This window comes from Cheilinus undulatus, linkage group 2 (genome assembly GCF_018320785.1).
Source record: "Cheilinus undulatus linkage group 2, ASM1832078v1, whole genome shotgun sequence".
Lineage (NCBI taxonomy): Eukaryota > Metazoa > Chordata > Actinopteri > Labriformes > Labridae > Cheilinus > Cheilinus undulatus.
Window position 1 is genome coordinate 49,243,511 of NC_054866.1, and position 72,089 is coordinate 49,315,599.

The 72,089-nt window shown below is 39.4% G+C and overlaps 1 protein-coding gene across 3 annotated transcripts; it reads right to left on the minus strand.

The window, feature by feature from the left end:
• Positions 1-6,029: 6,029 nt before the first annotated feature.
• On the minus strand, positions 6,030-54,123 carry ccdc9 (coiled-coil domain containing 9). Of its 3 annotated transcripts, none has more exons than XM_041808810.1 (16): positions 54,017-54,123; positions 51,321-51,373; positions 51,121-51,225; positions 50,032-50,181; positions 47,130-47,501; positions 46,736-46,819; positions 45,658-45,822; positions 45,397-45,578; positions 42,086-42,147; positions 37,763-37,807; positions 23,483-23,603; positions 22,743-22,875; positions 21,327-21,831; positions 19,052-19,171; positions 18,565-18,717; positions 6,030-7,338 (listed from the first exon to the last, which is right to left on the minus strand). In XM_041808810.1, exons 2-16 carry the CDS (start codon positions 51,321-51,323, stop codon positions 7,334-7,336), a joined length of 2,205 nt encoding a protein of 734 aa, XP_041664744.1. In that variant the 5' UTR covers positions 51,324-51,373; positions 54,017-54,123; the 3' UTR covers positions 6,030-7,333. The 3 variants fall into 3 exon arrangements, with proteins under 3 accessions (XP_041664744.1, XP_041664751.1, XP_041664759.1); XM_041808817.1 differs by having other exon boundaries at positions 19,052-19,168; positions 54,017-54,106; XM_041808825.1 differs by lacking the exon at positions 37,763-37,807 and having other exon boundaries at positions 54,017-54,106.
• Between the last annotated feature and the right edge of the window lie 17,966 nt (positions 54,124-72,089).

The window sequence follows — 72,089 nt, forward strand, 5'->3', positions numbered from 1 at the left end:
CAAGTGTCAGGAACTGGAGAGAGAAACCAAAAACTACCAGGGTCAAAATGATTAGCCCCCTGATGCTAACAGTCAATAGTGTTTCCTTGTTGCTAGATAACAGCCTGCAGTGGTTTGTTGTAGTTTTCAACTGAGATTTGATGGTCTTCTTGCATGGACCTGAGTCTTCAGTTCACCCCACAGACTTTGACTGGGATTTAAGTCAGGGCTTTGGTCAGGCCAGTTAGTAACGCTCACTTTGGGTCTTGGGTTCATTGTGTTGGAAGACAAAGCAACGACCCAGACTCAGTTTTTCTGCTGACAGCTCAAAGTTTTCTTTCAAAGTCTTTACACATCCTTCTTTCTTCAATATTCCTTCCACCTTCACCAGATTCCCAGTTCCAGACCCACTGAAGCATTCCCACAGCGTAATACTCCCACCAACATGGTTTACTAAGGGGGCGATGTTCTTTGGGTGATACACCTCTCCATTCTTTCTCCAAACATCACCAACGTCTCTACAGCCAAAGAGCTCTAGTTTAGTTTCATCTGACCAAAGGACGCACCTCCAGTATCAGAATCTTTCTCCAGGTTGTCTTTAGCCAACTTCAGTCTGGCTTAAAGGTGTCTCTTCTGCAGAAGTGGACCTTTTCTTGGTCTGCAAACTTGCAGTTCATTCCTGTTCAGGTCTCTGATGATGGTCTTCTTCGAGACTACAATTCCTGACTTGGATAAGGGTCAGTTCCGTTTCTACCCCTTAGCCCTTATCTTAGCCCTTCCCCTTGGTTTTGCACGTTCAAGTTAGGTGAAGGGGTGTCCCAGTTCTTTTTGAATCAAGGGGTAGGGCTAAGGGCTACATGGGCCTTGAGATGAAGATTTTTCAGGACCACACTTGAAACCAAGGGGTATGATTTGTTTCCCATCATGCACTGCATTCACTTGTGAAATGGCACAACGGACAATGCAGGAGGCCTGTAAATGTAAATATTTTCAGCATTTATAAATGATTATCAAAAAAACAGTAGAGGTTTTCTCATATCTTCAATCTTTCACTACTACGGATGGGAGTTTATGGTACTTTCGATATGTACACATGTAAGCGAGGGCTATTAACTGTACAAATAAATGGAGAAGATCACGCAGATCCACAGTATGAACAAGATGGTCCAAGCTTTACTGTCACCTCTGATGATGCACTGTTTATCGGCAATGTGTGATGATGAACAGCAGTCAAGTGGCACCTCATTTCTCAAGGGAAGGTTTTCACCCATACTCCTTACCACTCTGTTTTTAGGGACCAGGGGAAGGGGCAGACAGAGGACAGGGTAAGGGGTACAAATGGGATTGGTCCTAAGTCATTCACTAGTGTCTTGGCAGTTGTTCTGGGCTCTTTAGATGCATCTCTCACTAGTTTTCTTTTCAGAGTCTGAAATCTTTCTCTTTCTACCTCTGCCAGCTTCCTCTCTGTACTTTGACTGTCTTGATGATCCTTCTCATTCCAGTTCTAGACACTTGGAAACGCTGTGATAACTTTGTAACTCGTCTGCTTTGTAAGCATTAACAATTCTCAAGTCTAAACTAATTTCTGGTGGTGTTTTCTCCTGTGACAGCTCAAACCCTTACTGATGTTTTTATACTGTGTGTAAATATCAAGGTAACCCTCAGTTTTAACCTGATTATACAGGCCTTGAGCATTACAAAGTTAAAGCACATCACTGAATAACACTGGTTTGTGCTATGGCTCAACAAAAAGGTCAGCTCTAAAGGGGGGCTTATAATTTTGACCCTGGTAGTTTTAAGTTTTTGTGTGCAAAGTAAAATAATGTAAGAATACAAAATAAAAAAGGTGTGTTAAAAATTTCTTGCTCTGTTTAACAGCATTTTGGAAATGCTTTGAAAACTGACATTTTCATGGGAGGGCTAATAATTTTGTCCTCATGTATAGGTAAGATAACGATATCTCAGTGTTGGCATGCTGGGTTTTGAGTGCTAGCATGGAGGGGGGTTGGGGGACGCTGGAGATCACTGTTGGGTCCTCTGGAGGTGTCCTGGGACTAAACAAAACACCGGTGAAGGAGGGTTCCCACTTGATAACGCTGGCTAAGTGCTGGCTTTTAGCGACCATCTGCACAGTTGGCTTGTGGAGGGAAATGGTACTGGGTTAGTGATTTCTTTACTATGCACTAGTTCTGCAGGGAACAGATATCTTCTGTGAAATGAGTTTGGAAATGCCAAACTATCAGCCATCTGACATTGTACATCCCTAGAAAAAACGAACAGACGTGACTTCAGACATCAGAAAAAAACATTTATTGTCTAAATGAGAGAAACAAAATCGTCTGTGTGCTTACAATTCATGAGTGTACACATTTTGGAAAGCTGTCCAAACATGAGGGCTGCGTCTCTCTGATGACGTGCGAGATGACGGGGACATTTAGTTCATCGATGGCTTTGATAACATTAAAGAGCTACAGTTTCTGATTCATGCTTGTCCTGATTATTTCGCTGCCAACCTCTTCTAGTCCTCAGAGAGTTCATGTATTAAACAGGAAGACGCTTCAGAAACAGGTGGACACTGAATATCTACTGTTTTAAATACAATCAAAGCCCAGAAAACACATTCATATGCAAAAATAAAAGGAAATGTAAAAACAAAGTCTTTAAAAGCTCGCAGGCTACTTTTTTTTTTTTTTACAAACACCCATCTATGGAATGTTTATTTGCATTTAAAAACTGTACATATTGCATTCCTTTTCATTCAAATGCATCATTTTCATCCCTCTGATTACACACAACACAAAAACATTAAAGCATCCTGTGTCCTCAAACGCCACATGAAAGCTGCTTCAGCAAACAGAGAGCACAAACTCAACACAAATCGAACTGAAGCTGCTGCTCTGCTGAGGTACGAGTGAACGTCTTACTCTGAAATTCAATTTTAACACCAATTCATGTCAGAGCATTCAGTACAAGTCTACAAGGAACAATAAGATCCCCAAACATGGCTTAAAAATACAGAACAATAAAAAAAGTCATCTTTTAAATGATCTTCCATTGATCCATTTTTTATGAGACCCTCACATTTAAAAAAAACCTCACCATTAAAGAGGCAGTGCATCATCTAAAGAACAGGATCAGTAATCAGAAGGGAAATGATTCAAAGCCCATCAGACTAAAATCTCAGCTGTTTCCTGATTGTGCTGTAGAATCATTAAAACAGCTCAGAGGACACGATTTGTGTTTGATGAGGAGATGTGACGCGTCTCCATCAAAGTGCCCCAAAGTTAAACACCTGATCTGAGAACAGAATCCAGGTCAGAGCATCAGCAGAACGGCTGAAAGTGTGTCGACGAATTCACGTAACAGCCAGTCGCTCACTCTGGTTCACAGCTGACCCACATGATCGTTCAGTGTCTCTGCGTCTCACACAGCAGGCCTGCAGCGCCGTCTCCGATGGAAACATGAAAGAAATAACGTTCATGATCGACCTTCACAAAGGCTCCTGGGAACAGTCTGGGTATAAAAAAAAAACACCCTTAGTGTGTCAGCTTATTTGTCTACTCTGTGGGCATAAAACAGACTAACAGGAGAAGGATTTAAAGAAAGTAGCAAACAAAGTCATTAAAAGCCACAAAATAAAACCAAAGAGCAGACAGGATGAAGGATGGAGTCCCATATCTACATTACGAGGACAAATGGAACCTAGATTATTGTCAGACTGTCACAAGAAGGCCACCACATATCCTCAAAAGATTTTCAAAATCAAAAATACATTAACAGGGTTAGATCTGACATCATGATACTGATTGGTTAGTTGCAGATGAGACACTTCCTATTTGAGATGTCCTGCCTTTTTAAACAAACTTTTCCTGATAAAGGTCTTGCACTTGCAAATACATGATTCTGTTGCAAGTTATATGGTGTGCAGGAATTTTCTTGGACTTTATTTAAATTACACACATTGCACTCCCATGTGCCTGTCTCTAGAAATGGACGTGCAAAGCATATTTCCATAATGAATCAAACTAAAAGTAACGAGGACTACAGCTGTGATGGGTCTGGTTTAGACTAAAAAGGGGAAACATGCAGTCATATCAGGTTTTGTCAGTGAATTGAGAATGGTTCTACTAGGAAAAAAAAAATGTAATTATGTTGGTTTGCTGTCTAGGAGCAAGAAGGTTCCCGGTTTGAATCCAAGCCACATGTTCACGTCTCCCTGTGCATTTGTTTGTTCTCTCCAGGTACTCCAGCTTTTAACCACAGACCATAAAAACGTGCTCGTTAGGTTAATTGGTGACTTTAAATTGGCTGTAGGTGTAAGTGAGAGAGTGTCTGGTTATTGTTGTCTATTTAAGCCCTGTAATTGACAAGCAGCTAGTCCAGGGTGTAGCCTGCCTCTCGTCCAATGACAGCTGGAATAGGCTCCAGCCCACTGCCATACTGAATTGGATAAGCGTTGTAGAAAATGGATGAATGGATGTTGGTTTATCATCAAATTCAGCTCAGACTGACTGATTCACTCTAATACTAGACTTCTGCTACTAGACTTCTGAAACAAACAAACCTGCAGATTTCAGCTCTTTTCACATCAATTGTTATGGCTGGTCAGACATGACGTGATCCCTACCACTGTTCACAGGAGCAATACTTGAGTACCATTTGTGAGGGGCCACCACAGCTCAAAATGAATTTCAGTCTATGACAGAGGGAAGTCTATCCATGATTGAAATAATCGTAAGGACGATAAAATGTGTATCGATTGGCAAGATGGTTCTTCTGTCACAAACATCACACCAGTAAGGACTGCTTCACATATCCTTGCATGGCAAATATCTAGGCAACATCCCATAGTTTGTTAACCTGACACAGCAGATGGATTTGTTTCACACACCCATCTGGGAAACCTCTCATACACAGTGTTTAGGAAAGGGCAGAGGCATTGAAAAAAAACTTGGAGTGTGATGGATGAACGTTCTGTCTGTCACATCCTTATGGGCCAATAACAGCAACAAAACACATGATGTAGCCGCTACCGAGGCTCACCACTACGGAGGAAGTTTCTCTCCATAGAGAGCTGCATAACGCTAACCATGGCAACTGTAAATATGTCAGTACACAACTTATGTCGTTTTTGAAAAGAAAACAACTCACTGCTGTTCTTTGTTCTTCTTTCAGCAAAGAAATGAAGCTGGTCGAGAAAAAAGCACAAACATCTTTTCCACCAAGAGGTGCTTTCAGCGTGGTTCTTTGCTCTTCTTTTAATAAAGAAATTGGATCCAGTTCTGATAAATTTTCCACCATAGCTGCCATTGTTTACAGCAGGGGTGTCAAACTCAAGGCCCCGGGTCCAAATCCGGCCCGTGGAACAGTTAACTCCGGCTTGCAAGATCATAATATTTCTGTTATAACTGGCCCATCAGTATGAGGTCTGCAGATTTCATCAAGTATAAAAATATAAACTTATCCTGGATAATTTAAGAAATCCTTGTTAAGTGATAAAATCTGAAAAAGTCAGGAGTAAAAATAGTTAGATAAAAATTCAGGAAAGTGGGAAAATAAATTGATTTGTGTTTTAATTTCATATGTTTAAATTATGCACCTCACAATTAGAACTAAAACTGTGGATTCTGACTTTTTAATGTCATACTTTTAGCATTTTACTTCATAATTTTTACTTCTTATAAAATATATTGAGCTTTTAGATTGAAAAGTTAAAACTTTAAGTTATGTTTTGACCTTTTTAAATAATTATTTTGCATTTTATCTCATATTTTCAACTCCTTACTTTGTCTTCATAATCCCATAGTTTGACCTTTTAGACTCACAATTTGAAAATTTTTAATCATATTTTGACTTTTAATTTCATGATGAATTTCATTCAATATTCTGACCCTTTAAACTCATGATTTTGACTTTTTTCTAATAAATTGCCTTTAAAAAAACATGATTTTTCCATTTCAATTTCATGTTTGGACCTTTTGAACTAATAAATTTACTTTTCTCAGATTATGAGCCTTTAAACATATCTTTTTTACTTTTTTAACCTCAAAATCATTTATCATCTTTGCTTAGTTTTTTTTTCATATTCTATTACTGGTAAAATAGGGTTGACAGTTTATGGTTGAAAAGATGACCCTATTAGGCCCTCAGGTTAGACCTGAATCCAGAATCAGGTGAATCAGGCCCTGGCTGTGATAGAGTTTGATACCCATGGTTTACAGGCTTCAAGTTGTTTCAGTTTAGCCACACTCAAAGCTACCGCCTCATTCTATTCAAATGTCACTGATTGGTCTGGTCATTCTCTAACAGAGGACAAATGTTTCAGCTTGAACTTTGAAAGATGATGGTAGGCATGAAATCTGGCCAATCCATTGGCTTTCCCAGGTCATTGGGTGGATGATCCTGAACACTTCTGGGTCAAAGACCAACATTGGTACAGGCAAGGTATAAGAGAGATATGAACACAAGCACGCCTGAGAACTGGGTACATGTCAGTGAATGGAGCTGTAAAGGCAATGCTGAATGCCCCCAGGCTCCTCAAAAACCATCAAATCTGTGCAGCATAGACGCATTTCATCCTCTGAGCTGCATGGTAGATATAGAAATATGAAGAGGGTCATTGTTAATGTCTTAAAATACTAAAACATTCTTTGTTGCTTGGTTGGACTTTTGTATTTCTTCTTGGTAGATTTGCAAACCAACTTCGCACACACCACCACCTTAGGCGTTGGCTAGATTTGGTCATCTGTGGGGAAAGGGCTTTTAAGGAGACAGGATTCAGCGCTGAGTGCAGGCTGCTGTTATCATCTATAATACAAGCTTATTTCATCTGTGAGACCCCAAGAGGTCAGTTCATAAACTTAAAATTTTCACTTAAAACTAAAATCCGGAGGTTGTTGCCGACTTTATTGAGGCTCTGAGGGTGTAAAAGTGATTTTTCTCATGCGTAAAGTCTAAAATTATCTTCTGTAGTTGCCGGCATGTGTTGTTTTGTTCCAGATAAATCTGATGGGTTAAAAACTGGAAACCTCCACTGAGAACAAACATGTTGAAATGTTTCCATACTGAAAACCAGTAACACACAGTTACCCTTCACATCTGGAAACTCTACAAAGTGAGACAAAAAGGGTGAAATATCCAGATGCCCTGATCCACCAGAGTTAAAACAGCTCATAGACAAAGAGCGGTCCACAGTCTGTGATGGCTTTGCTGTCTCTCCTCTTCCTCCTCCTCGTGTCTGCCGTTTCTTTCTGTCTGTTTTGATGTGTGATGGTTGCTGTAGGGGTGAGTGGTGTCTCTTTGTACGTCTCCTCTCTCTGTTGTCCTCAGAAGAGTCTTTTGTTTCCCAGCAGCTTCAGCCTGTTGATACAAACACAGAGGATGTGGTGGTGCCTGTGTTTGTGTGTCTTTGTGTTTAATGCTTTTATCCAAAGCACTTCACGGTAGCCTAAGTGTGCACATTTCTTTGGCGAGCAGCCCCGGGGGAAACACTCTGTGTGGCTGTAGCGGCTTTAACGCTCTGCACATTCGGCTCCTCGGCTGCTCAGAGCAATCACATGTAGATATGAGTGACTCAAAATCAATATTCGATCATACAGCAGCAAAAAGACTTCATCTAAACCAGCTACACAAACAGTTTCATGATCTTTACGTCACAACAAACCTCATCTCAGTGTCCTCTTTTTCACTTTTTTTAAAACTCACTTTCAGCAGCTGTTGGCTTTATTGTGCTTTCTATTGTTTTTAGTCTCGTAGTCTTTATTCGGACAGGAAAGCGGGCAGAGGGGGGGGGCCGACATCTGAGAAAGGAGCTGCAGGTTGCAGGACTGCAGCCCCGGTTCATGGACCATTACCGAACGGATGTCATTTTAACCATTTAGTATGCATCACAGGTTTTAGGGGAAGAAGAGGTTTGTAACCCATGAATATGCATTTAAATATATTATCTCTTTCAGTTTTGCAATACCAGGATATAAAGCTGTTATCGCAAAGGGCAAAAAATACTGTGATATGATATTTTGGCCATATTTCCCAAGCCTATTTTGTAGCAAACTTTTATTCAATGAGCATCACTGGAGATAATTGCCTCCTTTAGCTTGGATGCATTTTTTTTTTTTTTTTTTGCTTCTGTGCAATCACATGTTGCAACATAGCCTGAAAATCTTAAAGGGGACATATTATACCCTTTTAAGACAAGTTTATATTGTTCTCAGAGGTCTCAGAGAAGTTTGTTGCTGAAAAAACACTCTAGTATAGCATTTTTGCATGTCTAAAACGCCCTCTGTTTCAGCCGTTCTCAGAATGAACTTTTTCTGTGTCTATGGCTTTAAATCTTACTGATCTGCCTGACTCTGCCCCTGACCACATCCCTCTCAGGAAATGGACATGGCACTCCTGATGTAACAATGTTACCAATGCTTTTATACAAAGCAAAGGACCTGACTGGGGGGAACCATCAATCTCCCAGACCAAAGTCTGCAGGGTAACCCACTGAACTGTCCAGCATCTCAGCTGGCAGCTGAGAGGAAGATCAGGAGATGAGGGCGGAACTTTCTTCCAAGAGGGGAGGGCCAACCGAACCTGGGGGCGGCGCTAACTCCCCACATGAGGTCATGAGGGGAAAATCTGAGAACGGCTTGTTTCAGCACACGTTTCCTGAAAGGTGGAGAAAGAGAGGGAGGGAGGGAATGGATTTTTCTGGTACTTGAGGTGATTGTGGACGGGCCAGGGCTACATATTTTTATTACAAAATCCTGAAAAAAATAAATTTCAGGTTCTCCAACCTTGAAAAGTTTTAGTGTTGTCACTCTAAATAAAATATTTAAGATTTCATGGTATTAAAAGCAAGAAGTATCAAACATTTTGACATCCTTATTTGGTGTTTTTTTGAGATTTACTTTTGGACTTCTAACCATTGTTGGGGTTAGGGCAGGACAGTGGATAGAGCAGGGAATCAGGAGCGAGAGTGTGAAATGACTGATGGTAAAGGAGTGGCTGAAGACTACAAGCATCAGTAAATGGAGTGCAATCTAACTAGTAAGTAATTACGCCCTAACTTACGGAGACAAAGCGCTGGAGAGTTCTGAAGTGGCCAGCAATGAGTCTGGATCTAAATCCCATTGAACACCTATGGAGAGATCTCAAAATTGCTAGTGCAAGAAGGCATCCTTCAAATCTGAGAGATTTGGAGCAGTTTGCAAAAGGAGAGTGGTCCAAAATCCCAGTGGAGAGGTGTAAGAAGCTTGTTGATGGTTATAGGAAGCCATTGTTTTCAGTTATTTTTTTCCCCAAGGGTGTGCAGCCAAAGAGGCTGCCAACAATTTTGTCCAGCCCATTTTTTGAGTTTTGTGTAAAATTATGACAATTTTGGCTTTTTTCTTCTGCTTTTGTGTGTTGTTCCAATGCACATAAATGAAATAAACGTGTATCCACCTTATTCCTAGCCCCCATAATTCTTTGTGTGAATTATGGTTGAACTTCCAGTCCTTCTATCTAAATGGGACTTTGCATAGAAACGAGATGTGAAACATGATTATTTGAGCAATTTGGACATTAAAATATATAACACTCGTCTGCTTCACCTCAAATGGGATAGGAATATTATTTCTCTGCCCTCTACTAAAGAGTACAAAGTGACGACATTACTTCGCATATTCAATAAACTTTATTAGCTTCATATCAGTATAGTAATAGACAATCACGTTTTGTTATATGATTTTGGGCACCCCCTCAGATTTCTAGTTTGTGGGGTTCCTGAAATTGTTATTCCACCAACTAATCCCTCTTAAAATGTGGGAATTATATTGATAAAACCATCCATGACTCAAGTTATATTCTCTTCATTTTGGTAAGTGTCAAGTTTAGAATTAATAATAAATTCATACTGACAGAATTACATCCCAAATGCACTTAAACAGTGAACAGCATGTTTAAAACACTGTTGTTAAAGACATACATTTAACTTTGTCACGTAATTAGTACTATGAACTAAGCAACAGGTAACGAGCATTACAGTAAAATATAATTCAAATCTTTCAGCTCATGTAACTTTACTGATTTAACAAAAATTAAGCAGTTATTATTTCAGCAACTTTTTATTTCAGAACAACTACCGCTGAATCTAAATTACTTTGGTAAGCCCTTGGAAGAATCGTGTTTTGCTATTATTGTTACAGTACGGGATGTTCCACCCACATTCATAGCTACAGTAGACCCCCCCAGGAATAATGTGGTATCCACCTTATTTACACCTTACAATACAAACAATGTGAACATGTGATTACAAAAATATGTAAACATTTACAAACTTGAGGTAAATTCCTATCAAAATAGCTGTCATTCGTAGTTAGCATCTATCAGCTGCTGTATTAAAATACACGTATTTAATGTACTTTCGCTTAAGCACCAGAAGTTTCACCCATATTCAGATTTACAGTAGTGGCCCCAGGAATAAGGTGGATACCAAAAACATTTTTAATTGCAACAATTTCTGGAAGAATTCCAGGGGTGCCAGTACTTTTGTCCATGACTGTGCTTGATTTTTAAAATTTTGAAATTTCCCATAATAATCAGAGGTGAAATTGATGCCTTCTTCCTCAGCGAATAAAATAACATTAACATAAAGACTGGAAAATGCTTATTTCAGTGAGACATGAGAAGAGCACAGCACCACATGAGCAGAGTTTTTTCACTTGAAGCTTTTTGTAAGGACTATAAGAATGGTTTTCATGTGTTTTTTTATTTTTAAATGTGGGTGTTTCTTTATACTTGACTGATTTGTGTCATCCATCTCCTCACAGTCAGATAATTCTCTGCAGAGTCTCAGAAACATCTCCAGATTTAATTTAATCAAACTACAAACGCTCTCTCTCTCTCTCTCTCTGTCAGCTGTATCATCTGTCCATCCGGCTGCGCCTCATTTCCTCTGAAAAACCTTTTAAAAACTTAATTGTGTCTCTGATTTCCCTGGCTTGCTGGTCTCCACCCTGACACCAACACACATCAACAACACACAGAAAGCCCACATGATCTCATCTGACTTCTGCTCTTCATCGCATGTGATTTATCTGCTGTAAATATTATCCAAGGGGATTTTACACCAGAGAAAACCAACAATAATCTTCTTTACATTTACACTCCTGAACTCCAGAAAGAAGAAAATGTAGAATAAATTTACTGCCTATCAAGTTAAAGTCTAGAGCTAAGTTTGTTTCTACAGCAAACCAAGGAGCCTGATGGTTTGAAATGTTTTTCAGAGCTAAACTTCTCCATCAGCTGCAGCGATAACAGCGCAGCCACAGACTGAGTGCTCATATGAGGAGAAGACCCTCATCACGTCTGTGGTCAGTACACTCAGCTCACTTTAAAACCGCAGTCTGCTCAAATTAAACATGGATCATGTTGTTGCAGCTCAATGAAGAGACCAAAACACAGCTTCTGACCGCTGTTAGTGGTTCTTTCCCCCTCAGCTGGCTCCCATGGCGATGTGCACACTAATGATTCACGGTACAACGAGGTGCTTTGGATCAAAATGTTCACAGAGTGATCATATTACATGGTTTCATTGGCAGGAAATGCTCTTTTCGACTGAACAACATCAAAACAAACAACTTCACATCCATTAGAAGAATCATCAGGGAGATGAAAAGCAGCCAAACTCAAACAGGTACAAAGCAAAGATTAAAAAAAAATACTCAATTAAAAAAGATCCAGAAATACATCCATAAAATCTCCAACATCTGAGAATTTATGGACAAAATGAAATAAAAAGTTCAAATACACATCTTTAGTATCTTTGGGGGAAATTTGTGAGTTCCAATGAGTTAGTTAAATGTCTATAGCAGTGTTACTCAACCCTGCTCGACCAAAGAGCCAAATTACTGAAAAATACCTTTGCAAGAGCCACAATCCAAGTGGTGAAAAGTGGCAAATACAGCTTGAAGTAACAATAAAAGTTAGTTAAAGATGGCAAAAATGGTCAAAAAGCAGCAAAATGGGGAGAAAGTCAGAAAGTAGCAAAAATTGGTGAGAAGTTACTAAAAAATGAGCTACAGGTGGCAACAAATGGTCCAAAAGTGGCATAAACAAGGCAAAAAAAAGAGTCAAAAGTGACTAAAATGAGCAAAAAGCAGTTAAGAGTGGCAAATATGGGCAAAAAATAGGAAACAAGTGGTATTTAATGGAAAAGGGATGCATAAATGGGAAAAGGGTGAAATGGGATAAAAGTGGCTAAAAGAAGTGGCAAAAATAGGCAAAAAAAAATAGGAAACTAGTGGTATTTAATGGCAAAAGGGCTCTTATAGGGGCGAAAAATGGCAAAAAAAAATTGTGAAAAAAGGAAAAAATGGGATAACAGTGGCAAAAAGAGGAGACAAAAATGGGCAAAAAGTAGGAAAAAAGTGGTATTTAATGACAAAAGGTAGCTTAAATGGGCGAAAAGTGGCCAAAAAATGGTGAAAAAGGGCAAAAAATGTTCCTTTTTTTCAAGGATTTCTGGGGAATATTTAAAATTAAGACAATCAAGAGCCACATGTGGCTCCAGAGCCACACATTGAGTATCACTGGTCTATAAACTACATCTGGTGAGTGTTTCATGGCTGGTTTTCACTCCTTTGTGATGTATTCAAAAGTGTTTACATCTCTTGTTGCAGCAATTAAGACTCCTCATTCAAACACAGAAAAAATAAAACACAAACACGATAAAAGTCAGCAGCAGGAAGCAGATTGAAGGTTTCATTCATGGCAAACAGAAACAGGAAACTCTCTGCGCTGCTGATGTGACGCAGCACACAGCCACATTTCATGAGGGGGCAGCTACCTCTGCTGGCTCTGAGGGAGCCATGACAAACCAGAAGACATTTCATGGCTTTATATCAAAGCTGATCTTTATCTGTCAACATTTAAAGAAGATTTTTTTTAAATTGCAGGTCAGAAATAAACAGGTCTTAACAGGTGATAAAAATATCTTACCAAGTCTCTAAACCACACTGTGTGTAGGACAAATAAAGAAGGTTTACACAAAGTTATAAGGGACACTCAATAGGGCTGGGAAATTAATGGAAAATTAGATGAAACCGCAATATAGCCTGCTGCAATTTTCAAATCGCAGAAGGTGCAATATTTCTTTAACCTTAAGTTTGTGGCAAAATACCAGTTTAAACTTTTACTGCAGCAGAGATTCTACACTAGAATAGGCTAGAAAAAGCCTACTTTTTTCATTATTGTGTTTTTCTTATTAAATGTAACATAAAAATCATCACTCTTCAACGCAACTATTCATACTGAATTTGCAATACGAGTCAAAATAATTAACATTAGAATTTTTTTCAAAATTGTTCAGCCTTACTTGAATCTTGTGTTGGATATAATACAGAATGATTAATTGCTTGTGTGTTTGATGGAAAATACATTAGCAGAAGAACTTAAGACATGCAAATAAATTATTTTGCCAGTCGTTCAGCCCTAATAGTCAGAGGAGGGAAGGCCTCTGAATGTCTGTTGTTAGGGATAGGGATTGCTGATTTTTCATTGCTATTTTTGATATCCTTCTTGATACTCCTTTTTTGATCCAAGTGCTCATCAATATTAGTATCAATCTTTTCTGTTGTCTAAAAGACAAAACTCCTATACAGGTTAGCAGAAGCTGAGTCGAGCTTGAGTTTGAAAGTCATGATTCAATCTGTTCAGTTCACTTTAGAATTCTGAAATAAAACCCTCCTCATCTTCACAGTTGTATTTATTCAAGCTGTGTATCAAAAACAGATTTTTTTGTCGCATTTGAACACATCATGACATTTTACTGACATTTTTCTAATAGTAATTTACTGAGTTGACCTCAAACACATCACAATATAACATCTGTCGGCTAATTAAAGCCACTACAGAACTTCTGGGGAAAAATACTGATATTAAGTAAAAATGACTACTCCTATGTTTTATATTTTTAGTTAAGGTCTTACATAATCTCAAATATTTCCAAAACTTTTTAGAGCAAGAAAATAAATTCTTAACGACTATTAGGGCTGGGCAATTAATCACAAATTAGATTAAATTGCAATATTGCCTGCTGCAATTTTCAAATCGCAGAAGGCGCAACATTTCTTTAACCTGAAATTTGTGTCAAAATACCAGTTTAATACTTTTGTTGCAGCAGAGATGTTATGCATTACATATCATGCAATCATTCTATTGCCGTATTTTTAGAATAGTGTACAAAAAAACCCAAATTTTCTTAAATTTTGTACGTTTTTCTTATTAAGTATGAGAATTATATACAGAATTTCATTCCCTTTGATAAAACAGTTCATATCCAATTTGCAAAATGAGTAAAAAATCACCACAATTAGATTTTTTTTAATTGTTTGGCCCTAGTTTTATCTAATATTGTGTTGGTTATAGTATAGACTGAATTATTGCTTGTTTTTTATTATAATATGCATGAGATGAGGAACTAAAGAAATAATCACATATTAAACTGCAATCGCAATTTTGGGCAAAAAAAAAAAAAAATCGCAATCCAATTATTTTCCCAAGTTGTTCAGCCTTAATTATTATAACTGCAATGAGGCTAATCTGTTATTGTGGATGCCATTGCTCAAAAGTTCAATCACCCAAACTCACCACCCTAATGCATAAGCATGCTACCCACAATGCCTTCTGGGATCACCATGACTATGAACACAGATGAGAGTTTGTCCAACAGGTTACTTCTTTTTCCTGATGAAACAGTAAAAGTAGGGATACATTACAGTGGATTTCTGCCTTATCCGATATGCTGATATTTACAGATTAATTTTAGCTGATACTGATATCAATATCCATATTTAAGTGTAGTTCAGACCAAACACTTCAGTCTAAGAAACTAAAAGTTTGAGAGTGAAAAATAAACAAATTTATGTCCTTAAAACAGATTTTAAAGTGTAAGGACTGGTGATAAAGGCAAAGACTTTGGCTGACGTAGGTCTGTCGGTCCAGCCTTTACCTCCACTAACTGATATGTTCATACGGGCGATATACACAGCTGACATAGAAGATTTTTGAAACCAAAATAAATGCTGTAAATATTGGAAGAAAATTGCTAACAGAATAATCACTCATTGTTGTTTAGGTCTTTAAAACAACCTTTAGTAAAATTATTTGAACCTGAAGCTTCTGCACAGCCTGTTTCCATGACTGCACCTCTGACACTTTGTCTCTATTACTATTTTACCTTTCATCCAAAGAGTCTTGTATGAGGCTTGTTGTCACCATTTTTACCCTGAACAGCTCTCCTCTTAAAAATAATATGTGTGACAGGACATATGCAGAAGGTTAGGAGTCTTCCTGGAGTCTGGAGTTAAAAAGATGCTAAAAAAATTTGACTGCCGATCTTTTAACTGGGACCAAACATGCGTCACTCTTTGGCCTGATTTCCCCCTCTGAGACACTCGATAACCACGGGTCCTGATTTGTTAATAGATCTTAAAGTCCCCGCTGGCTCGGCTCAGAAACGTGTCATCTTTTGTGTTGGCGGAGGCATTGCCCTCTCAATCTGTGCACCATCTTCAGTCCAGATTCAGGACATCCGAAAGGTGATTGTTGCCAGTGAACACATATTAGCAGCTATCTCTTTTGAGTCCTAAACATAACAGGTTTATCTCCTGGGATGAATGCCAGAGACCCAGATACAGTCGTATCTTATGGAGCTCCAAGTGATGACATTAAAACAGAATGTGAGGTAGGGCTGGGCATTATATCGAGTTTAAGACATATCGTATTTTCAAACAAGATATAGTGTTAGACAATGTTGTTTACATCGATATATAGTTCAGATGAGGGACAGGATTTTACAGTAATTTCAGTACTTGAGTACACACTAATTTTATGAAAGACAAATGCATCGCACACAGATCTGCTGTGGTGTGCTGCTCATCAGATATGTACAGCAGATAAAATTGGTAGTAAATATCAGCAGACATTTTTTTTATACAGACATCATGCCGAAAATATCAGCATCAGTAATGAAGATCTACTAACAAAGGCCTGTTCAATTAGTGGCCCGGGGTCCACATGCAGCCCAGACCCAACCCCCAAAAGGTCCAGCCTGTGGTCATGCCAGAGATGCAGAGGGCAACCTGTTTCACAAGTTTTCATGAATTCCTACAGTATATCAGACCGTGAATGTAACACTCCATGTAGCCTAGCAACAGTCTACCTACAATGCACAGTGCCGTTTTGAAGCGTGGCTAGCGATGCTGACAGAAGTAGCCCCAAAATAAAGAGTATAAAACATTTCCTTTTCAACTGTAGCTACAACTGTGCAAATTTAGTTTTTAATGCACTGTAAGATGTGACCAAAATTATTTCCAGAATTTCATTTTATTTTTCATTGTATTTATTTTATTTTTATTCAAATGAAAGAAACATTTCTACTACCTCAGGTTATGTTCAAATACAGCGCTGTTGTTGTGTTTTCATGCACTTTTTTCATGTGCTTTTGTCATGTTGCAAAATTTAAAAAGGAGACTATGAATAAAAAGTACATATTTTTCATCAAATTGATCTGTATTGCTTTGAAATTTGATATTACCAGCCTCTTACAGGGCGCCAAACATGTCTGGCCCAGAAACATTTCTTGATTCTAAAATTTAGCGTGGTTGAATTTGAAATTGAATAGCCCTGCACTTACATGCTTATTGATGACCAGCTATTATTTTATCATTTAATTGACTGTATTTATGAAGCATTTCATTTTTAATAGCAACAGAATAAGATATATGTATACAACAACAAAAACAGGTCCTAGACACACAATATTGAAAAATGTATTGTTATTTTTATGATCAAAAAATTGCACAAAAACCACTGCATAATGTATGCTTTTCCCTCACCACTTCAACCCTCTTATTATTTAGACAGTGCTCGCTGTTCTGGGTTTAAAACACGGCTGAAGATCTTCACCTTTCAGTACTTTTGATATCACTGATCATTTAAATAATGGAGATTTCATCATTGAAACACATAGTGTTAAAAACATTTTGATAACATCAATATATTGAGGAATTGTCCAATATTGACTGTGTAGGACTTTGAATTTTGTTGCCATGGTATCAAATAGTTTTAATTTGATTTGTTTTTCTTTTTTCTTTTTTTTTTTTTTTTTTTTTACTGGAGTCAAAATTTATAATTCTGGTATTGTGAAAAGTATTTGTCAATAGGGATGTGCAATTTCATCGGTACGATATAAGTATTGGAAGATTAGCTTCAAAAGTCACTGGAATCAGCAGATGTGAAAAATTCTGCTGACCTTGCCAACTGATATATCAGCTGTTGGTGTCCTTCACATGTATCGATACGTTTGTTTAGCTTTAGCCAGGACCAACTGAGTTGGCGCTGTTGCCTCACAGCAAGAAGGATCCTCGTTCACTTGCTGGTCAGGGCCTTTCTGTGTGGAGTTTGCATATTGTCAGGTACTCCAGTTTCCTCCCACCACCAAAAACATGCTCATTAGGTTAAGCGGTGACTCTAAATTGGCCGTAGGTGTGAATGTGAGTGTGCCTAGTTGTCTGTCTCTATATGTCAGCCCTGTGATTGACTGGCGACCAGTCCAGGGTGTGCCCCGCCTCTCGCCCTATGACAGCTGGGATAGACTAAAAAGTGTGATTTAAGCACTGAAGTTTAACATCTGAGTTACTTTTATACATCTTAATCAATGGTAGTCTCAACTCAAATTAATTTGTAAAAACTGGCATATTGGGAAAATCCGGTACTATACATCCCTACTACAATATATCAGGATATATCAGATACATGTTATGCATCATCATTGAGCTTAATATATCAAGATATGATTATTGGTCCACATTGCCCAGCCATAAAGTAGGTTATTTTGGTTGTTTGGTCTGGTTTGGCTTTGGTAAATATTTCGGTTTCTAGGATGCCATGAATGAATACAGAAACATGCAGCACATTACAGAGACTCTCTTTCTCTCTCTTGATCAGTAATCGGTTTATCATTTGTTTAAGAAACGTGAGGCGACACCAGGAGAATTAAAGGAGTGCGAAAGAGAGACTTTACACCCATGTTTGAGAATGTGGGTAGCGTGCCGTGCAGAGCTGTAAAACTTTCATCACAGCCACGAGAAGATGAAAACAAACAAAAAGGGAATAATCATGTAAACAGCAGGAAGGACAGGGGCAGTTTATACCACGCAGGGAGCAAAAACAACACAGATCATCACAGGAGGTGAGAGTTAGTATTTCAGTCCATCACAGGAAGAGCAGGGAGACAGCCAGGAGGAGTTTCAAAGAGAAAGAGGAGTCCTGATTGGTTGGAGGAGGAACAGACACTGTGGTAGGCTTGTGTTAGATCCAGAAGCAAGGCAAAATGCTGAGCTTGTGTGTGAATTTAGCTTTTGGATCTGCCATGCCAACAAACAGCTCCCACTAACATTAATTCACACATAAAAAGAAATAAACAAAAGAAAAGGATAAAAAAAACTGGGACAACCACCAAAATAAAAGACTGCAGTGAGAGAGGATGTTAACAGTGCACAGACAACTTCCTGCTGTAAGTCACTGTCTCAAAGTCACTGATATGGACCGCACCTGATGACGCCGTCTCTGAGGACTCCACCTCTCCTGATGACGGAGCATCGTTGGTCTCAGTGGGTGCTGGGTCGTCGTCTTTCTGAGCAGCTGGTTCAGACGAGCTCTGGTCGGCATTGAGGACGGCTGCAGCGGGAGGGGTGGCTGGTTTGTCTGCAGTCCAAGAGGAAATAAAGAAAAGTTTCTGCATTACCTCTATTGAAGTATTCTATCAACCTATTACACATCTTTCATTTGTGCAGCACCATTTCATAAATGTGTGTGTAATATTTGATAATTAATACGCTTTGTAGGTGATTTCATACTGAGGCTGTCAGAATTTTGATCATTTCTAACATTATTACAAATATTTATCACAGTAGCATTAACATCAGAACAAGCAAACTGATGCTGACTGGTCTGAAGTACAGCTTCACAGAGTCACTAACATGGCTGCAGACCCTTGTAATCCAGGTGTTGTTTGTGCATGATTTTGAGGTTTAATCACCTTGTGATTGAGCAGCAGGTGTGTCCACAGCAGATTCAGTGACCTCAGAGGGGGCCGGGTCAGATGGCGGTGCAGCCGAGGAGTCTGCAGGGACGGACTCTGGTTCTGTCTTTTGAGCTTCTGAGGGAAAGGGAACATGGGTGGAATATGGGTGGAAAAAAAGAGGACAATAAAGGAAGTTGAGAGGAGGCAGGAATGGAGGGAAGAGGAGGAAAAAAACAAAGTAAAAACAAAGATAAAACACCAGTCAAGTTGAGCAGAGAACTCGAGACAAAACACAAAATCAAAGAGAAGAGGAAAGCTATGTTTCAAACAGCATTTCCTGTCTGTGACAAACTTTGTAACCTGACAGTGACACAAATCCAGGAGACATCAGAGAATGAACGGCGAGAGCGTAGCAATGGTGGGAGACAAACAGCGAGTACACAGAGCAGTGTGGAAGCTAAACACACTGAAACACAGTGCAGTTCTCACTGGAGTTAGATGTTATAACGCATATGACTCCAATTTATAACTGGAAGGGATGCTAATAAGAGAACAGACTGTTTCAGTTTCTTTAAGAATGCGCTAACCTGCTCTGCGATGCAGCAAACAGAACATGCATGCTAACGTATTGCCTGGCTCTATTTTTTAAAGGTTCCTGCAAGAAATTTAGCAGGTTTCCTGTATCATTCTGGTCCACGTATCCTGCATCCTATAGTGTAGTGTTACTCAACCCTGCTCGATCAAGGAGCCAAATTGTTAAAAAAGAAAATATATCTTTGCAAGAGCTGCAATCTAAGTGGTGAAAAGTGGCGATAAAGGATTAAAGTGGCAATTAAAATAAGTTAGAGGTGGCAAAAATGGTCAAAAGGGGCCAAGAAGTGGTAAAAATGGGCAAAAAGGGGAAAATAGGCATAAAATGACAAAAAATGGGCAAAAACGTGAGCAAAGTGGCAAAAATGCGTAAAAAGTGACAAAAACATTAGTTACAGGTAGCAAATTGTCAAAAAGTGACAAATATGTAGCAAGAAAATGAATGAAAAGTGACCAAAATGGGCAAAATGCAGCAAAAAGGTGGCAAAAATGGGCAAAAGGCATTTATAGGGGCAAAAACTGGCAAAAAAGGGGCAAAAAGAATTGCAAACCACAAAAGGCAGTGTATGCCTGGCAAAACTGGGAAAAAGGTAACAAAAAGTAGTTGCAATATGGTCAAAAAGTGGCAAGTATATGGCCAAAAATGAGTGAATAGTGACTAAAATGGGCAAAAAGAAGCAAAGAGGTGGCAAAAATGGGCAAAGGCATTTAAATGGGTGAAAAATTGGCAAAAAAGAAGGGGGAAAAATTGCATATAGCAAAAAGCAGGATACACAGTACTGTGCAGAAGTTTTAGGCATGTAGAGCGCTAACAGTTCTTTACAGGTCCTTATGTTCCACAACCCCAGGCTGAAGAGAGGAGGGAGGGCGGCCAGAGTCAGTGTCGACACATTTGACAAGTACATGTGTTGCTCAGCAGCAAAGTTCGAGTTTAACAGCATTTTTTTTGTCCTGACATTTGCACCCCTGGTAATATGCCCAGCAACCACCAACAGTTTTCAGGTGCTTAGAACATACACGACAACCAGGGGGGTGTGGCAACCCTCCTACCCGCCCCAACAGTACCCTAGGCTATTTTTAAGTGCCACATCTATCCATAACTTTGCCCTAAAGTTGTGGTTTTTGTTTTGTTTCCATCAGATTATTTTCCCATGCCCTTGGTAATGTACAAAGACATCCAGAGCATGACCTGGGTTGTGTCAATCCTCCCTCCCGCCTGATGGGGCCCTCAGGTGAGCTTACTCGCCATTACACACCTTACTTCAGCCTCAAATTTCGGCCCAAACATGCCTAAAACTCCTGAAGAGTACTGTACATGGCAGAAATAGGAAAAAAAACATAGCAACAAGTAGCGGCAAAATGGGCTAAAAGCAGCAAAAACTGATTTAAAGTGGCAAAAAAATAAAAAAAAGGGGAAAAACGCAAATAAGGGCAATGGAAATATACAGCCAAAGAATAAAATTAAAGCCTTCTGTGTACGTGTGGGAAACAAACCTGTTTAATGTGACTTGCAATGGATTATTTCTGAGGTCAAAGTTTCCCTTTTTAAGGTTTTCTGTGGGATTAATATTTCAAATTAAGATATAAAAGAGCCACAAATCATCACAAAAGAGCCACATGTGGCTCTAGAGCCACGTGTTGAGTAACACTGCAATAGTGTTATCCTTCAATTCCCACTCCTACCAGTAAAACATCCTACCTGCACCCTCTTCCTGTGGCTCAGCCGGTATATGGGTCTCTTCCTCCTGGTCTTTCTTCTGGGGTGGGCTGGACTCCAAGCTTGGGGGTTTTAGTGGGCTCTCACCTCCCATGCTGCTCCGGGGCGACAGCATCTCCATCTCCTCCCCCCAGTCCGACACGGGCTGGTGGCTATCGAGTGGCGAAAAGGGGGAGAGGGATTTTCCTCCCTCTGGTGACTCTTGCACTACTGAGGGAGGGGGGATGTGGACCTTTGGCCGGGGGGTCCGCTGCTCTTTGGGACTTTCTGAGGATGACTGTCTGGATCGATGTGCGGGAGATGTGGGGTTGCTATCTTTGCTCCTGGCTGGTTTCTCTTTTCCTTTGTCTTTCTTCTCGTCTCCTCTGGAGTCCTGCTCAGAGTCGCTCTCGTCCTCCATCTCTGCGTCATCGATTTCTCCGTCACTGGCATCCTCCCATTCTTCTTCGTCATCATCATCCTCTCCATCTTCAATCTTCTTCTCCACCTGAGAAAAGATTAAAAGAGGATTGTTAAGAACAAAAGAGAAAGGATTTTGTGACCAAACTCCTGTAAGAACTGATTTTTCCTGCACTTGAAGGGACAAAGGTAAGGTGAGGACCTGTGACTTTACTGGAGCAAAATAAGATGTTTATTCTGATTAAAATGTTCTACTTTTAAGGTTCTATCTTCTCCCTCAAAGATCTGGGAATATCTGGCTCTGTGGTGACAGTGCTGACTTTGTTAACCACCAGTACTCGACTTGTCTGCTGTTAGTCGCTGGGAAGGTAGAGGCGTTGATTTTTAGGAAAACTTCAATGAATAACAGCATTGCTTTAAAACTGCAATGAAAAAGTAAAGTGCAACAGAATACCAGGACAGTAAGATTTAAAACACAGTAGGCACACTCACGCTAGGTGACCGGTACTGTGCCTTTGCATGTTTGCTGCCCAAAATTCAGTTTGTTTGATGTGTATGAGAGCTCCATGCAAAACTCAAGCACAGTACATTCACCTGAGCCTGGCCTGATTGGAAGAGGTGAGCTCTGGCATATTGCAGTTGTTTATGGGTTTGCACCACCATGGCTTAACAAAGTGGACATGACGTATAATCAATGGAGATCAATAAACTGCTTGCATAAAAGAGAAATCCAGCAGTGACTCAAAAATAAGCCAAGAAATGGGTGAAGATGCAGTCATATCCTCCACTGTGTTGTCTCTGAGACTGAGCTCTGCCTCTGAGTCTTTAGTTGGAGCAAAAAAGCTGTGTACCTGGATCCCAGTGCGGGCGGAGAATGTGGAAATTGGAGGTTAGGCTCCTGCTGCCCCTTCTAAACTCTACATAACTGGTGAGGAATGCATCTCCATTCGTCTGTTAGTAGTAAATAAGTTATACTAGCAGTAAAGATGGTTCCTCTACCTTCTCTGTTGGGGGAGATTTTGATTTTTCCTCCTCTTTCTCCTTCTTTTTGGCCGTCTCCTCTTTCTTGGGCTTGTCCTCCTTTCCCTTGTCTTCCTCTTCTTTCTCTGCCTCCCAGCGGTTATCATGCATGCTGTAAAAAAAACATATCAGAAGTTTAACTCAAGCTAATGCTTGCACATTGGATAATGTTTCTGTTGAACAAAAGTCTTTCCATGCCCATAAATGGCTGCATTTTGCAGATAAAAGTAATACATATAGATATGAAGCAACAGCATGTCTCTAAAACAAAGTAACACTGAAGTGATAGCAGTCAGAATAAAATTTGCCCTGACAGAACAGTTTGATCCAACATACAAGATTTACAAACAGGAATGTACCTGAAGAATCACATCAATAAATCCATCTTAATAATAAAGATTAGTATAATTAACATCAATATTAATGTGTGAACTAGACAGATGCAGCTGTTTATTAGTGATTAGCTAAGCTTAGCAAAATTAGCTAAATAAAATAAGTAAACAAAACTTCTACATCCTCTAAGTTTTACAGCTGAGATGTTAACCATGGAGCTAAATCCCTGCTTCAGTATCTTTATTTTTTATTTTTTTATATGAAGTGATACAAGACAGAACATGACAAGTGAAGGACAACATACAAGCATTACATACAGATGGTGGACACAAGACAAGACATGCTGCTTCAGTATCTTTAAATAATCAATATAAATTCAGATTTACCTGTAGCTCTGTTTCTGTCCTCGGCCCCTCCCTCTGCCTCGATCACCTCGGGGCCCCTGAGTCCTGCCCTGGGAGAGGAAGTCTCCAAACGTTGGGGCTTTGGGAGGTCGCTTGCTGTCCTCTGATGGAGAAAAAAGATGGTGAAAGTGAGACAAGTTTCCCTGTAACGCCTGAACTAAAGGTAGACTGAAACAGATCGTAGAGGATAAGACGAATGATAAATATGGTGATCGATGGGGTTTTAGGGTCAACGCTGCCTCTCACTTCATACAGCTTCTTTGTCCTGCAATAACTGATGCTAATTAGTGACTTTCAATCAATACAATTAATTTATAAAAAATTAAGTTTGCCACTTTTTAGGTGAAAGTTAAGTTTCTTTTAAATCTGGATTCTTATATTCTTAAATGTTTTTTTTTTTTACATCTTTATGTGCTATTATAATTTTCCACTGAGCAGTCATAGAGGTCGCTGTGGTTTCTCCTTCCTGCAAAAGTTGCCACATCAGAAGCACAGGGCTCCTCCCTGTTCGCAGGCGATGTGCAAGCATAGACAAGCTATGAGTGACAAGACACTTTAAACCTTGAGTTCTGGACTTCTCTTGAATACCTGTGGAGATTCGTGCATCGAAACCAGGCGCCCTGTTTTGGCTGTCACGAGTGCATCAGTGTAGAGACCTCTGTGGGGAAACTGATGTAAACTCTTCTCTTTGAGCAAACAGTCACGAGCAGAAGCTACTCTTACTGGAATAGAAAGCCGCTGGTTTACAACGTTTGAATGGAGGTTAACACTAGCTGCCAAAACTAAAAAGTTTTGGATGAAGAGATCGAGAAATGTACATGGTTCTAGCTAATAATTTGTTCACTGAAAGCAGCATCGGCAGCTTATATGCTCCTTTTTTACTCCTGCATTTTTATTGATTTTTGTGAACTTTTTTATGGTATTTTAACATAAACAGAGATCTTAGAACTATTCAAAGGCCTCTGGTTGGAGTCAGTCAAAGTAGTAAAAAAGCATGTGCTCTCAGTTTTCAACACACTGTTCTTCTTTTCTCTTTGGGAAATAATCGTTTTTTAATCACTTCCTTTGGATCTCTGGGTGACCCTGGGGTAAGCATCAGTGCAGCTCACACTGCACACAATGCAGCTCACACTGCACACAACTGATTCTTTAACATTAGACACACACAGGCTATGGTAAAGAGAGCTATCTGTGTGGCTTCTGTAGACTTCTGCAGCAGCGAAAGGAAATCAAGACTTTACACCAGGGGTCATCAAGTACATTTGCATAAGGGCCAGATTTAGTCTCGACAGAAACTCTGGGGGCCAGACTTTCAAATACACAAAAATTAAATAAATATTTTGGTCTTATTGAAATATTATTGCAGTAGTATTTGTATATTCTTTCAAAACACAGGACATTTTTAGTCATTACCGGTGAGATCTATCCCTATTATCCCTAGGCCTTATAACAAAACTGGCTGGCCCCTGAAAATCCCAGAGAGTGGGCCTTCCACAATTGTCATTTAGCACCTATATTAACCCATTTTTACACTTTTAACCCCTTTTTGATACTTTTTTCCCCTTTTTGCCTCTTTAACCAAGATTTGCAAGATTTTAACCACTTTTTAACCACACCCTATCCGCTTTGTGCCACTCTTTAATCCATTTTTGCCACTCTTTAGTCCCTTGTCATTATATTTTTCAACAATTTTTGCCACCTTCAACCCATTTTTGATATTTTTTGCCTCTTTAACCCAATTTTTGCCATTCTTTAACCCATTTAAACCACTTTCCTGCATGTTTTATCCCCTTTGTGGCACTCTTTTATCCATGTTTGCCACTTGTCTTCTATTTTTGCCACTTTTTAACCCCTTTTTCATTACTTTTTGCACTATTTTTTGTCATTTGTAACCAATCGTTGATATCTTTTGCCCCTTTTTTCTCTTTTACCATTTTTTTTCCCAAACATAACCTCTTTTCACAACTTTTTCTGCCAATATTCGTCCCTTTGTGCCACTCCACAACCCATTTTGCCATTATCACACATTTTTGCTACTCTCTAAGCCATTTTCACCCCCTTATCTGGTCAGTTTTGCAACACTTCTGCCAACCTTAACCCTATTTTTAAATATCTAATAATTATGACGGTAAATTTCTGTAATACAGATCAAATGTTATGTCATTCTCAAACTATTTCAATATTATTTGTTTGTGGGACGGATTTAACAGCTGCAGACATTTAAAGCCTAAGGATGCTCTTAAAACCACAACATCTTCTTTTCCTCCTTTTCTGAATTTAATGATCTTTTGGGTGCCAGACAGAAAGCTTTGGGGGACCGGATATGGCCCCTGGGCTGCCAGTTGATGATCAGTCCTTTACACACACCAAGCAGCTCAGGAGGGAGCCGTAGATCGAGGGCAGGCAGAATTACAGAAATAAGCAGAGCTGGAAACTGGAATTTCTGAGGCATGCTTCAATGGACTTAGAAAAAGCAGTCATGAGCAAAAACCCACCTTTAAACAGCCATTAAGCTGTTATTATAAGAATGCTGCAGCACTGGGCTAAAAACAAATCAAGCTGATCCAGTCAAGCATGCAGCATACAGTGGATATAAAAAGTCTACACACCCCTGTTCAAATGCCAGGTTTTCGTGATGTAAAAAAATGACAGCAAGACAAATAATTTCACAACTTTTTCCACCTTTAATGTGACCTATAACCTGTACAATGCAATTGAAAAACAAACTGAAACCTTTAAAGGGGAAAAATATAAAATAAAAAAAACTTTAAATAACCTGGTTGCATAAATATGCACACCCTTCAGATCACCCCACAGATGTTTGATGGGATTCAGGTCTAGACTCTGGCTGGGCCATTCCAAAGCCTCAATCTTATTCCGGTGAAGCCATTCTTTTGTTGATTTAGATGTGTGCTTTGGGTCATTGTCGTGCTGAAAGATGAAGTTCCTCTTCATCTTCAGCTTTCTAACAGAAGGCCGAAGGTTTTGTGCCAACACTGACTGGTTTTTGGAACTGTTCATAATTCCCTCCACCCTGACTAAGGTCCCAGTTCCAGCTGAAGAAAAACAGCCCCAAAGCATGATGCTGCCACCACCATGCTTCATTGTAGGTATGGTGTTCTTTTGGTGATGAGCAGTGTTGTTTTTGCGCCAAATATACCTTTTGGAATTATGTCCAAAAACTTCAACCTTGGTTTCGTCAGACCATAACACATTTTCCCACATGCGTTTGGGAGATTTCAGATGTCTTTTTGCAAAATTAAGCCGGACGTGGATGTTTTTCTTTGTAAGATAAGGCTTCCGTCTTGCCACCCTACCCCATAGCCCAGACATATGAAGAAGACGGGAGATTGTTGTCACATGTACTACACAGCCAGCACTTGCCAGAAATTCCTGCAGCTCCTTCAGTGTTGCTGTGGGCCTCTTGGCAGCCTCCCTGACTAGTTTTCTTCTCGTCTTATCATCAATTTTGGACGGACGTCCTGTTCTTGGTAATGTCACTGTTGTGCCATATTTTCTCCACTTGATGATGACGGTCTTCACTGTGTTCCATGGTATATTTAATTCCTTGGAAATTCTTTTGTAGCCTTCACCTGACTGATATCTTTGAATAATGAGATCCCTCTGATGCTTTGGAAGCTCTCTGCGGACCATGGCTTGTGCTGGAAGATGTAGCTACAAAAATGTCAGGAAAAGCCTACTAGAACAGCTGAACTTTATTTGGGGTTGATCAGAGGCACTTTAATTGGTGACAGGTGTGTGCTGACTCCAGTTTAACATGAGTTTAAATGTAAATGGTTAAATCTGAACACAGCCACATCCCCGGTTATAAAAGGGTGTGCACACCTATGCAACCACATTATCTCAGTTGTTTATCTTTACTTCACCTCCCTGAAAGATTTCTGTTTGTTTTTCAATTGCGTTGTACAGGTTATAGGTCACATTAAAGGTGGAAAGAGTTGTGAAATTATTTATCTTGATGTAATTTTTTTACATGACAAAAACCTGGCATTTAAACAGGGGTGTGTAGACTTTTATATCCACTGTATATCAAAGCTCAGGTCAGGCCGATAAAGACGCTTTCGAAGTAGGCACACTCGCTGTATGTTGCTGTTATTACCACCATCAAACTTGGGAAAGAACACACGTTTTGCCTATTTACTGTGCTGTACATTGTTTACAACAGCATGAGTGGGTGACGTTTGGGTGGCTGCTCACAGAGCAAAACATGCTACTGTCTGAACTCAGACCTAGCTGTTGTTCAACAGATATCACTCTGCTACGCTATCAGTTATGCCTCTACAACAAAAGACATGCTTTTAAACCAGTGATGCCAGTGTTGCAAAAATTCATTTTGTGGGAGAAACCAGTGATGGTACTGGTACCACAACTAATGAACCATGAGGAAATGCAGGCAAACTGTCTGAATTGTACAAATATGTTGGAAATGTTTTGGTACTGAAAAACTTCTTTAAGCTCTGGAGCTTTTTGGTAAGTGTAAAAGTATACTTATTCTATAATCAGTGGAGGAATGGAGTGTGCAAGTAACCATGACTACAGCAAATCCGACAAGCAAGATGGACTGCTTCACATCCATTGCATGGCATATATTAACATCCATCTGTGCAACTGCCCATAGTCTTTGGAAGACAAAGCCTTTAAAAAAGTTCTTAAAGGGTAGTTGGGCAAATGCTCTGTCTGTCATATTCATTATGGGTCAATCAGAGTGACAAGGTATCTATTGCAGTGGGCATGTGCAGCCCCAGCAAGTAAACTGCAGAACATGAGCTAAACAGGTAGCTGATATTGTTGTTCACCACTGGTGATGCCAGCTGGTCAAAATTATGTCTGAGGCCATTGGGAGAGAAGAAAAACCATCTTTTTCAACCAGAAAAACTTTCAGTGTGGTTCTTTATAACTAAAAAACATGTTCAGTTCTAATAAAAACCTGCTGCTGTACTTACATCTGAGCATTTTGCTTCTCAGCAGCCATTGTTTACAGGCTTGTAGTACAACTGAACCTCTCTGGTAGCTACTGCAGTGATTATCAAATGGCGGCTCAGGGGCCACATCAGGCCCCCTATATCCTCCTATCAGGCCCCCAGAGCATCACAGAATTCAGAACATATGCAGAAGAAAAGATACATAGTGGTATCTTTTTTTTTTTTTTTTAATTACCTCCTAACAGCAATTAATAACTTCCAAAAACAATTGAGATGGAAACCATTTCATCAGCAATGACTATGTTTCATCCATTTTTTCCCAAAAAGCACTTGTCAGCCATTACTAGCAAATATGATGCATGCTAACCACAAATTTATCAATCCATTCCTGATAAAACTGCCATTTTCTATGTCAACGTTTGGCTTCAGGAATATTCAGCTAAGATATCTCTATCGCCTCCTTGTGGCTACCAGTGACAAATAGGACCCAGAGCCTAACAAATTACATGCATTTGAAAGAAAGTTAAGCTATTTTCTTCTTTAAGATATAGGCCCCCAAAGTGCCTGTATAGGAAAAACCTGGCCCTTGTCCAAATGTAGTTGATGACCCCTGAGCTATTGCCTCAGAATAAACTGATTGTTTCTTCAATTCTAAGACTGGGCACAAACATTTCAGACTGGAGCCTTGCCAGATGGATCCACCTGCTGACAGACATGGAATCTGGTCAATCCATCAGCTTAGCGAGTTTAAAACAACCTCATAGAATTAGCATTAAATATTACAAGCAAAATCATTTGATAATTCCAACTTCTATGAATACTTGTCCATAATAAGTGGATAAGAACACGCCCTGAACACTTCATCTTGCCTCATGCATCTTTTCTTAAGCAGGTTTGATCTCCTGTGAAAGTGTGTAGCTCTTTATGAGACGTCATTCTGACAGAGAGGCCCAGAGGCAAACGCCTCCCTTTACTGGTCTGAGCTCAACACTCACTGCAAACGTCGAGGAGACGTTTTGGAGGAAGTGAAAGAGACAGTGACTGAGCAAACAGCAGAAGAAGAGTAAAGCTTTATGTAAGTTGGAGGGAGGGGAAAAAAGTGAGACAAAACTCACGAGAAAACTGTGGAGGATTTGGAGATGTAAAACGTAAACCACTGTGAATACCTAATGACTGATGTTAAGTATATAGGGCATGTGGAATAGAGTAATGAATCCTGTGAAAAGGACTTCTCTCCTCCTTCCATTACATAAATTTAGCTTTTTAATCTGCAATCAATGAGTTACAGAGAGGAAGACAATTTGATTTCTCCCCTACTTTCACTGTGTGGAATAAGAAGAGAAAATAGAAGGAGAAAGATGTGGGAATATGAAAAAGATGTACAGGAGAGAAAATAATAAGCAGTTACAGTAAGAGTGGATCTGAGAGCAGAATGAGAGGAAACAGCAAGGTCAGGCCGAGGTTTGAATGAATGAGAGACAACTGTTACAGTTAAAGACAGAAGTGAGAGGAAGGAAGAGAGAAAACAAGATCAGAAAGCTCTGATGGGGAGAGAAAGAAGAGAGGGATGAGAATAAGAGCTCTAAGAGGAGTATGTGAGATAGAGAAAGGTCAGGAGGAGAAAGACAAGAGTAGAAAGAAATGACAGGATCAGTGACGAGGGGAGAAAAAAGACGGAGAGGATGAAGAAGAAGAGATTAAACTGAGCAGCTCAGGGCTGTGAGGAGGACACTAGAGTCATTCCACAAATTAGAAATGGTGTTCAAAAAAAGAGACACACACACAGACAATGTGAAGGCACATGTACAGCTGAGGTGAGTGCAGGCTTTAATGTGGGGCAGGTGTAATGAGATAATCTGTAAAATACTCTGAGCCTTAGAAATGAAAGAAACCAGGACTGAGAAGCAGTCAGAAATAATCCTCAGCTTTTGTTTGAACCTTCTCAGAGTAGAATAAAGTCTGACAGATTTCACTGATGATTGTGAAACTACTTCATGGGGGATCTCTGGAGAAGGAAATCATCACACACACACACACACCCCCACACACACACACACACACACACACACACACCCCCCCCCGTGTAGTCAGGCTCAACAGAGCCACTACAACTGTAGGATGTGTAAACTATGTAATGCTTAGGGATGCGCAAATATCAGATTTTCACCAATATTTGATGTGTTGATGGTCAGTGTATTTTCTGGCAGATCTGTTTCCTTGTGAAACCATACTCAAAAAATGGGAGAAACTCTTGTTTTGTCGTTTGTTTTCTTGTCTTGAGGAAAAAAAATAACATTTTTAAAAAGGTTCTAATTTTTGTTTTTTCAATTCTGTTATTTTGTTTTCTTCATTTCATGAAATACTTGAGGAAAAGGAAATAATGTGACCCACTGGGAAAGATGTGCTTTTCAAAATAAAAGCCTCTGTGTCAAAACAAGAGCCATCCATTGTGTTTTACAGTATCATAAATCTATCTATCTATCCTTGTACATATATAAATACACATACAGTCATGGATGAAAGTATTGGCACCCCTGGAATTTTTCCAGAAAACACACCATTTCTCCCAGAAATTGTTGCAGTTACAAATGTTTTTGGTATACACATGTTTATTTCCTTTATGTGAATTGGAACAACAAAAAAATCAGAAGAAAAAAGCCAAAATTTACATAATTTTACACAAAACTCAAAAAATGGGCCGGACAAACTTACTGGCACCCTCAACTTAATATGTGGTTGCACAACCTTGGAAAAAAATAACTGAAACCAATCGCTTCCTATAACCATCAACAAGCTTCTTACACCTCTCAAAAGGAATTTTGGACCACTTCTCTTTTGCAAACTGCTCCAGATTTCTCAGATTTGAAGGGTGCTTCTTGCAACAGCAATTTTGAGATCACTCCATAGGTGTTCAATGGGATTTAGATCCAGATTGCTGGCCACTTCAGAACTCTCCAGCGCTTTTTCTCCAACCATTTCTTGGTGCTTTATGAGGTATGTTTGGGGTCATTGTCCTACTGGAACACCCATGACCTCCGACACAGACCTAGCTTTCTGACACTAGGCCCTACACTGCAGCCCAAAATTTTTTGATAGTCTCCAGATTTCATGATTCCTTGCACACAGTCAAGGCACCTAGTGCCAGAGGCAGCAAAATAACCCCAAAACATCTTTGAACCTCCACCATGTTCGACTGTAGGTACTGTGTTCTTCTCTTTGTAGGCCTCATTCTGTTTTCTGTAAACAGTAGAATGACGTGCTTTTCCAAAAGCTCTACCTTAGTCTCATCTGCCCACAAAATGTTCTCCCAGGAGGATTGAGGCTTACTCAGGTACATTTTTGCAAACTCCAGTCTGGCTTTTTTACGTCTCTTTGTCAGCAGTGGGGTTCTCCTCGGTCTCCTGCCATAGTCCTTCATCTCATTCAGATTACAATGTATGGTCCGAGCTGAAACTTTTGCACCCTGAAGCTGCGGGACAGCCTGAATATGTGTGGAAGTTGACTGAGGATGTTGATCCACCATTCCAGCTACCCTGCGTTGCATTCTTTTGTCAATTTTTCTCTTCCATCCACTTCCAGGGTGATTAGCCACAGTTCCATGGGTTATAAACTTCTTGATTATATTACACACAGCAGACAAGGACTTTCAGGATCTCTGGAGATGATCTTGAAACCTGGAGCTTGTTCATATTTTCCCACAATTTTGCTTCTTAATTCCTCAGACAATTCTGAGCTCTTCTTTCTCTTCTCCAGACACAACACAAAGGTTGAGTCAACTTTTATACAATCAAACTGGCCTCAGGTGTGATTTTTTTTTTTATATTGCCAGCACCTGTTACTGCCACAGGGAGTTTAAATGAGCATCACATGCTTGAAATAGAATGATTTACCCACAGTTTTAAAAGGGTGCCACTAATTTTGTCCGGCCCATTTTTTGAGTTTTGTGTAAAATTATGTCAATTTTGGCTTTTTTCTTCTGCTTTTTTGTGTTTTTCCAATGCACAAAAAGGCAATAAACATGTATATACCAAAAACATTTGTAATTGCTAGGGATGCACCAAAAATTCAGCCACGAAAATTTTCGGCTGAAAATGGCCCAAAAGTGCATTTTCAGTTTTCGTCCGAAAGACTTTTATCACCAAAAGAACAAGGCCGAAACACGACAGTGTGCTGGCGCAAGCAATAACTGCGGCCATTACGCACTTGGATCAGTGGTTCTCAAACAGGGGTACGCATACATGAAGGTACTCCAGGGTGTACACAAGATTTTAAAATACATGCCGGCTATTTAAGGAAAATAGTGCCTTTTTTTGCACGTCAGGAGTGACACGATTTGCTAGTACATTATGCACATTCTAAAATCACATTCATGCTGCAAACGTCTGCAGTGTGTTTTCTCTGTCCTCTGATAAACAGTGATATTCATTGAAAGGAAGATAAAAGGATGTTTGTCCCTCTCTGTCCTTCACTCTGTGCGTAACGTGGCACTTTTACGCACAGCTAGGACATCAGTGCCATTTTGTTTCACTGTTTCATTCACTGTGCCAGCCAAGTTTGTAAGAAGACGGACTGACTTTTCATTTATTCTGTGTCAAATATGATCAATAAGAGTTATAATATTGCACAGCCTAGGCCCGCGCTGAGAGGAGTTAACTCTCTCCACAGCGCACAGACTGGCTCACCTGTTTGTGTTCCAGACTGGTCAGAGGAGTCATTTAACTGGTTGATCTGGAGCATTTATAAGTCGTTTGTCTGAGGTCAGAGGAGACTGTGTTGGTAAATATCTCACTTAAGTCCCGTTAGTTTAGGAACAGCTCCAGCTGTGTGAGTTTCACTCCAACGAGCGCACATGGTGGTGGTGCCGATTTTTAAGGCAGACAGAGGAACAAAAACATTCTCCTCCCCAACACCACCTGATGTTTGATATCTCCTCATATCTGTCTGTATCAGTGATTGTGTTTTTGCCTCTTTTTTTTTAGCCTGGTAGAGAGGGATACAGGCAACATGCAGCCCGACATGTCCACATGAGCGCAAATGCGCTACTTAAATATCGCAGCAATGTTATGCTGCGAAATGATGTTGAAGGTGTGGAAGCTTGCTTTGACTCGCTACAGGTTCTAAATGTAAATATTTTGTGTAAATAATTCGCATGAAAAAATTGCATATTGAGTGGAAGGACCTTGACTTAATAAACTGGAGTTAATATTTTGTAGGATCTTAAATTTAATCACCCTTAAAACCCCTGAGTCTCCCCCATGGCAGAATGGTTTGACCCACACTGGCACATGCCTGTCAATCACTGTATTCACAACCTCTCCATTCATAAAAAGGTTTATGATTTATTTTTCTGTGAAGAAATGCTGATCTATAACTAAGTTCATGATTTCAATTTGAGAAGAGAGAATTCTTTTTAATAGTTTGTTTATTATTTACAGGTTTTTAGTTCTTTCTAGCTCTATGTTTTTATTTTCAAATTGTCCCAGAGAGACCACTGCAGCCGAGCAGAGCTTTGCACACTTCTGGGTTTAAAGCCTTTCCAGTCACTGTTTTCAATAGCTACATTAATTTGAATTCCCACATTTAGAGATGAGAAGATGTGCCATGACTTTAGTCATGCATTTCTAACATTTAAAATGTATATAAAAAAAATCTAATATTTGTAATTTGAAAGTGTTTATCAGTTACAAAGTTTGATAGATCAGATGGCTGTCACAGCCCTCTTTAATGTCTTTCTTTTTGGCCAAAAAGCTTTATGCTGTTTAGGTGGTACTTGGCTGAAAAAATACTTCACAGGGGGTACATGAATGAAAAAAGTTTGAGAACCACTGATTTAATGCATACATGAGTGGGGTCAAGTTAAACATTTTATTTTGTATCGTATTTTATATTGTGTATTGTTGGAATGAAGTGCTTAATAAATATTTACATAATTTTGTAATTGATTTATTCTTTGAAGCATTAATATTAATTTTTGCAATTGCAATTGATTTTAGTGGAGTTAGTACACAGTCATGGCCATAAATGCCATGCTACTAATAATTGGCATAATAATTTTTTTTCGGTGTTTTGGTTTTCTGCCCTGGTTTCCTCATTTTCAGTTTCGGCCAAGAATTTTCATTTTGGTGCATCCCTAGTACTTGCAACAATTTCTGGGAGAAATGGTGTATTTTCTGGAAAAATTCCAGGGGTGCCAATACTTTCATCCATGACTGTATGATTGATATATACATACAGACATACATACAGACATACGTACAGACAGACAGACATACATACATACGTGAGAATAAAAGATATAACATTACGGTCCGTTAAATTGCCAGTGCATCAACAATTCACATCATTTATCATACATTGTATATAGAGCAATTTGGCCTTTTATAATAATGCAAAACACAATGGATGGCTCTTGTTTTGACATGGAGGCTTTTAATTTGAAAAGCTCACCTTTCCCAATGGGTCACATGATTTCCTTTTCCTCAAGTACTTCATTAAATGGTGAAAACAAAATAACGGAATTGAAAAACAAAAACTGGGACCTTCTTTCCTTCTTTTAAAAAGTTATTTGATTTTTCCATTTGGTCAAAAACAAACAAAAAAATGGAATAATGTGAGTTTGTACCATTTTTTGAGTATAGTTTCAACCAGGAAACCGATCTGCCTGAAAATACAGTGATGCTGATGCTGATAAAGGCACACCTTCTTTATTGTAAAAAAAAAAAAAAAAAAAAAATCACCTGGCTGTGTTGCATCAGCTTTATTCTGGAAGACTGGTATCACTCAAAGCTGATGCAGATAAATTGTTCTTTACTGGACTGGACTGGATTTGATTTCTTGCTCAGATATGAACTAATATGTCTCTGGGACAGATCAGTAACATGCTGTTTGAAAAGACTTTTCCACATTTTAAGAGGAGGGATTACCAGTCACAATGCTCATGTAAAATCTAAACTAAGAATTAGAACTTGAATCTAGATCTTGTTGAGTCTGGGAAAGATCGCTGCAGTTATGGTACTGAGTTTGAAGCCTCTTGCAGCAACATTTTTTACATGCGTTTTCAAACTGCTCCATTGAAATATGAAGGAGTCTGAGTGCAAAAGTTCATGCGTTTTTAAGGAGATAAATGGATGTGTTGGTTGTATATGAGTTAACTGAAAACAGATGTCCCAGCTGGGACTCAACACTTTAGAGCACCGTCTCTGCTCTGAGGAGAGAAGAGTTTTATTTTTCAAATGCACTGATAGACAGCGACTTCTCTTCAAGTTTGAAAAAAAAGGAAGAAACAAAAACATAAAAATATAAAGAACCTTTAAACACATTGTACTCTTAGCATTTACCCTTTTTTTTGTTAATTGTTTCTTTAGAATAATGCAGCATTGGTGTGTTAAGCAGACATGATTATGGGCTTCAGTTATCTGTGTAATCTACTGAATATTTTCCCCCAAAAGTAACTTTTGTGTCTTCATTGATTGTTTTTTTCAACCATTTATTTTCTGTTATTGCTTGTTTGTCTTATTTTAATAAAAGCATGTTATGCTGATATTGTAAGATCAGTAAGAAATCATGTTTGATAATTAGAACCTAGGATTTTTGCAATAATTTAGCAGCCCTATAATATTTAAACCCTAATTTTTAGTTTTGTCTATTTTTCTTGTGATGACTTCAGAGCAACTTCCCTTGGTGCCCTACATTTCTTGAATTAAGATGCCTTTTAAAGACTAAACTCCAATCGTTTTAATTTACTAAACATTATACCACTGCTCTTGATCAGTATATGTTTTTGACATAGGAGGAAGTAAAGCTGTGCAAAAGCAGCACTGCCCGCAGCACATATTAAAATAGTGCAGTGGGGGACGAGTGAGGGAGAGGGAGTGCAGTGAATTACACACAGGTGAAGGAAAAATTGAATTCTCGAGGGAATCAGTTTATGAATGAAGTGAGTTAAAGAGCCGAGCAGACTGTTAACAAACTGATGATCTCCAATGGGCTCCATGCGTTCAGTACACAGTGAAGTCTGTGTGTCAGCTCCTCATCCTCACTGCTCTTTTTAAATTATAAAACATTTAAAGACCCTGTAAATTGAAATCCAAAGTTTGTGTCTCAACACTCTACACATGTTGGAATATTGTTGCTGTAATCATGTGAAAACACTAATATGTGGGCTCATGATGTCACAAGCCCATAGTAGGAAATGACCCCGCCCCTCTAACACTACAATATAAAATCACAGAGTAGTTCCTCTTAGTGCAGTCGGTTGTTAGCTGATCCTACTGCCTTTACTAAAAGTTAACAGTCAGTTAAATGCTGTTTTTTTGTTCATTGTGAGGTAAATCTGCTAAATCTATCAGCAACAGTAGTCTATGGATCATATAAACCATCATAACAGAGATTTGAACCAGAAAACAGACTTTGTCTCTTCTTCTAATGTCAACAAAATGCCCGCCTGCTTCAGATTATGAAACAGTTAATAAATAAGCATGGATATCGCATCAGAACTGGCAATTGTTGAAACTATCTTAGAGAAATGTCTGAAAAACTAACATAGGGAAGCACTGAAAATGTTTGAGGATCAACTATCAGCTAAAAACTGTCATTAAAACATCGACCCTGATTTTAACATTTGCCTCATCTGTAATCATTTTTGAAATGTTGAGATTTTTACCTTTTAAAACTCTGCTTAAAAATGAAAATGAATCTGTTTGAACGAAGTCTCAGAGATGGCAACACAAACACAGGGAACCATTTACAAATGCTGTTTCACATGCCGAGGATGGTTTCAGTGCAGAAGCTTTTCAAAGTGCTGCCAGCCTCAGGGAAAGATTAGTGAATCCTTACAGATGCAAACCAAACTCCAAAGCAAAACCCTGACAGGACCACGTGATGTGTTTGAGGTTAAATCTCCACTTTTAGAGTCTGTACAGCCAGAAATGAGCTAACTGATTTCAGAGATAAATGACTGACTTTTATGGTCATTAAAAAAAAAAATTAAATATTCAAATGATTGAAGCTTGTGCTAATACTGACTTTTCTAAGCATCTGGTTTTGACTAATTTGAATAATAGAACACAGAAAAAAGAGTTTTCAGTGATGACTGCATTTTTTAATGCTTTTAACCTTTTAGAAGGTTTGAGGTCAGATATTTCTACTTTTGTATGAACAAAAGAGCAAACAAAGACTGTTTTAAAGACAGAGTTTTGCAAATCAGGGATGCGTTTGGTTTTGGCTGCAGCTGTCCGGCTTCAGACAGACACACAAATGGAGCAAACGACATGAAAACGCACACAAACACTTTAATCTCAGTCCCATGCTGTGGTCTAACCTGAGGCTTTGCCCCGAGGCTCTGCACGAGAGTTACGGCCCCGGGCTGCAGAGAGGACACACATTAAGACATTTCAGTACGTCAATAACACACACACACACTCATTCTCACTTTAAATAAAACACATCATAGCCGTGCTAGCATCATTACATGTACCATTACTACCATTACTGAATGTAAACCTCTGACATGAGTGATGTTTTGTGGACTACAGGCTTTCTCTTTCATGCTGCACCAAACTGACTGCATTATAAGACTAACTAAATGCGTTGAGACCTTTTAATAGAAATTTATATGATAAATTTTTATTGGGACCATAGAGTCCTGGTGAAATAAGTCAGCCATAATGTCATGATTAAAGTGTAACTAAACCCCAGACTTTAGCTGAGGTAAATCCAACCTGGAAATTAAACGCCTTCTCAACATCACAGGAAGGTGGAAGGGATACAACATCACCATCAGCCAAAACATCATACAGACTATGCTGCCTTTGCAGATTTGATTATTAGCTTAAATATCATTATATAGATTTAGTATAAGCTACCAGCGTGTAAACTGATGTTATATGCTCCTGTTATCAACTTTGTTTTAAGAAAGAATGTCATTTAATCCCATTCTTAGGGAAAGGAACTACACTACCCATGACCACTAGGGTGTGGGTAGTGTAGTGGTTATGTTTGGTTTATTTGATCCTATCTAGCCTAAAATGATACAGAAGTTATTTTTTCTAAATTTCTGATTTAACAAGATAGTTTTATACCTATTTTTTTTTCCATATTGATACTAGGGCTTGGAAAATACGGGCAAAAATCTGCTGCAATTTTCAAATCGCAAAAGGTGCAATATTTCTTTAACCTGAAATTTGTGGTAAAATACCAGTTTTTAACTTTTAATTTGCAGAAGAAATGCTATGCATGACAGATCATGCGATCATTCAAGTGCCATTTTTTGGAATAGTCAACAATAAAGTCCTACCTTCTAAGTTTTTGTACTTTTTTCTTATTAAATATGAGAATGACAAAATCCCTTCAACGCAACAATTCATATCCAATTGGCAATATGAGTCAAAATCACCAGAATGCGATATTTCTAAAGAATTGTTCAGCTCCACTTTAGGAATAAAAGAAAGCTAAGGAATAATCCCGTACCAAATTGCAATCACATTATTGGGGGAAAAAAATTGCAATTAGATTATGTTCCAAAATCATTCAGCCCTAATTGATACATCTTTGTATTTGTAGCTGATCAGGATATCTTTGGTCTTTATCTTTGTTAGTTTTTCCTGCTACTGCAAACTGATCCTGCTGCAGCAAAGAACAGCTAAGCACGAAAATGGCGTGTGGACATCTGCACAGCACACAGCCTGAGGAAAGGACTTTGAATTACTCAGGAGCAACTGTGTCTGACTGTTGCTGTTTCTGACTTTTGGTATTTTTTTCACACATGCCTTACTTGGACAACATTTTAATTTACCTTGCAAAAGTCAGAAAACGCCATGTCCTGCAGGAAGCAGCAAAGAAGGTTTTTATAGCTGCCACAGAGCCGGCATGAGTTTAAATCTGACCTGTGCCTTTATTCCTGCATGTCTCTGTCTTAGAACAAGAACTACAGTACCTTTTTTTTTTCATTTACTAAAGAAGATTTCAAATTAGGAAATGACTGTTCATCGCTCTGTCAAAGATACACGTTTCTTTGGCCTCAACCTTGTTTGAAGAAAAACAAGTTTATAACCAATTTCAGGTAAAAAAAATAATAATAATAACAGCATTACTCACAATCCTTCAGTGTCACAGTGAAATCTCTGTTTAGAGTGAGCCTAATGTTGCCCTTGATTTTTGTCTATCTGCTGTTCCTATTGAAGGTAACAGTCTAGGATAAAGTCAATTCAATAACACACTGTGCTTTTAATAAGCAAAATAAGTTGAATATGAACTCATAACTGCCTAAAAAGAAGAGCAGCTTCAAAAATACAAAGCCATGAAAGCAGAGTTCAGTGTTGTGACTTTTGTTCAATGCTCTGGGATTAACACAGTCCCACAATAATTTAATCCTTCATGCGGATGACTGAGTGAAATTACAAACATGATTTGGCTTTAAAACGTCCTCATAAAAGGACCCGACAGACAGTGTAAGGAGACGATTTCAAACATTTAAACTGAGCTACTCTCCTGTTGAAAGATTAAAATGTCAATCTGCAGAAAAAGAGGCAGGTTATAAAATCAGATAGTGTAAGATAACTATCATTTCCTCAGTGCCGTATTTAATACAAACAGGTGGCGTATTTAATACAAACAGGTGGGGATTTTAGATTCAAAGTTAGTTATGTTGTTTTTAACTAACTTAGTCAGAAAATCTAAATTTTAAGACAATTTGCTCTTATAATGGTGTCAAAATAACAGGTTTATATACAATTTAGGACTGCTTAATTCCTGTTAAAATGTTAATTATGATTTTCTCTCTGAGAATGGAGATCGTAAATCTCTCTAATATTTTTTTTAAATAAATATTTTAATAAAACTATGTACTGTTTTCAGCAGGCTAGGGCAGCATAAAAGTCCTCTGTACTGATATCATCCCCTTTCCTTTATTTCAGAACATCTAAAGTGAAAAACCTGAATGCTGCGAAACACAAAATGTTAAATTTCCTAACTGCATGCAAGCATCAGATCTTGTGCACATTTGCTGTCCACACTGCATCCATTTAAGGCTTAATTTTCTGCCCTGTAAATTACAGTTTTCCTCTCATCAATAGCACTTCGAACCTGGAGAAACAGAAGTATGGTGCTTTGAATGGCATTTGACGGTGATAAACCAACTATTTTTGCAGTGCATTGATTTAGATGGGATAGGTGTCTAGTCAACGTCTACAACCCTGGTATCATAATGTGCCAAAGCCCACCTTTTCAATCTGCTAGGATGAAGTAAGTTTATCATTCTTGAGCATGGCACTCACACTTGTTGAACGAACTAGAGTCTGGGATTAAACATACTCGAGCATGGTACAGATTTTCTACTTTGATTTCGCCCTTACCCGCAATTTCCACATAGGACGACTGCACCACAGGTTTGCTCCAGCTGAAGCAAGTTCACATAGAAATAGTATGTCAACAGCAGACTATTTTATATTTTGGGGTTAATTTATCATCCTTTCCAGTATAAGTCCATGATATTGTTGCTTCCTCCATTGGGTGAGTTCATTAGGAAGTTAAAAGGTTAATGTTTGCTTTAAGGGTCTGTGGTTTTGTGTAAAATTCTTTGGCTAAATGTCCTCAAAGTGAACTTTTCCCCGCCAAATGCGCCATTGTATCTCTGTGACCCACTGACCTCCCAGTGACCCTTTGCTCTCGCTGCAGGATGGTACATAATGTTGATATAGTGATGATTTATGACCAGGAGTCCGTGCATTGTGTTGTATTTTGAAAGAACCAGGTATTCTACGCTTGTGACTTCATGTTTGGAGCTTTCTGATCAACGGGTATTGACGTGGTTTGGCAGCGGCAAGCGCTGAAAATAGTCCTGCAGTGTATCTTGAACGAAGCGGAGTGGAGTGGCACTCCAGGCACTGGACTGGAGTGCCGGCTGTGGAAATGCTCTGATAGACTAGAGAGGGAGCGAGGTGCTCCACACTACAATTCACTGGCGGATCGCGGCGTGGTTGCTGTATGTGGAAAACGGAGGTTAGACAAAGGCCCCATTTTTGAAAGGTCCCTGTCTGAGGACAACTAACCAGAGAACAGGCCTCTTAGCAAAGAAAGAGCTATGCATAGCAGTAAAACTAACTGCGTCAGGGTGCAAAGGATCTAAGTTAACCTGCAGAGGCCAGTGGGAGAATCACATAGAAAGATCTCCTGCTTTAATGGCCAGATAATGTTAAAGAAACCAATGAATGTCAGAAAGAAAGAAACTGTTGGAGTGGAAGTGCATATGTTTGCAGGTTGGCAGAGGTCAGGACGACTTGTGAGCTCGTTGGTTTAACAGTCACTCCACTAAAACAACGCTTAAAAAAAACAGTGGCGCTTGTGAATGCTCTTCACAGATCAGCTCGACCATGGCTTCTGAGGATGATTTGGACTCCAGGGAAATTCACCAGCATTTACATAATAAGCTTAATCAACTCTCATTTACATAACAGCCTTAATTAGAAGAAGGGAGGACGTGTGGTGCCCTGTGGTGTTTGTGACGACAGGTCAGAGTGACATCCTGACAGACGAGTGGAGAGAGGGCATAGAGGAGAACCGAGGGTCTTGAAAGATGTTGTGTAACTACAGTTATGCAGACTAATTAGGAGTCTTTTAGAGCCTTTAAGTGTTTGTGTGGACTTGCCTCTTCTGCCGCCCTGCTCAGCTGTGATGCCCTCTGCGGCTGCACATGGGTCCTCCTTGAACCTGTGAAAGAGCTGCAGGGTTAATATCACCATATCTGGCTGTGTCTGGTCTGTCAGTATCAATAAAGATGATGAGAAACACAACTGAACCCCCTGAGAGCAGAGCTTTAGTTTGGTATGCATTCCAACTTAAGCCTTGTCACTGCTAATAAAGTAGTTTTTACAAGAATTTATGTCCATAAATGAGAACACTCAAAATGTCCTTTTTAGTAGTTTGTGTGCTTGGAGGGTGCTCCTTTTTTGCTTTTTTTCATAAATGAGAACAGTCAGTTAATTTTTCTGTATAACCAAGCCACTTTTGTGTAAAATATGGTATTAGCTATTAAGTTATTCATATCATAGGTCAGAGAAATTATTTAGGCTGAAAAAAAAATCTAAACAATTTCCTCAAAAATTCTCAAAACTGTAGAAATTTTCCTTGGAAACTGTTTCAGATTTCCCCTCAGAAAAAAACAAATTCATTAAAGCTTTGCAGGAATTCCTAAAATTGTCCACTTAGATTCATTTTTAGACAACTTTTTATATCCTATAGGACAGTTCAGTGTAAGCATTCTACCCAGACCTTGAAAATTATTCAATATTTCAAGTAAATGCCTGAAGTGTTCAATGAAGAGCACCCACTTTCCATCTTTTCAAAACTTTTCAAAAATCTACAAAAACTTGCCCAAATCTCTCTGAAAACTTCCTTAAAAACTGACAAGAATTCCTCAAAATTTCCAAAAGAATTCCCTAATTTTACATGTTAATTCCTGACAATTTTCAAACAAAATCTTGGAAAAATTTCTGGATCAGATCAAACTTTAACCAGAGCACTGCATTTGTCAGAGGATTAGGTGGAGGGTTTTTCATAACTCAGGTTTGGTCTTGTATGAGGCCCTCTTTAGTCCCCTTGTGAGCTGAAGATGTTTGTAGAATTATTTCATAAAGACTGCACTGCTTCTTGTCTGACTTCTACAAAGACAGAGGGCAACCCTCATGCTTATTTTTTTACCCAGTGATCCTCAGAAGGCTCCAAGGTCACATCACACCTGAGTCTGGCATATTTCCCTAAGGTCATCCCTCTAGCTTCAATGCTTCTGAGCTTTTGTCCTTCTACTTTTGCATCTGAGGAGCAGAGGAGGTGGCACTCCCTGTGTTGTGTGTGTCAGTTTTGCAACTACACACACCGCACCCAGAGTGTGTGTTTATGTGAACAGCTGTTTGTCTGTTTTGTTAATCCTGCCAAAGACAAAGCCCCGTCTAGGAAACTGCTTTCTAACTGAATTGTGGAGGCTTTCTTCCTGGCATACGGCAGTGGAGGTCTACATGGTGTGAGGGCACATTCGACCAGGCTGTGTCAACATCCTGCATCCGTCATGCAGCCAGTTGGCCATTACTTCACACTTCTCTTTGGCTTTACCATCTACAGTGCCCCTTTCTGATTCCTGATTTTTCGGATCATAAAACTAATTTTAATATCTCACAGGGACAGCCCAAGTAAATACAAAATGCAGTTTCTAAATGATGATTTTATTTTTAAGGGAAAAAAAATCCTAAAACCTATCTGGTCCTATGTGAAAAAGTTAACCATAAGAAAGACACTGGGCAAAAATGGCATCATGGGAGAGTTCCAAGGCCAAAACAACTGCTGACAAGAACACAAAGGCTCGTCTCACATTTTCCAAAACATCTTGATGATTCCTGAGACTTTGAGAAATATTCTGTGGACTGACGAGACAAAAGTTGAACTTTTTGGAAGGTGTGCGGCCCGTCATATCGGGAGTAAAAATGACACAGCATTTGATAAAAAGAACATCAAGCCAACAGTCAAACATGGCAGTGGCAGTGTGATGGTCTGGGGCTGCTTTGCTGCTTCAGGACCTGGACCACTTGCTGTGATTGATGGAACAATGAATTCTGCTGTCTACCAGAAAATCCTGAAGGCCAACGTCCGGCCATCAATTCATGCCCTCAAGCTCAAGAGCTCCTGGGTTATGCAGCAGGACAACGACCTGAGACATACCAGCAAGTCCACCTCTGAATGGCTCAAAATAAACAAAATTAAGGTTTTGGAGTGGCCCAGTAAGGGCCTGGACTTAAACCCAACTGAGATGCTGTGGTGTCACCTTAAACGGCAGTTCATGCTGGAAAACCTTCTAATATGGCTGAGTTAAAGCGAATCTGTGAAGAAGAGTGGGTCAAAATTCCTCCACAGGGATGAGAAACACTCATCACCAGCTATCACTAAAGCTTCATTTCAGTTATTGCTGCCAAGTGTGAAACAACCAGTTATTAAGTTCAGGGGGCAAATACTTTATCACACAGGGTCAGATAGGTGTGGATTTTTTTCCCCCAAATAGATACAATCAGCATTTAAAAACTGCATTTTGTATTTACTTGGGTTGTTTTTCCAAGATATTAAAATTGGTTTAATGATCAGAAACATTTAAGTGTGATAAATATGCAAAAAAACAGGATTCAGAAAGGGGGCAAATACTTGCACGTGACACTGTAGCTCATTCTGTCCTTTCTACAGGGTCTATGATGCCCTAGGTAATGGAGGTTTGACTCTGGTGTGGTGGCTGTTCTGCAGGGCGTGCATGTATGTCCTATACTATATGTGCTGTACCAGGTGAACTGAATGAAAGGAATGTTACGTTATGACAATTTCTGTTCCTTGAAGGAGATGAACTGTGCCTTGCTGCACAGCTAGGTTTGGTGAAAAGCATCTATTGTACTGAGACATGATTGTGATGACAGCTGTACTTATATTTTGGTGGAGCATCACTTATGTCCTCATGTCATCATCTGCCTGAAAGGTGTGAACAGAGTTGTCTCATAACCCTTTTCTGTTAAACCAACACTCTTGGTATTAACATCTCTTCACTCTTTGTGTTTTTTGTGTATTGCTGTTTTGTATATATTGTTATTTGTACCTTGCCTCTCTCTCTAAAGCACTTTGGTCAGCTCATGCGGTTTCTAAATGTGCTATATAAATAAATTTGACTTGACTTCATGCTAGGATGTAATATCCCAGACTTTATGTTTACCTTCATTTCACTCCTTCAGGGAACAGAAGTTGTAGACAGAACATTTAGTTTTACCTACTTTGACTTCTCAAAAAAATCAAGACATATCCCAGAGAGGCTATGTGGCATTAGAGTTCAGTAAACTGGATTAGAAACAATCTAATGAAAATGATTTGAGGGAATTTCAAGCTTCAGCGTCTCTTTAAAATCCTAAAACAGATGCCCCCCTTTCCCATCCTTACATGTTATCTGTCTTCTGAGCATCCCATTCTCGTCGCCACTGGCCTGTGGCGTTACGATGGCGAGCTAGTCTCTCCTCGTCAATCTGCTCTCGCTCTTTCTTCCAGCGCAGGTACTCTGCTCGCTCCCGGCCGGTCATAGACATGGTCATGTCCACAGAGCCTTTGGGACCTGGCCTTCGACTCTGCAGAGACAGGATGGGTCACAAAGTCAAATCTGCCTGGAACCGATAATTCGATTTTTAAAAGAACGGCATTACTCACGGTCCACTCCCGCTCCAGTTCAGATCCTGTCTTCACATTGTCAAAGTCCAGCCCTCCCCAGTTTCGTACGTGTCTCCTGCTGCCCTCTTTGCGGTCTATGTCAGGAGCCGGGCCTGAACGTCTTGGGTCATCCAGGAAGTTTCTGATTGGCTTGTCTCCATCGGGCTAAAGAAAGAAACCCTCAAAGTGATTCTACATTTTCATTGAGGATGCTGCATTTTTTACAGGAAGTTGAAAAAAAGCCTGCTTTCCCCAAAACACTATTCCTGTTTTTTTATGATCAATTTTATTAGATTTTAATAATATTAACAGTACATTTACAGAAAGGAAAATAAACTAATTGCACTATCTGTGCAGGTTTTCAGTCCATTTAGGCCGTTCTTGTGAACCCACCATCTCAAGAAAGCTTTGACAAATTTTCTTTAAATTTTGCATCGATGTCCACCCTGACTTAAGAATGAACTAAATAGAATTTCGAGGTCATAGGTTAAGGGTCAAAGGTCTTTGAGGCCTCAGGTTCATTCCTTGCTTTTGATCTCAACAGTGCCTCGAAGGATTTTCTTTAAACTTTTTCACAAATGTCCACTGTATTTCAACAACACACAGATTAAATATCGGAGGCACAGCATCATGGTCACTGTGACCCCAAATTGTTTTATTTTATACATTAACTTGACTCCTATATACTTAATTGGCTTTCTGATCCAGTGGTTTACAACTGATGTAGCTTCTATAATTACCAAATGTTTAATAAAAGAAACTGGCCAGTGTAGACGTGAGACGAATCAAAAGATGGGACTGAACAAAGAGATGAAGACACATCCTTCAAAATAAAATGCATCTTAGACTTTATGACACATATATTAAGATGAAATTGATTCTCATCTCAACCCAATTTTGGGTCCTAACCCAACAGCTGTGAACTAAGGATTTAATCCAGAGTTCAGGACAAAACCTGTACCTATACCATGAGAGGAGGGAGATTTCCACCAATCACAATATCAAAAATAACCCAGACCTTCATCTTGACCCACAATGTGTACTATATTAATCTTTAAAAATCCAGTTAATCTCATACCCTCTGTCCTCTCTCATACTCGGCTATTCTCTCCATTTCTTCGTTCATCTTCTCGATGTTCTGCCGCCTCTTCTCCTCCCATTCCTGCAAAAACAACAGCAATACAGAAACGAATCATTAGTGACTGATCACAGATTATGACTTTAAAACATAAAGACTCAAACATTAAGATTTAAAGTCTTAACAGAGGATTTAACCAGCTAGGATAGGTTAAAAGCTGTAATACTTCACTCATCTATCAGTTTGCAGATTACTGAGTTAATGTGAAAAAATCAAAACAGCCCCACATTTCTATTCCTAAATATATAAAGACTTAGATACAAGGACAGATGGCCAATGACTTCCAGAACAATAAATGTGACCGTCATCAGTGAGGGTGTTCCCATTCCCTCACCTTGGATTTTCTGTCCATGCCACCAGGTGTTCCTCCTTCTCCTCTCTCTCCTCCTCGTCCTCTCCTCCCTCCTCTGCGTCCCTGTCCTCCTCCTCCTCCACCTCCACCTCCTCCTGACTCCCCAGGTTCTCCATCTCTGGGTGTCCTGGGTTCTCTGTCCCTCCTCTCCTGGCGTCCCCCTCTCTGACCCCCCCGGCTCATCCGTCCAGACCCCGTCCGCCTCGGGGGGCTGCTGTGACCGTCGCTCTGCCCTCTGTGGCCGTCGCTCTGCCCTCTGTGGCCGTCGCTCTGCCCGCCATGACCGTCACTCTCCTCTGACGTCTTCCTGCCACGAGGAGTTCCTGGTTTCCAGTCATTCACGACTCTCTTGTCCTGCAAGACAAACACAAGATTACTGAGCAGCAGCCTTGAGTAACTTCATTGACAGCAGACAAAATAAAACAAAGAGATTCCATTCTTGCTATTCTTTGAAGAGCATTTTATTGTATTTTTCCCATTTTTTCGCATTTGGCTTCATACTAGGAACTAAAATGTTTGTAATTACCAAAAATGAGGCAGTGAATGAACAATAAGGGAGAAAATCTGGGCCCTGCCTGGCCCAATCTGCGCCACAATAGAGACTAATCAGGGCCATGGATTATGTAAAACCACAACAAGATAGGAGGTGATAAACAGGAGAAGAAGAGGTAATGAATGTTCATTGATTTTTTTAAGAAGCTCTTTAAGCACAGGATCAAAAGTCTGTTGTTAAGCTTTAGAGGTTTAAGAAGCTAATGAAGCTACTTGGCCTTCTGACCCTTAATCGATATCCATTCAGACGGGTTCACATGTGAAGTAGATCCACTCCCTGCCGCTCTCTAAGGCCTCTGTCTCACACACTTAAGCAGGTTAAACACTGCCAGAAGTCTGAAGTCATAAGAGGTAAATTAGGATGTAATCTGGACCTCAGCAGGAGCTGGCTGAACTTTTAGACCACCGTACCTCTTCAGCCTTATTAACTTTAGCCATCCTGCTGCAGCTCGCAGGAGGCTGATAACAGATGAGCGGTGGATTTTGATTTTTAGGCAGCATCCATTTAAAATGGCTGTATAAGGGGCTTTGACGTCTCTGTTCAAACAATAAATTAAATGGTATCGTCAAAGCCGTTTTCAAGAGGAGGACTGTAGAGAAGAGCTGATTGTGAATTACCACACGACTGTTAAGCTCCTATGATTTTTAGAGATTTAATAATAAAATATTTAGGAGCTGAAGCAGCTTTAGAGTTGATGCATTCAAAGGCAGATGCTCCGTTGCTAAGCAGCATTTTTACAACCGACAAGTGGGACGAGGGGTGGGTTTTAATATTTGGTAATGCAGTAGTACTCTAACACAATAGTTTTATCAGTAGGTAACACAGAAACAAATTACTTTTTGCAGTATGTAATGCAGTAATCTTACATTAGTTTCAAAAGTAACGCTAGTCAACACTGGACTCAAGTAATAAGATGTTGTCTGGGGGTTTTCTACAGAGAATTGTTGAGCATCAAACATATGATACTGCAATCAAAGACTAAAAGAGATAAAACGTCAGAGGAACTAGAAAATACAGCCACTGAATCTGCTGAGGCAGAGGACAGGGATTGTTTTGCTCTTGTTTGGCCAATAAAAGAGTAATATGGACAAAGAAATGTCTGTCCAACTGTTCCTGCAGCTCTTTTCAGGGCCATGTCAGCCCCTCCACCACAGGAAATGTCAGTCAGTTTTGCACATTTAGATGTAGCATATATTGTGCCAACATTTCTAACTCTTTAAGCTTTACATTTTCAGCAACACCAACTTGTTTTATTCATCACTAGTTTAACCATCCCAACCATGGACTCCATACCTAATGGTTCAATGTAATATTGGAAATTGTGCTGTCCCAATTGTTTTGGTTAGTGGCTAAAAACATGACTTTAAGATGTATATGAAAAAAGAAACAGTAACACAATGATATTGTAATTCTTCTATTAAATAAATAGTATGATATAGAGTATTTTATACATCACCAACCCTAATGCAAGGCCTGCCTCTCTCCTGTCAAAACCACCTAATTTTTCAGTCTAGCTGATAAAAAAATGAGAGATACTGTAAATATCATGATCTGTTGTGTTTAATTTGTGTTCATTCACAGCTGGTGGACTGTTTTGCATTTTCCTGAGATGACTGACGTAACAAACCTGACTGCTGAACATGAGGAGAAGGATAACCAGATCACAGTGATTGTTTCCAGGATGTTTGTGTAATTATAAAAGTTAAGCCTCCACCAGGGTCTGCTGTTTCTACATTATGTTTCTGTAACAGCTTCAGTCACATCAGACAGGTGCATGAAAGCATTTAAATCCAATATCTGCAGAGAAGAGGCTGTTTACAGACAGAAACAGAGGAAGCAGATGGAAACTTCTTTCATAAACTCCATGCAGACATTTTCTTATTAACATCAGCAGCCTGTAGAATTATTTTTATACATTTTGCTGTTTTCCACCATACTGACTTATTTAAATCAGTACAGACATACGCTATAATGTATCTCATACTGTGCTGGGGAATCTTTGTCTGTCAGAGAGATGTCTGAGGTTGTCCTGAATGCTTCTGCCAGCCTACATTCATGAGTGGGAGGAGGAGTTGTGTAAAAGACTGATGCAAGGCATGACGGGTAGATGGGTCAACTGGCAGGCGTGTGGATGTAAACAAGATCACAGTAACGAGGGTCTGTAAGCATTTGAGAGACACATTTTTGGTCGGAGCGTTCATCAAGGAGATGGCATAAAGGTTAAAAATCAAAACACCACAAATATGGAGAAAAAAAATAACACTGCCCTCCTAAAAATTACACTGAAAGCTTTTATTTCTGATTTACAAAGTATTAAGGATCATGTCTTACCCCAGAGAGTTTAGTGAGGTCAACAGTAACGGTGAAGTTTTCCTTTTCCGTCCTCCTCCGGTCCGTCTCCGGCTCATGTTGGCGGGGCTTCCGGGGGGTTGTCACGGCGATGCCCTCCTGCTCTGCCTTCTTCTTGTCTTCTTCTATTTCCTGTTGAGGACGAGTAATGGAAAGAATTAAATTAGACTAAAACTGCATCTCTAAATCCAGACTCTACACTGAGTCCAAGTCAGTGACGGTCACATCAGAAAATACAGAACCCATCTGAAAGGTCAAACATTTTTGTAAACCATCATCTCAGCCACCAGCTGAGATACTGGATAATTCAGTGGGTTACCCTGCTGTTTTTTGTGTGGGAGATTGTTGGTTCAAATCCCAGTCAGGTCCTTAACTTGGGATAAAAGTGTCTGTAATCTTATAACATCAGGAGTGCCACATCCATTTCTTGAGAGGGGTGCAGTTAGGGGCAGAGTCAGACAGATCAGTAATATTTAAAGCCACAGACACAGAAACGACTTGTTCTGAGAAGGACTGAAACAAGGTTTTTAGACAGGCAAAAATCCAATACTGGAGTGTTTTTCCAGCAACAAACTTCCCAGACATGTTTTGAGGGCCTCTGAGACCAATGTAAATTGGTCTAAAAAGGGTAAAATATGTCCCACTTAAAATTAAATCTTCGGAAAAATGTCTATTCAGGGTTGAAGTACTTCCTAGACTTTTTACCATCATCTGTTTTCCAGCTACACATTTACGTCCCACAGAAAACAGCTCTGCGACCCACCAGTTGAGAACCGCTGATTTAGACCACACAGAGGGTGAAACAAGGACGCTATCACTGATTAGGTTGATTGAAGGCTAACGTGCTTCTTTTTTTCCACAATAACCAACTGACTGATTGAAGCATGGACGCAATCCAAACATAAAAAATGTATCTTTCATGGTCTTTACTGAGGTAAAACTTGTGAAGAAAGACACCGCTGTAATAGAAAGGAACACAGCCAACATGCAGCACAGACATGCCTGGCATGCACGCTGTGACATTTGACATCAAGAACCCAGTCTGAAACAGCTGTTGAAAGAACTCCTTACCTGGTATCTCTTGACCAGAGCTTCATTCTTTTTCCTCAGAGCTTCAATTCGTCTGTCCAGCTCTGCATCCTTCTCCTCCTTTGTCTTTAAATCCACCGCTGAAGACTGTCACAAAGAGGAGAACGTTTATCTGAGCAATGATTTGATTTTAACCACATACATAATACATAATCTAGCGGTTCTTCCTCTTCTTAACTCACCATAGCTGCCTCTGGCTCGTCTTCATACACCGGTGGCCTTCTGAGTGTTTTTTCTGTTGTGATGAGAAAATAAAAAGGATGAAAATCCTCCACACAAAACAGTTTAACTCCTGATAGCTCCTTCTCTCTGATGCTTTAGACCAGTGTTTCTCACAGTCTAGGTTTGCTGCAGGAATCTGTACAACCAAAGGTCCTTGCTGTAACTATGGACACACTTGACTTATGGTAATGTGTTTTATAAGCCATTTTGTAAAGATATGGTATGCCTCGAGAATTTGGCTTGATCTTCGGTAAGTTAATGAGTACATTTGGGCTGTTTTCTCAAAATCTCAACTTGTTATATTGAGATAACAAAGTTGTTTTTTTAAAGTTGCATTAATTGTGAATTTCATGACCAGCAGTGAATTTTTTTTCATTACTTCTTTGCATGCAGACATTTTCTCTGATGTCAGAGTTTGTCCAACAGATGACTTTTTATATCTAAAAACGACCTCCTCTCTAAACCAGCAGTACAGTGAGATGACACAATTACCTTAATTATACACAACAGACAAAAATCAGCTACTGTTCTCTTTATGCCGATGTGCAGACGCCTGCAAACAGAGACAATATTACCAATGTTGAACTGATGCGTTAGTGCATCCATACTGGTTTCCCCCTGGTATGTTAATTTATCCAGAAAACAACCAAAATGTAGGTGTCTGTAATTCTCTATGATCTGGTATTAATCTGACCTCTAAACACCACTCACAGAGTGTTTAAAAATCTGGCAGGATCACAGTACACCTGTATTAGCATCCAAGATGCATCTCTAAACTTCTATCAACATAGGGTCTTTTACAGTTGGGCCCTGAGATCACCAAAAGAAGGACTTCTGACCGTCCAAAAATCGTATTGAAAACTTTTCAGGGACAGGGCTTTCTCTGCAGCCACTCCAAGACTGTGGAACAACCTGCCATCACACAAGATAAGCCAATTCTCTAGACATCTTCAAAGAGCACCTAAAGCCAAACTGTTTCATCTTGCCTTCTCATAAAGTTGATTCTTTGCTTGATAACTGGTTTTGAGAAAGGCCTCACTTTGTACGCATGTGAGCCCTGCACCACAGATTCTGTCTGAGAATGCTGAGCAGGTTTGAACATTTTTGCCAATATTTTTGCTTTAAAATCTGCTGACAGCAGCAGCATCCGGAAGTGGAGTTTGAGGCTGGACCTTCAGTTTTTCTCTTTAATTATAATCATTCTTCACACATCAGGTGTGTTTTAAGGACTTAAATTTGTTAATTTAGACATACCCCACCTTTAAATTGAGAGTTTCAGGGACTTAAGTTTTAGGTCTAAAATACTTTTAATCACATTTCAGCTAAAGTCAATTTGGACATATCAGCATATTGGAGATCATGCCATTTCTTAAATACTTTTGCCCTGTTATGAGTGGGTTTAAAAAAAATTTTTATTTCATGTTCACTGCTTTCCGTGTTTTGGTTTTAACCTGCGTGTTCTAAAAGCATGGAAATTAAAAAGCTGAAATTAACACTGGCATATTTTCACAGAAAAATGAGGTAAAATACAAGCACAATGTATGCATGCATGTCATCTCAAAATTTCGATGACAAACTTTTTAAACATATTTTTTGGTCTGTCGCTTTGTTTATTTATATATATTGTTCCATGTAAGGTTTTTTCCCCCAAAATTGCAATTTGATATGCAATTACTCTTAAGTTACTCATCTTATCCTTTAAACAACAAACACAGGCAATAAATCATTCTGTATTATAACCAACACAATATTAGATTGAACACAAACTGAACATTTAAAAAATATCTAATTCTTATGACTTTGACTTGTGCTACAATTTGGATATGAATTGTTGTATTGGAGGTAATTAACTTTTTTCATGCTCATATAAGGATAAAAGTACATTAATGAAGATGGCATGATTTTCTGTAGACTATTCTAAAAAATGGCACTTGAATGACTGCATGATATTTAATTCACAATATCTCTGCTGCAAAATAAATTTTACACTGGGATTTTGACAAAAATTTCAGGTTTATGAAATATTGCACCCTCTGCAATTTGAAAATTGCAGCAGGCCATATTGCGATTTAATCTAATTTTCGATTAAATTCCCAACCCTAGTTGAAACTTAACAGAAATGTGTGTCAATTTCTCACTTAGAAGTCTGTGGTCTGGTGATGGTCTATCGATTTCACCGGTTAACTAAGTCATTCACCGACTAAAACAAACCTGACTGACTGGTCCACTGAAAACATATCAAGACTAAACAGCCGATCACGGGTGAGAAAACAGCCAGGTGTGTGTGCACGTGAGAGTACGTGAGAAAAAGAAGAACCCAAATGAATAAATCCTTCATGCGTTTCCAAAGCTGCTGTAAGCGTATTAGAGATGCAGTCTGGACGTCAAGAAGTTACCTGACCCACAGTGATATACAACACTAAACACTATGCAGCATTTTCACCACTTAACCCCGGCAGTGCTCTCAAACAGACAGTTAGTTTGTTGTTTGCTGTTCTGTGGTGTGAGGAGTAATGTAAGCACACTGAGCCATGTCTGCTCTCAAACAAGGCGCCCAACCGAAACACAGACGGAGGAAACACAACACGAACACTGAACACCGCAAACACAACCAGGAATGTTCACCTTTGTTTAGACTGCGCTATGTTTGATTTACCTGTTCCTGTAGAAGTTCCGCCGAGTGTTAACAGTAATGTTTAGTCTCGTTTCTTGTAGTCTGCTCCTCAGTGTGCCCTCATTATTCGACTTCCGGTTAGCAGCGGCTAACTTCCTCTCTGTGTCGGAGGTTTTAAAGAAACCGCGCAGTAATTTAACGGTCCGTTCAACTACACTGTGGGTTCACGCTGTAACAGTTTGACTTTTATATGGGGGTTTGTCTTGTCTGGTGTTTTACAGATTTGTCAAACATTGAGGATTACAACCAAACTGTTTGATACAACTCAAAGTTTGGAGGAAACATAGAGCGCCTTAACCGTCCACAAGAGGGCGCCAGCAGCCAGCAAACCAGCCTGACCTGTTGACCCCAGTGGTGATGAGGCCGCCAAACTCTTAACGGTAAATATTTACTGGAAAAAAAACGAGTGTTTATTCAAGCTCTGTTCGAGTATTATTCTGATAATATTAAAGTTCCCATTTCAGAATCAGGAAGCCTTTACTATCATTTTAATGTTTTTGTTTTTGCCATTCCTGTGGTACATTTCATTTAACCCAGAGCCATAAAAACACATTAAGTAATAAATAAAATTCATGTTAGTGTACGAATATTATATAAAAATAAGACTTTTTCTTAAGTATTTCTTCACCACATTTAGAAACACTGACCTACATTTTATTTTATTTGTTTTAACTTAGCCTTCATTGATTTGTAAAGAGCACATGCATCCAATTATTATCTCCAGAGCTTCTCAACTAGTGGTGCGGGACCCAAAAGTCATGGGTCATAGAGCCCCTCTCAGTCGGCTGCAATTTAGGGATGCTCTGTATTATCAGCCTGGCATCAGCATTAGCAAATAATGGCTTAATAGTTAATTATCTGTGTCAATAGATATGAAAATGTATGGGTTATATTGACTGTAAATATCATTTTAAGTGTCTGGAGAGGCAGGAACAGCAGCCCTATGGCAGCAGAAGTCTTTTTTTATTCATCCTCATTTCCTTAAACTTTAAGGGCTGAATTTTGTGTCTTTGTTCATCCTTAATTTTTAAAGTGTGTTTTTAACAACTACATTTTTAGGTTTGAACAACATTTAGATACTGCAATTAGTAACAGTGTCAGCAAAGAGGAATTCGCAAATGTCAGCATTTCACATATCTGCAAAAATTCCAATATTGTGCTTCTCTGTTGTGAATGTGTTCCTGGTGAAAAAACCTGCGCCAAAAGTCCATGAAACTGTTTTAAACATGCTTTTTCTTTCTTTTTATCTGTCACATGTTTTTTACTGTCAGGGGTCCAAACTGGTTGGGAATTTTTGGTCAAAATGACAGAAATTCAGGGTACAATGCTACATCATGAGGCTGCACGGCAGCACAGGGATTAGCTATGTTTCCTCATAGTAAGAGTGTTCCTGATTCACCTCCCACTCAGGGTCTTTGCAAATTTTGTATGTTCTCCTTGTGCATGCGTGGGTTCTCCCCTATTACTCCAGCTTCCTTCTACCACCAAAAACATGCTGTTTAGGTTAACTGGTAACTCCAAATTGGCTGTTGGTGTGAGTTAGAGCATGCCTGGTTGTTTGTCTCTGTATGTCAGCCTGTGATTGACTTTATCCTGCCTCTCATCCAATGACAGCTTGTCGGGTCCTATGGCTGGACCAGTTGTGAACCACTGGAGTCAAACCCAGCTGTCGATAGTCCAGGGACCCTGTACTGGTGGCCAGGCAATCACATTCACAGGCCATTTAGAGTCACCCTTTAGATAAACGTCTTCAGACCGTGGGAGGAAGCTGGTCCTTTACAGTCAGGCTTCAAACAGGAACCTTCTTGCTGTCATGCAACAGCGCTAACCCCTCTGCAGCTCTCAGGACATGCATCCATGCATTATTTATACTCAGTTTTTTATGATAACAACTCAATTTCAGATGTGCTTTTTTAAGATCTTGACAAAAATGTTAATCATTTTCAGAGGACTCTGAGCAGCAACCACATCAAGCTTATGTAGAAGGTGATCAGCTTGAAGCTTACAGGAAAAGTCTGGAAATGGCCTGGCATGACACCCATTCTATATTCCTATTTTACAAAATAAATAAAAATACATTCCTAAATCCCACATTATAAGCACATGCACATTCTTTTCTGTTTAATGTGAGTCTATGCTATTCCCAAGGCAGGGTTTCCCCCGTATCACTAAGTCCATCTCACATGCAACTACACTGATGTTAGAGACACAAGTAAAGTTACTTTACATTGCTGTGGATGCAGGGAGAGCTAGTAGTGGCTTAACTAAAGTGTGCTGAAGGGAAAATAATTCATGGGATTCATTGCAACCAAAAAATTAATACACTAATTATGGATCTTTATTAATAGCAACGAATGCATCAATGCTGACTGAGCTAGTTTAAGTGCATCCATGACATGCAGAAATTATTTAATTTTCATCAAAGTGGAAATGTTGACTTTTAAAAAGCACATTAAAAATGAAGTCCTATGATTATGTGTTACAATTATTAGTTTTCACATGTTTATAGACTGAAGGCCGTATCCACTGGCTCACATTTAAGTTCTACTAATTAAAAGTAAAAAGTTGTTTTTTTCCTCAGTGAATTTTTAAAGGTAGATCTATTTTTCTCTGCTTACCTTTTACTGGCCCTTTGGTTGGAAAAGGTTGCCCTGAAATGATTCATTCTGAATCAGGAGTACCTTTGGTAATTGGAGGTAGATTCAAAAGGGCTGGCAGGATTTCTGTTTTTATTCAGAGATGCTGCTGTCTCCCTGTGTGTTACACACACACAGAACAGAGACCGTCGTGTGGCCCAGTTTCAGCGCTCGCAGTCAAAACAAACAGCTTCACTGTTGTCAGGCAGCACACTGAGTAATGACCACGCAGGATTTGTTAATCACTTGATAAGATCGTGCAACCTGAGCCGGCATCTGTGTCATCACATCATCAGCAGACAGACAGAGGAGACCTGTCGCCACGGTCAAGGTGGAGACAGATGGAGGGACACAGCAGACAGCGTGACCGTTTCACTGATGAGACTGATGTAACCGAGATAACAGGGTGTCCCCTTTATCACTCAGTACATCTCACATACAAATAAAATCATGAAGGCTTTAATTTATTATGAAGCATGCTCAATCTATTACCAAAAACCCTGCAAGACCTACAAAAGAAAACCAGAACATCAGCAGGAAAATGAAAGATTTTAACATTATAGCTGCTTCCAGTAAAGTCATTCTGTGTTATGTAATGCTATAGAGGATACTCTATTACACCACATTATATCCCGTTCTTCCACTTCTCACCATGTTGTTATTTCACAATAGGCTACATGACCTCACATGACATTTGACTGTGTGACCTAAAATGACTTTACATAATGTTTGCATGATGTAGCAGAGTCATATGAGGTCTCATCCAGGTTACATCACATTATGTTGTTCTCTAAATCAAAGAAAATAGTGAAATTAGATAAGATGCGTGAGAACCACTATCATATTTTTTCAACAGGACAGAATGTAACAGGAAATAATATGAAGTAAAAGTACATAGGAAGGAAAATCTCACTCATGCCTGTTTTTACACCTAGGCGCTCTTCAACACAATAAAGTTCCTATGACACCAGAATTTTACACTCTAATAAGATACTAGTAAAAACTGAACAATGCTCAATCTTGTTTTAATGCAACTGCAACAAAAATAGATGTCTTAGGTAACCAGTATTGAGTTTTTTTTTTTGTTTGTTTGAGCTTTAAAAAAATGCAAGAAAACTCTCAATGTGCTGGAGTTTGTTTGCAATTTTTGATGGACATTCCTCTCAACATGTCCTATAAAAAAGGATGTAGTATTTTCTAAGGGTTGCTACTTCGCTTAAATTAATGAAACCTTACAGGCCAGAATTTTTTTTGCTGTATTTGTTGTATAGAGTATTTTCCATATCCACCAGAGCAACGTTTGTGTGTTGGGGACTCAGAAGGTGATTGGACAAATGTTCTGTCCGTCACATTCACAGGCTAATCAGAACAACGAAATATTTGACAAAGTAGGCACGTACTACCACCGAAGAGTAATGCAAACTCATTGGCAGCCGTTATCTCTGTTCACTAACAGTGGAGCCAGTTGGTTTATTAAAGCTGGTCAGGGGAGAGAAAAACATCTTTTCCAGCAAGAAAAGCTTTCATTGCAGTTTTTTGCTCTTCTTTGGTAAATGTTGCTCGGTTCTGATCAAACTTTTGCCACACATGCAGCTAATCTCCTCACTGCCACCATTGTTTACAGGCTTGCAGTACAACAACACCATGCCTGTGGCTACAGCTTCTTTCTGCCCAAATGGCTGTGATCAATCCAGTCATTCTCTGCTAGATGAACATGCCTGATGGCAGACATGAAATCTGGTCATCTATCAACTGTGAGGTCACAATTAGTCATCAAACCAGCAGACTGTCTTGTTTGTATGCTGTAATCAGCAGATATTTGGCTTGTTTGGATTTTTCTTGTTTATGCATTTTTACCCCGTCAACATTGATCCAACAAAAAAGAGAACATGTCCAGAAAAGAGTTTGTACTTTATCAGAATCTCAAACTTTAAAATGATCTGTAATATGATACTAATGAACATTAGACAGTGTTGATACTTGTTCCATTACTTCTTTGTTTTTAATTACCAAAAATTGCAGGAAAAGGAATACACCTTGTCTGAATTGCATTAAAAGATCTGCAACATTTTGATGCAATTTAGACATTTTTGAGTTTTGATGGATTCATTCCTCACAATGAACCTGTCGTATGAAACAGATTTCTTTAAAATTTTGGTACTTTCACATGATTAATCCTCAAAATAGCAGAGACTGCATTGTTTTATATGCTTGAACCAGAAGATATTTGGCATTTTTAACTTGTAGATTATTAAATTTCAAAAAAAGTCATATCCAGACATAATACCGGAATTTTAAAGGGGACATATTTTACCCTTTTAAGACCAGTTTGGTCTCAGAGGTCCCCAAAACATGCCTGTGAACTTTCTTGCTGAAAAAACACTCCAGTAAAGGATTTTTGCATGTCTAAAAACCCCTCTGTTTCAGCCCTGCTCAGAACAAACTGTTTCTGTGTCTGTGGCTTTAAATGTTACTGAGCTGTCTGACTCCGCCCCTCTCAGGAAATGGATGTGGCTTAATGGATGTAGCTCGAGGATCAGGAGAGGAGGGCGGAACTTTCTTCCAAGGGGGGAGGGCCAACCGAACCTGGGGGCGGGGCTAATTCCCCACATGAAATAATTTTCTGAAAAACAAAGATTGATCCAATCAATATTTGTTTTTATTTAATTCATAACTAAAGTTATATCACAACACTTTTCAGAGAGGGTAGATCTAGAATGTACCCTCTGTTGTGGCCTATTGCAATAAACCAGCGATAATCATTAATATTATGATAAAGACTGTACACCCTATTATAACAAAGACCAGTGTTAACCACCAGGAGCTCAGCACTAGCAGTATTTAGCCCTGTTACCGTGGCGACATAAACCTTTTCTCTAGAAAGGCTGTTGAGCAGACCAGACTCATGTCGACAGCTTTCTATTGAAGCTGCACTGAGGTTTGAAAGGGCTAGAAGGAGGGGAGGAGGTGGAGAAACAGGAAGAGGAGAGGGACAAGAGAAACAACAAAACTACAGATAAAAGACAAACTGATGGCAGTTTTGAGCATGAAATTATCTCCTGTTTTGTAGGGAATTGTGATAACTTTATTGAGGTAGCAGTATATGGAAAAACCAACAGCAATAGCTATGATTGATAGAAACTGATGTGATAGAAAACAGATGTGATAGAAAACAGATGATGCAATGTTAGCATTAGCAACTAGGTGATGAAATAGAGAGAACTATTATTTATAAATATAGCAGGCTCTTAGATTCAGTTAAACTGTTCTAGTTATTATAATAGAAGTGATAATGATGTTAATAGATGAAGCAATCATCACTGTAATACTAGCATTAGCAAAAACTAATGACAGTGAAGAGAAAGATATATTGATTATATAAAGGTGATAATAGCAATGCAAGTTGAAGAGTTCTTAAATTCACTTTAAGCCATTCTCATGATCAGATAAAGCGTACGCCAACACACTTGAACTAAAACACTGGTAATGCTTTTGCAGGTGCATTCCTCTCCTGTGCACTTATTAATTAATAGATGTTTTCCTTTTTGTTTTTCCAATACTATTGATCAATAAAAATGGCAATGAGTGTATTGTTTTAAAATGCTAAGTATCAAAGATTTCTAAGAAAGCATTCCCATTGTTTGTCTTCTGTTTTATTAATTGTGATTCATGATGTCAGACTGTGATGCGGGGCATGTATGTGGATTAATTAGAGTTTAATTGGAGCTGGTTTGAAACAGCAGCCGGTGCAGAGCTGCAGATCCTCTTTCAGTTTGTACAGAGGGGAACTCAGCGATGAGCTCATTGTTGTGAGAGCCAAACAGCAGCCTCCCCAGGGGTTAACATGAGAACCCCTGAGGCTCTGAGCACGGATGGAGGAAAGTGACGGTGGTGTCTCTTGTTGATATAAACAACCAGCACTTGGGGGTTTACACAGTGAAGTGGAGTGTATCTGGGCAGATTTTACAGATGAGGTAACTGGAAAATGACTAACTTTCCTCAAACAAAACTGGGAAATACCATTTTATTCTGCAAGGCTTCATTATTTCTGACTCTTTAAACAGTCTTTTTAAAGAAAAATCTAAGTTCATCTATGTCTTGCATTAGTCTGATCACATATCTTGAGTAAGACATAATTCACAAACCCAAGTCCCAAAAAATTGGGGCATGTGTTGGATTTAAATTTTTAAAAAATTACAATTTTTTTTTTTTTTTGTACAGATGTGCAAGTTACCTGTGTCATGGTTACAAATACACCCCCACACCATCACAGATGCTGGCTTGTGAAGTTTGTGGTAACAATCTAAAAGTTCTTTTTCCTCTCAGCCCTGAAGACTTTATGGCCACAAAAACCATTTAAAGTGGACTTATCAGACCACAGAATGCTTTAGAACTTAAGGTCAGTCCATCTCAGATTAGCTCAGGTCCTGAGACGTAAGCAATGCTTCTGGATGTAGTTGATAAATGGCTTTCATAAATGCAGAAACATACTGATAGCTAACAATGGTTTTAAAGTGCTCTCGGTCTATGCTGTAATATCCATCAGGTAATGATTCACAATATCATCGAATAAAACTATGGCTAAAAATGTTTGTCTACAGCCTTTTTTTCCATGACAAAAACTAGACTAAGACTTACAAAAATAGATCTGTGACGACTAAAACTGACAAAAACTAAGTTTAGTTTTTGTCAAGACGACTAAAACTAGAGTCAAATGTAATGTAGTTTTTGTCAGACATTCAAAATCTGTGATAGTTCTCCACTGTGGGTAAATCTGTAGCTATTTTGCCTCCCAGCTGTAAAGAGCAGGGACCACAGGTTTAGCAGAATGTAGAGAACACACTAACATGATTTGGTACCAGATTTAGCCAAAATAATAAATGCTTGGATTAAAAGTAAAGACTAAAATGTGAGGACTGTTTATGGACTAAAACTAGACTAAAATGTTTTGAGTTTTCATCGACTAAAACTAGACTAAAACTAAAAAGGATAGAAATGACTAAATGTGACTACAATTGAAATACATTTCATTAAAAGACTGAAACTAAGACTAAAATTAAATATAGCTCCCAAAATTAACACTGGATCAAAGGTCACGGGCATTGAGTGTTGGTTTTCTGCCTTTACCCATACATGCAAAGATACTCTGAATCCCTTGATGATATTATGGACTGTTGACTCCTTGTAGTTGCATGTTGAGGAATGCTGTTGATAAACTTTTGGACTATTTGTCCAACAAAATATTATCCTAAGTCAGGGGTGTTCAAACTCTTTCCACAGAGGGCCACACACAGAAATATATAAGGGTGGTGGGGCCACTTTCATATTCCTCACCATGAGGATTTTAAAGTTAGAAACGGGGCCGTTTCTAGCTTTAAGGAGGCCCTATGCAAGATGCTGATTGGGAGCCCCTAATTTTTCAAACCACGATGGAGAGTTTCCTAATCCATAAAATGATCCATGAACATGCCACAATCTGTTACACTTTACAAGCAAAACCGGCTACAGTCCTACAGGAAAACAACAATCCTCTTTTTGTCAATAAATAGATATTGAGTGTTTTTGAAAGATATTTACTTATGCAAGAACGCAACTCAAGTTTTAACATACGACATGTTTTTTTTATTTTAGCCAATTTTCATGAAGCAAACACTAAAGCTGGGGTTATGAGCATACAAATCCTAGCTAACTAGCATTTATTCGAGATGAGTTATAACATTCAGCTTTGGGGCCCCCTACTGGCTTGTGGGGCCCTATGCATTTGCATAGTCCGGATATAGCAAGAAACGGCCCTGGTTAGAAAGACTAATCCATTTTAAGATAATACATGTTTAGTGACTGAGTCCGCCTAAATGGCTAATTAATGGCTGACAGGGCAAATAGACAGTCATTTTCAGGATTTTGGGGGGCCCCGTTTGGCCCTGGCTAAAACTTACTCTGCCCATGAAATGTAACTGGTGCTGCTATTTGCTGTGATAATCCATCAGGACATTATTAATCAAGATATCTTCTTGTCAAAATGTTTGTTTACAGAATTAACATGGTAGCACTGCTTGTGCAGAAACTAAAAAGTACAATAAAGTTAAGCACAAGCGGCATGTTTTAATGTGGGCCATATTACATAATATTTCTAGAATTTGCATCGGGCTGATCAAAAATGGGCCACAGGCCACATTTGGCCCCTGGGCCATAGTTTGGACACCCCTGTCCTAAGTGAAAAACAATATCACATATGACTGGGATCATATCAGTTTTGAATTGAAGAGTTATAGTTACTAAAATGAATGAGGTCTCTGTTGTCCAGGGTGTAGAATAACTGCTGCTGCCTCACCTGTACATAAATTATTTTTGAAAACACCCATCTCCTCTGTTCTTCTCTATTTTCCCCTCTCTCCCCATGAAAATGAGGGAGAAGGGAGAGGTAGAGTATCAGCCTGTAGGAAACCTCACCCTGTCTCTGCTTCTCCTGTCCTCTCTCTAAGCTTTCACATCAGATTTTTCTTTGTCTGTTTCCTCTTGTGTTCTCTGCAGTTTTATGTGTGACGTTGGTATCCTAAATCTTCTTGTGGCTGCAGTGAATCCAGGGTAGGTATCAGAACTGTCATTACATGGATCTTGCATGTAAAATGCCTAAGTGTGTTGAAGATGGCCATGTGGTAGACTGGCAAAGAGGGGTCGCCTTTTTGCTGCCCAAGGGTGCTACCCATGACTTGTGGAGGTCAATATTAAGGGCATAACTGGGTTTAGAGATCTATTCTTTATCCTTTCGGAAGGGAACATGTATCTTGTGTTTAATTTTAAAATGTATCTATGTGGCCCTCATTGTCTCCAACATTGTTCACTAATACTACAGGTAAATCAGCAATATAGAAGAAAACAATATTTATTCAAAGGATCAACATTTTTCTGTTTTTGGTGACGTTTTTGGAGAAGTAAAGCCACATGAGACCAGACATGATGTGCTGCAGATGCACATTCCTCCACACTGTGTTGACTTGACTTATCATAACAGGGATTTGGTGGTCTGTCAGAGACGGAGCAGGGCACAGCAGTGCACCCCCCTTCCCCCATCCACACCACAGGTCCATCTGTCTGGCTCTGTTTGAGCTGAAACGATGAGGTAATGGTGCTGCTCTTCAGGAGGCTGACACCTTCTCCCTGTCTTCATCAACCCGTCTGTCAGAAAAAGACGAGAAGGGATTACTTTATCTGTTTCTCTTTATTGATCCCTTTGCTTCAGCAGGAAAACAGAAATAGACAATGAGAGCGTTCTCCTTTATTTCAGCTGTCATTCATGCTGGCTCAGAATACACACTGATTTGCATTTTACTGTGAAACGATGAAGAGATTTGAGAAGAGAAATTTTAGTGGTCCCTTTGACCATGAAGATCTAAGTTTGTAAAGCATCTTCATCATCCTTTCCACAGCTGCAGACAGCTTTACTTATACCTGTTGACAGGAAACTTAGTACCTGCTGCCATATCAGGCTTTCCTGCAGCAGAGACGTCTCTCCTTCTGCCGCTTCTTCCTCTTCCTCTCTCTCCTGTGGAGCCTCTTTAGCAGATAATTATCACACTAACAGCAGGAGCTGATTTGTAAAATGCAGGTGAGAAAGAGGGGGAGAAAGAGAGACGATGAAAAACAAATGAAGTAACAAAGTACCATCTGATAAAGGGGGAGTTCAGATAACGTGGGTTTCCAGTAACAAGAAGATTCAAAACACACTGAATAAAGCGGAAGTTATAGTGTATCTCAGGGCTGTTCAATCACAAATCCAATTGGGCAAAATTTTAAAATCAAGAAATGTAGCCGGGCACCCAGTAAGAAGCTTGTAATTTAAAATTTTGAACCAATACAGATCAATGTGATGAAAAATACACACTTTTTAGTCATAGTCTCCCTTTAGATTTAGAAACATGACAAAAGCACATGAAAAAGTGCATGAAAACACAACAACAGAGCTGTATTTGAACATAACCTGAGGAAGTAGAAATGTTTTGGGGTTTTTGTTCACTTGAATGAAAATAAAATAAATAGAATTAAAAAAATAAAATGAAATTCTGTAAATAATAATTTTGGTCACATCTTACCCAGGCATATCTTAAAATGCATTAAAAACTAAATATGCACAGTTGTAGCTACAGTTGAAAAGGACATGTTTAATACTCGCCATCTTGGGGCTACCTCTGTCAGCATCGCTAGCCACACTTTAAAACAACGCAGTGCACTGTAGGTAGACTGTTTCTAAGCTACATGGAGTACTGCATTCATGGTCTGAAATACTGTGGGAATTTATGAAAACTTACGAAACAGGTTGCCCTCCGCATCTCTGGCATGACCACAGGCTGGGCCACTTGGGGGTTGGTTCTGGGCCCCGAGCCGCCAAATGAATAGGCCTGGTGTATACCAAAACCAAATAGTGACAATAAGGTAAAGACCATAAATGGATGAAAATATCGCCAAAGATTCAATATGACCCTGTGCATGCGTGGATTCTCCAGCTTCCTCCCACCAACCAAAACATGCTTTTTAGGTTTACTGGTGACTTTAAATTGGCTGTAGGTGTAAATGTGAGCGTGCCTGGTTGTCTGCCTCTATATGTCAGCCCTGCAATCGACTGGCGACCAGTCCAGGGTGCACCCTGCCTCTCGCCCACTGACAGCCGGGATAGTCTCCACCCCACACACACACAACCCCAACAGGATAAGCGGTATAGAAAATGGATGGATGGATGGATTCAATATGACTAAAAGGAAACCTTAAATGACAACAGATGACAATTGTTGGCAATAATGACAAAAAGAGATGCACAGCATCTTTAAATGGGAATAAAGACTGCAAAGAGATGCAAGGCAGTGTTAATTCTGGCAGCTATTTTTAATTTTAGTTTTAGTTTTAGTCTTTAAATGAAATGTTTTTTAGTTTTAGTCACATTTCAGTCATTTCTACCCTTTTTAGTTTTAGTCTAGTTTTAGTCAATGAAAACTCAAAACATTTTAGTCTAGTTTTAGTCCAAAAAAGTCCTCACATTTTAGTCTTTACTTTTAGTCCAAGCATTTATTTTCTTGCCTAAATCTGGTACCAAGTCATGGTTGTGTGTTCTCTTCTCTTTGCCAAACCGGGGGTCCCTGCTCTTTACAGCTGAGAAGCAGAAGAGAAGAGTGGAGAAATATCATGGATTTGGAATGTCCGATGAAAACTACATTACTTTTTAGTCTAGCTTTAGTCATCTTGCTGAAAACTGAACTTACTTTTAGTCAGTTTTAGTCATCACAGATGTATTTTTGTTAGTCTTAGTCTAGTTTTTGTCATGGGAAAAAAGGCTGTCGACGAATAGTTTTAGTCAATGAAAAAACACTGATGCAAGGGACTACAAAGTTGTGCAAAAATGTGCAAAGTCAGCAAAAGACTAAAGCTGAGGTGAGACTACATGCTTTTCCTTGGTCACTGTGTCAGATTAGTCAGGAGATCGTGGAGCCATACATTTGTTCCATGATTTGTTCTGCCATGCCAGACCAGAGGGAGACATGATCAATCATTGTGACCAATGTGATTAGGTTGGAAGGAAGAGGGCTAGGACTAGACTGAAGAGAGAAGACCATGTGCTGTATTAAATGTACTATACTGTAGTCGTTCATCTGTCCAGCTTGAAAAATGTTCCCTCTGTCTCATAGTTCATCTCACAGCACCAGCTTCATAGCTTAACTTTCACATTGTCATTTAGTTTGTTTACATTTGTGACTGCTGCAGCACTTTGTGCTTATTGGTCAGCATCACTGACATCACCAAATATCGTAGAAGACCAGACAAAAATCAAACATGCTAGACTTTCTGTTTAGAGAACTTGTAGTTTCTCAGACATGTTCCTGTTTGTCATTTACTATGCTAAACTACACAAGATAAAAAAACAACAACAGATTTTCGGGGCCAGCCAGTCCAGAAACTCTACGACTGTAAGATTATGCTATAATAGAGTTTGAGAATATAATTGACTATGAAGCACAAACTGGTGATAACAAATACAGAAAAGGAAGCTTCTATTTGCAGGGATCCTGTTGCTATGCAGGCGTCTTTGTTAGAATAGGAGCTCAGTGAATTAAAACGATTAATTATGACAGTATGGCAGGATACAAGCCTTTGACTAAAACTCCTGGTTGGTGCATAATAGTTAGACCATGATCATGAATGCAATACAAAAAACCTTTTTCCAGATAAAACTCATCAAACACAGCCAGAGTCAATCAAAAAGCTCCTATTGATATTGAATCTTTTCAGTTTGCAAGGTTGTGTTTTGCACCTTCACTGAAATACTTCAACCCAGCTCTGGATGATGAGAGGAGGATCTGGTCAGCTTTGGAACGACTGGAGGGGGTCAGGGTGAAACAGATGATGTCATTGTAGCTACCCAAACACTGGCTCAGCTTTCAGCGGTGTGGACTCACGCTGAGGCCGTCTGTTTTGGTTACGGCAGGACAAATATCAGCCATGCATGACAGGGATGTCTCTGACCTGTCAGAGGGATTCTTCTACCTCTAAGATTATCATCAGGTCCCCAAACTGCTCCAAAACTCAGTTATGATGACTGCTAGCAGTAGTGTGTAGGTATAACCACTTATTTTTCAGCTTCCACTTCTAAATCTCCTCTCCTAGGATGGCAAAGGCCACTAAAAAGTAATCAGAGTACACTTGTGTGCTGCTTGGTAACACATCACACCCCAACACTGCTGAGGAATAACGAATACTTCAGACAAAATGCATCATCGTGTAGCTGTCTGTGGACCAGTGTTTTAATGGTGAATTTTCTTTTCTTTGACTGTTTATTTAATAAAATCTGTACACCCTGAAGCAGCATAATTTTAATGACAATATGCAAATACAAAAGGTACATTTTAGGTGAGCTGAAAAGGCAAAATCCAATCTGAATTTATCAATAATGTGCATTTAAAAACAATAAAAAGAAAACAAAGGTGCTATATAAGGAAAAAAAAGGATAAACAATAAAACACAAAGCCAGAACATAAAAAAATGAAATATTACGACCAATAAAAAGTAGATGATATAAAGCCAGTTTTCAATCAGAGCCAAAAGGCAGGGTGAGAAAGTGCAAACATGTGGCGGCAGAGCGTTCCAAAGACTTGGTCAGCACTGAGCTTCAACTTTGGCCCCAAGATGGTGAGAAACAATTGGTCGGTGGATCCAAGTGCCAGGTCAGGTCAAGTATGGCGTATATGCTCAGTCAACATTCGTCCTGTACAGCTCTGACTTCCTGAAGGCCATCATCCAGGCGTGTGCCAGGCCCATGCCCCATCTCTCCAGGTATCCTCCCAGTTGACCCCTCCAAGATCCAGAGGATCTCAGTGTCCCCATAAAATGTGTGGTTTTAAAAGGTCTAGGAAGGATCCAGCCCGTTTAAAAATTAATGTGGCATTTTTAAATCAATCCTTAAACGTAAAGTGACATTTCCCACTCAAGAGATGAGCTATGGCATTCTGAACAAGCTGATTAAGAGATGCTTGACTGGCACCAAAATAAAGATGTGTAGTGATAAAAGAAAAATCAGAAGATAAAGACTTAACCAGCCAGCTTAAACAACTGAATTTATTGGCTGATCCATTTAAAAATCTTTGTCCATTACCACCCTGAGATTTTATGCAGAGGGTTCAAGAAGGGACAGGTCCATACTACTAAATAGTTGATATGTCTTGTTTATAACACAGGACAGATATCCTTTGCTTGATGGGGCATTTGGAAGAACTGAAGTCCTAAATTAACAGTATACCCCGGTCATTCCCAACCAGGGTGCACCCTAGGATGCCGTCTGGCATTGTAAGTGTAGCGTTAGAGACTACAGTACCCATAAGGCATGTATGGCACGCATCAGTTCAGTAAAGCTATGCTGGTCTCGTTTATTAGACAGTTAGGGGTGCCTTCAAAATGCTTTAAAATCCAGAATTACCATAACCTTGCAAAGCAGATGGATTCGCCCATTTCCATGTTTCTCACTGGCGAATCCATCTTGTAAAGCTCCCATCTGAACTGTTTGGGTACGGTTAGAAAGTGACAGGACCAATCAGCGATGTGGGGCAGTACTTTTCGGCGCGGCGGAGTCATGACATAAGCAAGCAGCAACAAGAGGCCGGAGCAATTATGGCACAAGACATTAGCGTGGATGCTGCTAAAGCGCCAGTTTTATCAGAACTTCTTTGTTAAAAGAAGAACAAAGAACAGCATTGAGTTGTTTTCTTTTCAAAAACGCCAAAAGTTGTGTACTGACATGTCTACAATCACCATGGTTCACGGCGTTTACTCCTTCGGTAGCGGTGCACCTCAGTGACGGCTACAACGTCACATTTTGTTGCTCTGATTGGCCCATAAAGATGAGACAAACAGAACGTTCATCCAATCACCCTCTCCCAAACACCGTCTATGGGTTTTCCAGACATCTGGTGTGTCAGGTTAGAATTCCCATGAGCATGCAGTCAAGATTCTCTCACATGCCCTTTTCTTGAAATGATATCAGTGTTGAGGTCAGTGAATGAACAGGCTTATGCCAGTTCAACAGCTGTGCCAAAACGTTTCAAAGTGTGTTTATGGTCTTCACCATCCTGTAAAAGTACAGCAATTTTGATCGTTTAAGAGAGATGTTCTTTTAATTCTTTAAATAAATTAGCCTCCTGGCAGTCATGTAGAATGCACTTCATTTTGTTTTGGGTGACTTGACATTTTTTCACATTTTTAAAGGTGTCTTGACAGAAAAAAAGATTGAGAAAAGCTGATATACCCACTTCTGCAGGCACCACACACCACTGACTGTGAGTGAGAATAACTGAGGGAGTTTGCCTTAAACTTAACCGTATTATAAGTGCAACAGAAGAGCATCTAAAATGTGTACATTATGTAGAGGGCTGCAGCTGTGACACAGGTGAATAAGGTCACCAAAACAGCCTGAGAAGGTTGAAATATTTAACTCTCAGAAATGTCTAATTTGACTCAGCAAAGTTGGGACTCATTCTACAACCAGACTGAAGTAAAAAGGCAGTAGTGTTTGGCCCTTGTGAATTTGCTCCACTTTTTAGCCTTGAAGGATGCCACCAGCTTAGATGTCTTCATCAACATCAGCAACAGTAAACTGGTTTATATCTAATGTGTGCATCAGCGAGGCTAACTTCAGACAGACAATAATTAACCTGACAAAAAACTGCAGCAAGAATTAAGGGGCAGTCAGAGGTGATTTAGATCAATTTCAGACTCGAAGCAGCAGTTCTCTTTTCTCTGCTGTTCAGAGCTGCAGCGGTATCGATGACCTGCCAGAGAGGAAAACATGGAGCGTTTCTGTGATAGAGAGAGAGGGAGAGCAGGATGAGAGTGGTGTGTTCACCATATCTGATGTGGTCATGTCTCTCTGGTTGCATGGCTGCGCTCCTGTTACAGTGGGTGTAGTAACCCCCCCTCATGCAGACACATGCTGCTGGACAGAGAACAATGTTGATGATGCTGTCTGGCACTGAGAACCTGGCAGGTGACATCATCAGCACAGGTGGCACCAGGCGTGTTCTGACCTCAGCCGGTGTTTTGGCCGCTCTCTGCGATGACTCGATGACCCTCCAACACGAGTTCTTTTAATGCATAAATCTATAAATGACAGTCTAAATGAAACAACTGAAATAAAGTGAATCATAAATTCAGATCAGGATAATTAAAGATGTTAAGATTAGATTTGCTCTGTGTAAAAATAAAAATCAACTAAATAATGATACCATAAAAAATGAAATCATTGCAAACTGCACTGGATATTCTGGCAGTTATGTCGAGAGCTGACATTTACAGTCAAAAAGTTACAAATAACATTTTAAAACCACCGACAGTCCAATATGAAGCCACTTTTTCACATATGTTTTGGTGCAGTTTATTGTTGAACATTAATCAGGTTTACTATACAGAAACCTAAGAGAAAAGCAGCAGATTTTACTGTTTAGACATACAAATTCAGGATTTTTTTTAGGATTTTTGCCCAGCCTTTTGTAAAACAGAATCACAAAAACCTTAAAAAAAATCCCAATCCTTGTGCCAAAATCACAGAAGAGACAAGAACAGAGAGAAGAGTCTATAAAAGCTTTGATAAAGAGGAGAAGGAAGGCAGAGCAAGCATGAAATGCCTGTTAAAGCTGGATCATCCAGGTCAGGCAGTCTGCACTACCTCCCCTTGGTTTCACAGTTTTAAAGAGAGAGGAAAACAGAAGAGTTATGAGAATGGGAAAGGGGATGCGGAGTCTGGTAAGGCTTGTACCACTTCCCAGTTCTCCATTTTTATATAACAGAGGGAAGACAACTCATGAAAAGGAGAACAGAGAAGGCAGAGCCAGGGTTAGATGTCTATTTATGCTAGAGCCCACTTCTGAGGCTGCATGCTCTACCTCCCCCTGGTCCCCCATTTTCATGTAGGGGAAAACAGAACAGGGAGTAGAGAAGGTAGACTCAGCATGAAAGCCAGTTTAGGCTACAGCCCAAAACCTCTTTGTTAAGAAGTATGCTCTACCTCCTCCAACTCTTCAGCTTTCATCAGAGAAAAAAAGACAAGGAATGCAGAACCAAGGTGAGAAGCCTGTTCAGTTAAAATCTAACCAGCAGGTTGGGCTGTATGCACGACCACCCCATGGCCCCAAAATGTTGACGAGGGAAGAGAGGAGAAAAGATGAAAGAAAATGTGTGAGATAGAGAAGGAGGTAGGATGAACCAGGCTGAGAAGCCTGTTTAGGCTAGGGTTCACTCCTGCTAGGTAAGGCTGTTTGCTCTAACTCCCCCTACTTCACCATTTTTTATGAAGGAGAAGTGAGAAAATAAAAGTTATGGGACAGGGAACAGGAAAGGCAGAGCCAGGTTTGGAGGTCTGTCCATGCACTACCTCCCTCTACTCCCCAATTCTAATGAAGGAGGAGAAGAGGGAGGGGAGAAGACTAGTTGTAAGAAAAACAACAGGGTGGCAGAGCAAGTTTAAAAACCTGTTTAGGCAAGAGCTCAATCCCAAGGCTAAGATGCATAAACTAAGAAATTATCTGAGATTTTTAAGTAGATGATGTGCCAAAAACCATATAAAGCAATAAAAGCTAAAGAGAGAATGGTAATCATGATAATTATTAAACAACTAGATACAATAGAAATACAGTATCTGCTCTAATAACGTGCCTTTAATAGACTTGTCATTTGATTATTGGGGCTGTAGTTCATGTTAACCTTTAAAATAACTGTTATAATTACATTGCAAAATCATAGTGACAGGATTTATGATGCTGACAGTCTTGATCCACATTGGCATTCATGGTCTAATCTCTAAAGGCTGACTGTTGACCACATGTCATCCAAAGTCTGTTTGTCTGTCTGTCTGAAGGCTGGCAGAGGATGTTCGCCCGGGCATGTACCTG

Coding starts and splice junctions, on each gene's coding strand:
- ccdc9 (XM_041808810.1), bottom strand. Junction 47,502..50,031: donor ACCTCACTAAACTCTCTGGG/GTAAGACATGAT, acceptor TTTGTCTTGCAG/GACAAGAGAGTCGTGAATGA. Junction 45,823..46,735: donor AGTATGAGAGAGGACAGAGG/GTATGAGATTAA, acceptor TTCTTTCTTTAG/CCCGATGGAGACAAGCCAAT.